General features: G+C 44.6%; 1 pseudogene; it reads left to right on the forward strand.

Annotated features, from left to right (window-relative positions):
* Positions 1 to 17771: 17771 nt before the first annotated feature.
* On the forward strand, positions 17772 to 45260 carry LOC147734801 (interferon-induced protein with tetratricopeptide repeats 5-like; annotated as a pseudogene).
* Positions 45261 to 72089: the final 26829 nt, after the last annotated feature.

Raw genomic sequence — 72089 nt, forward strand, 5'->3', positions numbered from 1 at the left:
GCACGGAATTCAAGAATGCCAGGGAGTTAGAAAGATGTGTGGAGCAGCGTTCAAATCGTTATTTGGAGGAGTTAACACATTGATGAAGGAGGCAAAAAATGACCATGGCGCTGAAATGTAGAGAAGTGGCATATTGTGGAACAGAAGAGGTCCGTCAGGGAGGGCACATTATGGATGCAAGGAGAGCAAGAAAAGGAGAGTGTGCAATAACAGTGCGAGAAACTGCCACAAGTTGTAAATAGCCATAAATATGTAAGCGTGAGGAATTGCAACGCTTTTAGCAGAGAGTAGGCTGAAACTGCATGTACAGGCAAGTTACCTGAGGAAAGAAGAAGTCCAATGACCCAAAATGGCCGCCAAGGTTATGAAAACGCGAGTGAAACTCGCTTAGACTCGCTTAAAAGCGGCGTGTCTCAAATGCAGGCGGCGGTGATGGAGAAATGAAGGATATATCTCACCAGGAGCAGGTGGTGACATGTAGAGCTCCGTGACAGGCTTGCATGACCTTCGAGCGAGTGCGCCGTAATTCGTGCTGAGAGGATTCAAAATGGCGGGCGTGACTATCACAGAGCCGCGTCCGCTACAAAACTGGCGAAAATGGCCATTCCGCTGCTCGGGTACTGCCGCATCTAGGAGCACGTTGGTGTCTGTGACCTCCGGTTGGGGAAAATCTGCTTTGCAGGCGCAGGTGAGCTGAAAAATGCAGCGAAGACCCCTGCCGACCCGGAGCACTCACATCAGGGCTGCCGTCCTCGCCGGGCGCCAAGCCACGCCCCCGACTTAAGACAAACTTAAGACAGGCATAAGACAGACTTAAGACAGACTTAAGTCAAAATCCTAACTTAAGTCTGTCTTAAGTTTGAAATCATAACTTCTGTGAATACCAAAAGTAGTAAGTTCATTCTGTGAATATCAAAAGTAGTAAGTGCATTCTGTGAATGCCAAAAGTAGTAAGTGCATTCTGTGAATACCAAAATAGTAGTAAGTTTAGGATTGAGTCTTAAGTTCATTCTGTGAATCGGGCCCTGAATATTGAGGGCAGGAGTGAATAGGTTTTCAGGGTGAAAAGTGGAGGAAACATCTTAAAATTAGTGAGGAAATATAGATTTTATGGTCAAGTTGTGTTCCCTATCGTGTACCCCACCGTCTCCATGTACCAGCTTAAAGTGCATGTAACTTCCCTCCTGTGCCAGCTATGAAGACGCAAATACATTTGCGTCCAACATTAACATGTCCTCTTTCAGACCCATCCTGAATGGGTTGAATAGTCCGTTCCTAAGTATGCTATGCCAACGTCTTTTTGTAGTGTACTTTACACGTTTTTCAGCTCTGGCAAAGTAGGCCCTGAATTTCTGCCATCGAGCCTTTTCTGGCTTCTGACTCTGAAAGCCTCAGCCCAGGCTGTCTCTGTACCCGTGAACTCTGACTTACTTCCAGCGCGGCCCACCGCGCTTAGCTCAGCCTGCTGCCTGCCAAGACTGACTTCAACCTTCGAATTATCTGTTCCGCTCCTCGAAAATACATTCCTGCCTACTAGTTTAAGTAAACATCCTCCCAGCTGCAGAGCAGAAGGGCCGGCCTGTCTCCGTGCAAGTAATTCATAGCCTCTGTTACCATGCTCCCATGGAAGGCCCATGCCCCCACGCTTCTCATGCAGACACTTAGGCGCTTATACACGCACTCACAGTCAGTATAGAATAGCTTCTGCCCCAGAGACCTTTTCCGTTCAGATAATATGGTTCCCAAACATCAGATATCAGATATGATAGAAGCACAAGTTGATCTGACATGCCAGACTTCTGTCTCTTTCCGTCAGTGTAAATGTCAAGTCCCCTGCACCCTCCAGTTTCACGTCAATCACACGTCATGCAGCTGCGCGCGCATCCAGGCCTCAGATTTCTGCTGACATTACAAAATTCTGCTTTGTTGCCACCCCCTTGTGATGCCTACCTATGACGTTTCTAGCGCACACCTCTAGTTCACGCCTGGTCCACGCCTTCTGATTACGTACTAGTAACACGTGGATGCTGTTATCTTGTCTTCTCTCAGCTGTTACGCCTACTGTATTGCTTTCTATGATGTGAATTAAGTATATAAGCTATGTATTGTCAATAAAATATTGCTCTATCCCTTCCTGAACCCCTTGCGGTTGCAGGAACATGATATCCAGTTCCGGAACGATTCCTTTTTAAGGAATAAAACCCCTAAGAACTCTAACACCACGGACTCTGTTTTTTTCTTTCCGATTGAGTTATTATTGATTAAGTACTTACCTGCATAGAAATTAAGATGGTAAATTAAATATTTACGACATTTTGGCGCCCGAACAGGGACCCCTCCCCCACCCCACGCGCCGGTTGGTGCGTTGCAAGCTCTGTCCCCTGCCATCAGTTAGAAGGAAACTACGCGTACCGGCAGGATTTCCTGTATCTCCCTCTGGCCCACGGAGGTGACGAAGACTGCAATCAGCACCCAGACGAGGCGGTGAGGAGTGCGGAGGATCCCGACCAGAGCCTAGCCGAAAGAAGCAAGGTCCGAGGTGTCAAGAGGCCCACCAGTTTTCCGAAGTATCCACGTGTCGAGTCGAGTCGAGTTCGGTCCAGTCCAGTCGAGTTTTCCGAGGCCTTCTGTTTTCCGTGCTTCCCGGTGAGTACCATTGCTGGGACGTATCTAGACGGGTTTGGGTACACAAGTCCGGTCTGCACTGTTTTAGACAGTGTATCTGTACTGTTTAGCAGTACATCAGTTATTCAAGTTTTTGCATTGTTTTTAGACAGTGTATCTGTGCTGTTTAGCAGTACATCCGGTATAGGGGGTAGTCGTATATGTCTCAAATGTCTTTTCAAGTGATTAATGTCGTGGTATGAGTGTGACTGTTTTTAATGTGCATTATTGTGTTCTTGTATAACTAGTTGTATTCAGTATTAAGTAGCAAGGATTGAGCAGTCAGTACTAAAGTACTAAAGTGAACAAGATGCCGTTTTTCAACAAGTTAAAGCAGATAGGAACTAGGAAAGGGATACTAGAGGAAGAAATTCCTATCCCCCCTAGGGACACTCCTGGAAATTTTATGTACCATAAGCATGGCCTAGATGCCATACTGTATCTAGATTTATGGGCCGATTATACTAAGCATCTAGACGAGAGACACAGATGGCCTGTTACTGGAACATGGGATGCCGAGTGCATCATGAAGGTAGAAGAAGCATTATGATAAAAGAAAGCCAGACAATCTCAGAAAGACGCCATAGAGTTTTGGCGTAAGGAATCACATAAGCGTGCTGAAAAAGCACTCCGTAGAGAAGACAGACTTAAAGAATCAGATCAAGCCCAAGAAAATGAATTAGTTACTGAAGGGATCCGAGTAAAATCAGAGCAAATAGACCGTGCACGAAACAATCTCGTAAACGGTATGTATCTCGCGGCCGAGGGTTCGCCTGAGGCCACTTCAGAAATACCGAAAAATCTACCGCCACCATTGGTTCCAACTAAAGTAACTCACAGGACCACTAATGATATATTCCTGAATTCTTATCTAGAGGATGTAGCACCCACTTACACCAATCTGCCTGTTCGCGTCCCGCCTACTGACGGTGACGGGGGTGTCAATACGCCTCCAGACCAGAACCCGCCACAACTGCAACCAGGTTTCCCCGTTCGACCGACCATTCCTCCGCCTCCACCACTTCCCGCATCTGAAGTTGATCTACCGAAACCGCTTCTACCGGACCCTACTAAAAGACAAGTTCAAGTACAGATACAGACTCCACAGAGAGGTAATGTCCAAGCTTCCGCCTCAGGAGGTGCGATGGGGGGTCTTCGGACCCCGCCATTAACACACAGATTACACCTTAGGGATATACAGAGTCCTTTTACGTTCAAATCACCCCGTCTTGACCTACTCAAAGAACCACTTGCAGTTTGCAGATATGATCCAGTACCCGGCAAAGACGATAGAATGATGATGGCATCACTACGGTTACGATCTGCTACTGATTACCTGCTGTTATTTGCAGGAATGAAGGAGCGCCTAGATAGAATATATCACTTTGTTCAGACTGGGAAAGACCCTGACAGTATTAAGGATGCCATGGAGCATCAGAAAGTTGACACTCAAGCATATATACTACGTTTTTTCATAAATTGCCTAATAAGAGAACGAGACAGGCCTGAGACAGATCAGGATGAATTAGATGGACTAAACAAGGGGGGTCAAAATATATCTGAAGGAAAACATGATAAAGGGGGCTGTATAACCAGTATGTACAGAAAAATAAGAAAAGCAGTGATAGAAATACACGAAAAAGAGAAAGAAAAGGCTTCCTCCGAGGAGGAAGAAGAACCTGAAGAACCAGAAAAGACTACAGATACTATAGCGTATGTAGGTAAGGGAACTTACCTTAGGAAAGGCATTCGTCCAGAAAGCAAGAGAGTTTTTCTCTCCGGCTTAACCAACCCGAATTTTCCTGAACATCAGTTCCAGGAGACTGATAAAAGGCTTCGAGAACGAATGGGGTACCATGTACTCAATTCTATGGATGAACAAGAACTAGCCCGGTCAGCCGTATTATGGACTGACAATCCGGATATATACAATGATGACACCGTGGCGCAGACATTTCTGAACCTTTCCCCAGACGAGCAGAAATTAGCAGGTGTATACATGATTCAGCACCTCCTCACGTTATACAGAAACCAACACTCCGATCCAGGTCCCTTACACGATACATTAGAAGCACTACTCATGGATAGATGGAGAGGTCTAAGTACCAAGTTAATACAAATAATTCTAGAACAACGACATAGATATAACACTTTCGTAAGCTCCGAATATGTTCCCGCTCCGCCCCCAGAAAGAAAAATGTATCATATGGAACGTCTGCATGGCATTGAAAGTCAGAACCCCTTACGAGAAGTGCATCCAGTTATGGGTACCGATCATACCTTGAAACGTGTGTATGTACACACGCCTCTGACCAAGTTAGAACTGTTAGAAATGAAGAAACTAGTCCCGTGCCATGATAAAGACCCTGCAGGTTTTCACAGAGAGCTTAAAGACATGTTACTAATGGGGGATTACACATATGAAGATATCATGAAAATGTTAAAGGTACTGCTGCCCACGGGCATCTACGAGAAACTAAAGGAAAAAGAATGGGAGGTGGGAGAGAAAAAGATTGTATGGGCAGAAATAGAAGACGAAGAGAACAAACGTGTCCCAGGGGTAGGCCTTGGGGAGAAAACTAAAGCATTACCAGGTTTGATAGTACAGGTTCTGCCAAGATTATTGACAACTAGAAAGGAAGACTGGGATGCAATCTCAGCATGTAAACAGAAACCCGACGAAGATACTAGTGACTTCTATTCAAGATTTGAGAAATGTTTTATCATTAATAGTGGTCTTAAACCAAGTAGCGAGTCGTACCCGCATCTTTTTGTATCAAAGTTAGTCGAGAATTCCCTGTTAGCAGTTAAAAACCGTGTATACAAGGTCGAGAGTACATGGCAAGCAAACACGCCATCACAGATGTTACAAATGTTACAATACCATCAGAACAGAATTAGAGAAGAACAGGATCAGGAACAGAAACGTATGAAAGACACGAAAATGAAAATGCTAGTAGCCCGGTCGGTCCCAACCGACGGCCACAGAAAGGGTACGACCCAGACAGGTCACACCGCAGCTCCCGTTAAAGGGACATGCAACTATTGCAAGCAGCCAGGTCACTACGTACATGAATGTCCAGTTCTGAAACATAACATATCAACAGGTAAAACTAAAGAGAGACCGCATCCACCAAGACAAGATCAGGCCCAGCAACAGACCTCACAGAACGTACAGCCTATGCAGAACACGCAGCCTATGCATGCTTCATCTCATACAGCACAGACAGTAGCGGCATCACAGCCACAGCCCATTGCTGCGACTCAACAAGTTTCCCAACAGATGTACCAGTATGCCCAAGCTGCTTACCCCGATTACCAACGATACGCATGAAACAGCCTAGAGAGGGAGTTGGGTTTGCCTCTTATTGAGATTCCTGTAGATCAAGAGGGTCCTTATGTACACAGTCAAGTGTTGGGAAAAGACAGAAAGTTTTTAATTGACACAGGGGCAAGCCGCACTACAATCAGTCACGATGAAGTCCCAGGGGCACCCCTCTCAGGCTCACAGAATGTTTCGCTTGGTTTTTCAGGACAGCCCATTGTAAATGAAGTATCTGAACCAGTCCCCCTGGCTGTGGGTCCGTTATCACGAGTTACAGACTTGCTACTTACGAAATCATGTCCAGAAAATCTGTTAGGAATAAAGACATTGAAGGGTCTAGGAGCCATTATATGTTGTTCCCCGGAGGGAGTTAGACTCTTTCTGAGGGATTTCAAGGGTCATTATGTATTACGAGAGTTTGATGTCAGATTCAAAAAATGTACCAGATCATTTGTGCGCAAAAGGCCCAACTGATGTAGGTTGTATGCATATCACACCATACCGTGTTACACTCAAGACAGGAGTTGTCTTACCCCGAATCAGACAATACAAGTTACCACCTGATGCTGTAGTGGCTTTACTGGAAATCATTGAAGAGCTCATTGCCCAAGGAGTGGTCGTAGAGACCGACTCCAATATCTGTAATTCACCCATCATCCCAATTCTTAAACGTACTGATCCCAATGCACCACCAGTATATCGGCTGGTGATTGATTTAAGAGAACTGAATAAATGTATTGTACCACAGTACCCTGTGGTCCCCGATATCTCTTCCCTATTAACTGCTATTGATTCTGAAGCAACGTTCTTTACTGTAATTGACCTCAAGAACGCCTTCTTTAGTGTACCGATTGATCCAGAGAGGCAATACCTCTTCGGATTCAGTTTAAATGGACGAAGTTTCAAATTTTCCTGCGCACCTCAAGGATTCACAGAAAGCCCCAGCATCTATAGTCAAGCACTGAAAAGACAACTAGATTGTATTCAAATGCCAGTTAACACCGCTTTACTGCAATACGTCGATGATCTGCTGATCACCGCACGAAGTGAGCCCGAATGTGAACAAGCATCACTGACAGTTTTACATTTTCTGGCCGACAAAGGACACAAGGTGTCTCCTTCGAAGCTACAATTCTGTGTTCAGCAAGTTGTGTACTTGGGTCACTTGCTGTCCAAAGTGGGGAGACAGCTCACTCCCGATCGCATTCAGTTAATTGTAAATATGCCACAACCCCAGACAAAAAAAGGAAGTGCAGGCCTTCATAGGCCTCACCTCGTACTGCAGACAATGGATTCCCCAGTATGCATTTCTAGCTAAACCACTCATTCAGTTAACAACACAGGAGGCAGCGACTTCGACTGTCCTCCCTTGGACTCAGGAACACACACAAGCCTTTGAGGAATTAAAGAAAGCATTATGTCGAGCACCAGTTTTAGCGACACCATGTTACAGTAAACCGTTTACACTTTTTGTTACAGAACGTGATGGTACAGCATTGTCTGTCCTCACTCAAGACCAAGCAGGTTCACATAAGCCTTGCGCTTATTTTTCAAGTACATTGGATTCAGTAGCCCAGGCACTCCCTGCGTGCTTGAAGTCAGTAGCAGCAACAGCACTAGCAATCAGACAGAGCGACTCAATTGTTTTAGGACATCAGTTAACAGTACAAGTTCCACATTCTGTAGAGGTTCTTTTAAACAGAACCCAGACTCAACACTTGACTATAGCACGACTGACAGGTTATGAATTGACGCTATTCCAGCCACACATAGAAATCAGACGCTGCAGCATTCTGAACCCCGCAACATTGTTACCTTCAATTATGACAGATCCAGCCCCGCATGATTGTATAGAGATCATTAATGCAGTAACGAAGCCTCGACGAGACTTAACAGATGTTCCACTGACAAATTCAGACCTGACACTTTATGTGGATGGTTCATGTATGAGAACAAGTACAGGAGAATTAGTGGCCGCGTATGCAGTGACCACTGAAACCGAAGTTAAAGAAACACATCGTATTGACACACTGTCCGCTCAAGCGGCAGAGCTTATTGCTCTGACCCGAGCCTGTATACTAGCCAAGAACAGAAATGTTAACATATACACTGACTCCCGTTATGCGTTCGGAGTTGTACACGACTTCGGAATGTTATGGCAAGAACGAGGTTTTTTGACCTCTCATGGTGCCAAGATTCAACACGGTCCCCTCATTCAAGCACTGTTAGAAGCAATACATCTGCCTTCAGGCATATCCGTCATGAAGTGTAAAGCACATACTAAAGTTACAGATTCTGTTTCCCAGGGTAACGACCTGGCAGACCAGACAGCAAAACATACAGCATTGACTCACACCCAGACTACTGATGTGACAAAGACAATAGTACCGACACATTGTATGACAGTCAGGGATCCCACACTAGATGTAATTGATATTCAGACACATGCTACTGCAGATGAAATAAAGAAATGGACTGAACTAGGAGGGATCCAGACAGATCAAGGATGGATGACGAAGGGAAAATCTACATGGTTTCTCCCTGACTCTATGGTTCAAGTCATAATCAATACAGCACATAGTCCAGCACATCTAGGAGAGAAAGCGATGTTAGACAGTTTACAAAATCTTTGGAGCAATAAACACTTACGAGCAGCAGCAAAACAGAAAGTGCGTACTTGCATGATCTGTTGTCAGTTCAATCCAGGTAAAAGCGTCCCTGTAGAGCAAGGTGGATTTCATCCTCCCGATCACCCTTTTGAAGTCCTCCAGATGGATTATATCCAGATGGACCGTTGTCGAGGATTCAAATATGTCCTCGTAATTGTTTGTGCACTTTCCCGTTGGACCGAAGCATATCCAGTCCCAGATTACACTGCTCCGACCACTGCCAGGCAGCTGGTTCGTGAATTCTTCCCACGGTACGGCTTGCCTCGTGTCGTGTACTCAGATAACAGACAGCCATTTTCATCCGAATTAATGAAACAAGTTTCCTTGCTGCTAGGATATCAGTGGAAATTCCATTGTGTCCGACATCCCGAAGCCGCAGGCCTTGTAGAGAGGCATAACCAGACATTAAAGACCCGCCTTGGTAAAATATGTCAAGAGAAAGGGGTCGACTGGATAGTCGCCCTGCCAGTTGCACTGTTCTACATGAGAATGGTTGCCCACTCGAGATCAGGACTATCCCCGTACGAAGTGGTCTTTGGTAGACCACCGAATATGTGGGGGACGCCCATTCCTAAGAAAATTACTGATGTTGATTGTAACATGTTGACAGATTACCTTGCCTCCTTGATGTCTGCACTCCAATCATGTCGTTCACAGGTTGCCGCAGCCTTCCCTGACAACACTGATGTAAAGCCGCATGATGTCCGTCCTGGGGACCTTGTCTTAATTAGGAACTTCGACAGGAAAAGTCCGCTGGAGCCCCGCTGGAAAGCGCCGAAGACCGTCCTTCTTACTACGAGGACCGCAGTAAAAGTGGAAGGCAGAAAGGGGTGGATCCACACGAGCCATATTAAACAATGCAACGAACTGAAACCAGACCCAGACTCGTCCACCCCTTCCAAAGACTGTATTGAGCCTAGTGACTTTAAAGTTCCTGAGCGAGAGAAAACTCCCCAAGAGGAGTATAAACTAAAACTCCGATCTAGCAAGTCAGACAGTTTAATTGTTTAAGTCCTCCCCTAGGTGAATCGGTTAAATAGTTTCTGACATGTATCCCCTAGATCGAGATAGAGAGAGAGAGAGACAACTCAAGAAACGTACATATTGCAAATCACTGCATAGTCACTGTATAGTGACATTATTAATTATGTTTTATCTAAGTCTTCTGATTATTGTTGCAAGTATACTGCTTCCTATCTATTACCCTATTTTCAAGCGTGAACAATCTGCTTACAATGTTTCTGCTGAACATTCTTTTAGTGAGTTACCTCCACATGAACTTTCTTACAGACTCGCGCTGCGCAACAACACATTCATTAGTATGTTACATCACTCCCATCAGACTAATAATGCTACAAACTGCTGGATATGTGGCCGACTCCCTCCCTACCAGAAATACAAGGGAGCTCTGCCCCTCTTTCCGTACCCGTTCACTCACAATGGCTCCTGTGGTGCATGGTTTAAAATAATTAATTCCTTAGATCCTGATATTGCTGTTTTCAAAGGAAGCTGGGTTTGGGGAAACTTGAACTTAGTTCTGCTTAACGTCTGTTACCCGGACAAGAAGGGACTTCCCACTAGAATAGGAACTGATCTAGAAAATGAAGTATATGGATTAGGTAATTACACAATTAACCTTATGATTCTTACTGTTGAATCCGAAGCTGCACCAGTTTTGTCCGCTATGTCAGTATTACCAGTCACTGGTGAATTATGTGTCAGTAAGAAAGGTTCAGTACACTTGGGTCATAGTAAATGTACTACTGTGGTCGAATTCAGTGATCAAGGTAAATCGTCCTTTAAAGCTACCCGTCATTCTTATTTTGTTTGTGGTCATACCGCATACATACGCTTACCTCCAGATTGGGATGGTACCTGTTATATTGCATTCCTTCTGCCACCTGTTTTCCTAGCTCCTCCTGATTATCACAGAAATACAAATCTAGTAAAGAATAGACTCCGAAGAGATCTCCCGCTTGTCGACTACACAGAAACGGCATGGGAACAATACACAGATTTTAATAAAGGATTCTTTTTCTTCCTAGGCCCCGTTCAAAATAGTAAATTAATACACAGATTAACTAGAACACTTGAAGCAGTAGTGAATGAAACTGCCTCCGCCCTAGGTAACTTAACAGAGGAGCAGTCCGTCATGCGGGTTGTTGTTCTTCAGAATCGTCTTGTTATTGACGTCATCTTGGCAGATAGAGGCGGAGCTTGTAAGGTCATCGGGTCAAGTTGCTGTGTTTTCATCCCAGAAAACGCGCCAACGGTATATCAAGCTATTACACGTCTTCATAAAATTGCAACTCTGATACATCAGAATCCAGGCACCTGGACTTGGTCCGGTTGGTTCTGGACAACGGTAACTGCCTGGGGATGGAAGATCCTATCCTTCCTAGGCATTGGCCTAGTCATAGTATTCAGTTGCTGCCTGTGCCTACAGTGTGGGCCAGCGATTTGTGGACTGTGTGCCACATCATGCATTGAACATTCCAGTTTTCTTTCAAGACGTGAAAGAAAGAAAGAAGAGCAAATGATGTTACAAGAACAAACTGATCGATTCATGAGGATCGATATATCATGAAGGGTCCGTAGGGAACAAGGAGGGAATGAGGAAATTTAGATTTTATGGTCAAGTTGTGTTCCCTATCGTGTACCCCACCGTCTCCATGTACCAGCTTAAAGTGCATGTAACTTCCCTCCTGTGCCAGCTATGAAGACGCAAATACATTTGCGTCCAACATTAACATGTCCTCTTTCAGACCCATCCTGAATGGGTTGAATAGTCCGTTCCTAAGTATGCTATGCCAATGTCTTTTTGTAGTGTACTTTACACGTTTTTCAGCTCTGGCAAAGTAGGCCCTGAATTTCTGCCATCGAGCCTTTTCTGGCTTCTGACTCTGAAAGCCTCAGCCCAGGCTGTCTCTGTACCTGTGAACTCTGACTTACTTCCAGCGCGGCCCACCGCGCTTAGCTCAGCCTGCTGCCTGCCAAGACTGACTTCAACCTTCGAATTATCTGTTCCGCTCCTCGAAAATACATTCCTGCCTACTAGTTTAAGTAAACATCCCCCCAGCTGCAGAGCAGAAGGGCCGGCCTGTCTCCGTGCAAGTAATTCATAGCCTCTGTTACCATGCTCCCATGGAAGGCCCATGCCCCCACGCTTCTCATGCAGACACTTAGGCGCTTATACACGCACTCACAGTCAGTATAGAATAGCTTCTGCCCCAGAGACCTTTTCCGTTCAGATAATATGGTTCCCAAACATCAGATATCAGATATGATAGAAGCACAAGTTGATCTGACATGCCAGACTTCTGTCTCTTTCCGTCAGTGTAAATGTCAAGTCCCCTGCACCCTCCAGTTTCACGTCAATCACACGTCATGCAGCTGCGCGCGCATCCAGGCCTCAGATTTCTGCTGACATTACAAAATTCTGCTTTGTTGCCACCCCCTTGTGATGCCTACCTGTGACGTTTCTAGCGCACACCTCTAGTTCACGCCTGGTCCACGCCTTCTGATTACGTACTAGTAACACGTGGATGCTGTTATCTTGTCTTCTCTCAGCTGTTACGCCTACTGTATTGCTTTCTATGATGTGAATTAAGTATATAAGCTATGTATTGTCAATAAAATATTGCTCTATCCCTTCCTGAACCCCTTGCGGTTGCAGGAACATGATATCCAGTTCCGGAACGATTCCTTTTTAAGGAATAAAACCCCTAAGAACTCTAACACCACGGACTCTGTTTTTTTCTTTCCGATTGAGTTATTATTGATTAAGTACTTACCTGCATAGAAATTAAGACGGTAAATTAAATATTTACGACATTAGAGTGGGTGTACAAGAAATCCTATTTCATCTCTATAGGAAAATTACTCTCCCTGTGGAGAAACCTAAATAAATAAAAGTAGAAATTATCAGAATAACATGTATATATGTAAGAAGGTTTACTTATGTGAAAACTTGCATGAATCTGGGACAGTCACAGGTTACCAGAAATCCTCTCGGAATACTTTAAAAATTGCATAAAAAGTCAGAAATGCAATCACCATATCAGTTTAATCCTATGTGAGTGCATTTCCTGGTTATTTTATGAATGGGACCCACAGCTACAACATAAAACATACAGAAATTATATCATATTTAAAATGTTAATCGGTAGTAGTAGGAAGATAATACTTGCAATTGAAACATCTGCAGAAAGAATTATATCATTATACAGGCTACAATGGGCTGCCTGTGGCAATCCCACCACCATCATAATCAGGCCCTATGTTAGAAAGAAGCCGCTCACAAAGGTAATGGAAAAGCTGCATGTTAGAGACTGTTAAAGCAAGCAGTGCAGTGAGGTTGCAGAAACAAAGAGGAGATCCTGTAATAGAGAGAAGGAAATAAGTATGACGTGCGCTTGAGGTGAGGAAATGCAGTCAATGGGGAAGATCAGGGGCTGTATTATCAGTAGCGTAGCTAGCGCTTTTGCTGCCCAGGGCGATTCCGGAGTTTGCAGTCCATGGACAGCCCGTATGACGGGGGGGAACAACAGATGACGCGAACGGGGGGAGGTGACATACAACGACAAGGGAGAGAAAACTTACCTTGCGCTCGCTACTGCCCCAAAAACGTGCCGCCCAGGGCGAACCACTCCTCTAGCTATGCCACTGCATATTATAAATACAGCTCATTTCCTGGATTGTGCCAGGCACATCTTTGAAAACACGCACCCGGTGCAATCAAGTAAAATGCGCCATATTATAGCGAAAGCCCTGCACCCAGGGCAGCTGTGAACTCGCGCGGCCTTGGGGGGCAGTACATTCATGTACAAAATGGAGAAGCTTCTTTGAACCCGCTCCGTGTTTTCACAGTGCAGATGGCACCAGCCTGCACTTTTAAAAGAGATTAGAAGTCCCCTTGCAGGAGGGTGCAGTAAGTGATTGGGGGTTCCATGGGACCCCCTTTCCCCCGCCAGAGGGCTGCAATCTGAAAGCTTCTTTGGCTCTGCACCCACATCTGTAATACAACACGGGTGGAGGCAAACGGATTCCCTCAATTGCATGGGCCACATCCCCCTGCAAAGGATGGAACGCCCTCTGGAGGAAGGCTGACTCTGTATGTGAGCCAGCATTTTAAATAATATAGAAAGGGATGCATAAGCATCTGCGGCCCATTCTATAATGCCAAAGTGCCACGTGGCCATGAAAAGTGGCAGCAATTGCCAGTGGCTCCCCTGAGACACTTCTGTAATATGGCCCATGGGCCATATTGCAGAAATGGCGCATTTTCCTGGATTGCACTGGGCTCACCTTTTAAAATGTGCACCCAGCACAATCCAGTAAAATGCACCACATTATGGGGAATGCACTGCCCTCAGGGCTGCAGCAAACTCGCGCTACCCACAGGGCAGTGCATTCATGTGAAAAATGAAGCAGATGTTTTAAAGCTGCTCCGTAATTTCACCGTGCAGGCGGTAACCCGCCTGCACTTAATGTAGGGATTAGAGATCCCCTTGTAGGTAGGTGCAGTCAGTGACTGCACCCACCTGCAAGGGGATGTCTGGGGTGTCCATGGGACTCCCTTTCCCCTTGCCAGAGGGCTTCAATCACGAGGCGCACTGACAGTGCACCAACCTTTAGGAAGTGCACTGTCATTCTGTCTCCTGAGAGCTTCTTTGCCTTTGTGCCTGCGTCTGTGATGTGGCGCGGGCACCGAGCAACAGGGATTCCTAAATTTGCATGGGGCCATGCCTTCATGCAAATGAGGGAACACCCTCTTGAGGAAGCGCTGGCACTGTCTGTGCACCAGCACTTTCAGTATTACAGAAGGGGACACACAAGCACCTGCGGCCCCTTCTATAATACCAAAGCTCCACGGGGATGCAGAAAGAGGGCGCAAACGCCCATTGCGCCTCCAGGGCACTTCCATAATACGGCCCCTGAGGGGGAGGGAAAGGAGGAAGAAGAAATGTTCAGCACATAGATTAAGTATATGGTATGGGCAGTAAGGATTATGAGAAGGGAAATGGATGAGATTTGAGTATTACCATCATAAGCAATATTTTGAAAGGGAAGAAGAGAGGCACAGGTCACCAAGTTAAGAACACAGGGGAAGTAGAGGGCATAAAGAAGGGAGTTAATAAAGTACAGTTTAAGTAGTTAGAGGTGGCATGTGCAATAAGCATGCAACAGAATAATGAAAGGTGAATTGGATAGGAATATTGAGGCTTTCATCTATTGTTATGTTATGTTATTTAGATTTAAAAGGCGCAGCTTATCACCCATGAGGGTATTCAGGTGCTGGGGCAAGGCGCTCTTAGTTGAACAGCCAGGTCTTCAGTTTCTTTTGGAAGTTGAGAAGTGCAATAGTCATTCCAGTTTTTGGAGGCGATGAAACAGAAAGCATGCCCTCCTGTCTTGCTTCTCAGATGCAGGGGATGTCTGTGAGGGAGAGATAGGTGGATCGGAGCTGTCTGGAGGGTTTGTAGAGTTGGAGTCGGCCATTAATGTATGATAGTCCTAGTTTGTGGTGGGCTTTGTAGGTGTGGATGAGCAGCTTTAATTTAGATGGGTAGCCAGTGTAGTTCAGCCTGGTGGGAAGTGATGTGTGTGCTTCTGGGGAAGTCTAGGATGAGTCTGGCTGTGGTGTTTTGGATGGTCCAGAGTCTTACCATGAGTTGGTTTTTGATGCCGACGTAGAGTGCGTTGCAGTAGTCTAGTCTGCTGTTGATGAGGGCCTGGATGACCGTGCATCTTGTGTGCATGGGGAACCATTTGAAAATCTTGCAAAGCATTGTGAGGAGGTGGCAGCAGGGTGTGATTAGAACATTGACCTGTTTGCTCATCATGGGTTTCTCGTCAAGGATGATGCTGAGGTTTCTGGCATAGTCTGTGGGGGTGGACGTGGATGTGCCACCCAGGTCGGCTGGCCACCAGAGGAAGTCCGAGGAGAATCTCTTACTTCTGAAGATCAGGATCTCCATTATTTCCATGTTGATTATGAGGCAGTTTCTCTGGCATCCAGTTAGCTATGGTGAACATGCTGGCAGTGATGTTTGACCTGGTGGTTTTGTTCATGTTGGTGAGAGAGAGGAGGAACTATGTTGTTTGCGTAGGTTGCAATGTTGATGTTATGGATTCTGATGATGCGGGCGAGATGTGCCATGTACATATTGAACAAGGTTGAGCTAAGGAAGGAGCCCTGGGGGATGCTGCAGACGAGTTTCTTGCATTCAAAGGTGAAAGCAAAAGTCTGACTCATTGTGTCCTGTTAGACAGGAAGGAGGCGATGCAGCTCAGGGTGGGCACATCTGTTCCTGAGCCAAGGGATCTGGCGATGAGGGTGTCATGGGAGATGGCATTGAACGGCAGTGAGAGGTGGAGCAGGATGAGGGAGGTAGTTTCTCCTATGTCCATAATAGGCCGGATGTCCTCTGTTGCTGCCAGGAGGGCGGTTTCCATGCTGTGGTTGCTGTGGCACCCTGACTGAGTGCAGGAGGTGGTGCTGTTCAAGATGGGCAGAGAACTGCTTGTTGATCTTTCTCCATGAGTTTGGCCTGGAAGGCCAGCAGTGAGATGGGCCTATAGTTTCTGAGATCCTTTGGGTTGGCCAAGGGTTTCTTCAAGAGGGTTGTGACCTCTGTATGTTTCCAGCTGTTCAAGAAGTTTTCACTCATGAAGGAGTAGCTAATGATGGTGATGAGGTTGGTGGTGATCAATGTGCTTCTCAGGTTGTGCATGTGGTGGGGCAGAGGTCTGTGGGGGACCCTGAGTAAAAGGTCTGCATGATTCTGCTGTGTCATCTGTGATGAGGGGGCTCCAGTTTGTAAGGAAGTGGATTCTCCTGCTGGTGGTGGGAGATTGCATAGTGATGTCTTCTATGGTGGGTTTGGGTGCAAAGTTGGTGTAGATCATGATTATTTAATTGTCAAAAAGTCAGAAAGTTCATTGCAGACGATCTGTGAGGGGATGATGGTGTTAGAGGCTGCTTTTGGGTTGGTGAATTATTTGACGATGTTGAAGAGTACCAGCGTTGGAGTAGGATTGGAGTCTGATCACAAGATCAACTTTACTGGCTTCTATGATCTGTGCATGCCACCTTTTAAATGCATATTTTTGTAAGTGTCTCTAGAGATGTTGTCTCGGCTGGTTATCCATTTTCTTTCCAGTTGTTTGCAATATATCTTGGAGTCTCTTAAGTCTTCCTTCTGCAGGCATACATGAGCACAAGTTCTTGTATGTCCGATCTTCTTTATGGGGACAGGGTGTTGGCGCAGTCTGAGATCCAATTGTTGAATGTGAATAGATCATTCTGGAGGTCGTCTGTTAGGATAGGCTGGTTGGATCCGAGGGTGTGGGTCCAGTCTGATTCTGTTATGTGCTGCCAGTTGTGGCTAAAGTTGATTGTTGGTTTGCTAGGGTGAGGTGCATTGATGTAGTAGTGTACAAAGGAGTGATATGTTGTTGGCTGTGAAGTCTGGGTCGACTGTGTGTCCGGTGATGTGAGTCAGGCCTTGTACGAGCTGCATGAGTCTGATGTTGAGGCTTTCTAGGTCAGTGGTGTTGTGGTCTGTTTGGTCATCAAGATGAATGTTGAGGCCGCAAAGCAGGAGGATGTCATTGGATCTTATGGTGATGGGAATGAGGAAGTTGCTGAAGGTGGTGCGTAGTCCTGGCAGTTTGTAAGCGAAGGTGCCTGAGATGGTTGTGGAGTGGCTGATATGCAGTTCGAAGTGCAAGTGTTCAATGAGTATGGTTGGTTTGTGCAGGTGATGGTACCTTTGTGGATGATTGTGAAGCCTTCTCTTGGTTTGTGGATCCTCTTGCAGTGGTCGATCTTGTAGCCAAGGGGGGTGGCCTGTTGCAACAGACAACCTTGTAGCTGGGAGGGATGTCCCCTGCAATGGCAGGGATGGATGACAATCTGAGTCATATTTCGTGAGAAAGAGGATGTCCTGGGAGTCTGTGCTGATAAAGTCTGATACCTCAATGGCATGTTTGCAGAGAGGTCTGATGTTGAGGAGCATGCAGGCGATGCGTGGTGAGGGGTGTGCAGAGCATAGCGTGGGGAGATGCTAGAAGGGAAATAGCAGTGATCATATGAGAAAGGTTGTGAGATGAGGTAAGGAGCAGGGACAGCAGTTGAGACAGCATCCGGTGATGGGTGCTAGCAAGTCATTGAGTCATTGGAAGTGGACCAGTGAGGGTTGGATGGACCAGGGTCCGTGGCCTTTGCTGTGGCTTTGTAATAGGGGGAAAAGTGCAAGGGCTAGAGAGGGACGGGAAATCACAGCAGAAAAACGCACAAGACAGACCAGTTAGGGAGAGGGGAGAGTGAAGTAAGAAAAGTGTGGATGGGAGGCAGGGAAGCCCTGCCGGGAGGGGAGAAGAGGGGGAGACAGGAGGAGCAAAAGCAGAAAGAGCAGAAAGACAACAGAACGGGCACAAAATACTGGAAAGGAGCATTGAAACGGCAGAAGAGACAAGCGGGCACAAAAGAAAGGCAAAAGAAAAACGGGCACTAAAGGAAAAAAAGCACAAAAGAGAACAAGAGCCAAAAAGACAGAAACTGGCACAGAAGACAAGTGAGCATGAAAGACAGAAAGACACTAAGGGCTCAAAGAGCACAAGAGCTAGAGAAGGTAAACTGGCAAAAAAGACAAAATGGGCACAGATGCCAATCACAAAAGAACACAGAAGGCAGAGTGCAGAAGTGAGAGTGAGAGCAGAAGGAGAGGGGTAGAGGGGGAGGGCAGGAAGGCAGGGTCTTGTGGCAGACAACATGGTCCAAAAGGGCCATAGATTGGTCGAAGGACACGTCCAAGGTAAGTGGGTGCTGGACCTTGGGCTCTAAGGCAGATACAAAGTTAAGAATGGTTGGCCACAAGAAAAGAAGAGATAAGGAAGTTGAACTGGAAATTATGAAGTGTGGGAATATAATTTAACTCCTGTCATTGATGGAGGACAAATTGCTTGAACAAGGAGGAGAGGGTTTGGCTAAGACAGTGCATGCACAGAAAGGGTTATTGGAGAAGTCTTTAAACCTACAATACTCCCAGATGTTTGCAATATTGCCAGAGTAAGATCTTGATTAAATGGAAGAGGGAATAGGGTACACATGGGTGGACCCAGAGAAGAAACCACAGAGGAAAGATTTGGAGGGCTACTCCGGTAACACCGACTCACATCTTGTGGCCACATTTGGCATAAGGGCTTCAGAAATATGAGGAAGATGACCCGAAATGGTACTATGATGGAGATATTTTTTAACTTGTTTTAAAAAACAAAACTAAACAACATTGTTCAAGTGGCGAAGTAAGTAGCACAGATTTCTTTTCACATGCTGCCGAGTCGATATCCATGTCCAACTAGGTCCAATCAGTACCGGACAGATCCATTCGGATCCATCAGCTCTTCTAACAGATCTGTCAGCGTGCAAGCCTGTGTCTCATTTACTTACAAAATGCACCGATTGCTTGGCCCATGGGTGGTATAGTATCTAATGCACTTATGTTCTCCCCATTGGGCCAGTCTCTTTTTCGTATAATGTATGCATTTGGATCAGCTGTAAACATTCACATTAAGAATGAGCGACCAGGACTAAAGTTTAAAGTTTTATTTCAAGAATATAAATAAAGAAATGCATAGACTGAACCATCAATTCATTAGTATAAAAGCAAATATCATAAGTTACAGGAAGAACTCAGGAAAGTTATACTGATAATCCAGCAAGGATTCACCTTTTTTAAGAAAGGGAAAAGGTGAACCCCAAACAGAGGAAAAGCGTCCCCTTTAATAGAACTTTAGACAAGGGATTTCATACATCGACTACACAAATACATGGTTCCCAGGGCATGCACCAAATGAGAACAAGCAAGAAGAAACATTTTACTACAGAATACATTCGCAGATTCTCTCCCATTCTACTACCGTTGCTTGATCTGAGCAAGTTACATTGTCCTTGAAGAGGCACATCTTGCTCCATGGTTCTGGGAAAGTTTACTCTTTTCATTCCAAAGTGAAGAATTCTTTATTACAATGAAAATAATACCAGCGACAGTGATCATCTGGTATGCTGTGATGTCACATCCAAGATGAAAGAAATGCAAAAAATTGTCGTATAAGCTTGAAGAATGTTAAACTCTACACATTAGGGAAAAGAGATCGCACCAAGTGATTTCATATAATCGAATATTTCTTTGAGTTATTGCATTATTTGCAGCCAGTACAGCTCAGGGATTAGTTCACCTGTGGCAGATACGGGAACCTTGGTTTCATACGCTGATAACGTTTAGTTTCTCAGGAATAGAAACCATGAATGCAGTAATGGAACGTCACTGTGTGATTTCCACTACCATGGAGACAATCCTATGCAGGTGTCAACGGTCAGCCAAGGGGAGGTGTCTGAGCCATTGCCTACACATCCAGCAAACAATTACAGGAGTTCACAAGTGATATACCCGCCTTCTGTAAAGAATACAGCAGGTGCAAAAACAGATAAGCCTCAATAGTTCGTTTTTTAGATGATGGTATGTTGATTTTCCTTGCTTGCTTTAAGCACTCACCTTTGTTGACATATGGAGGCTTCCATCACTGTCACCGGGTAAACGCCAGGCAGTGTGAACTAAAAACTTTCCACATAACAGAGTTTTTCTTGATACAAGGTCCATGGTACACAGCACTGTTGAATAAATGACTGTCCTACGTCTCTCTAAGTCTGAATGTCAGCTGCACCATATGAAATTTGCATTAATGTTCTTTGTAAAGCAGCTCATTGACATCACTCCAGCTGCACACCTCTAGGAGCAATCAGTTTAATGAGGAAAGGTTATCTCCCATGCAGACTCAGGCTGCACTCATACCTCACAGCTAACACCTTCTTGAAACACAGCACAAGTCAGGAGAAGTGAGCAGGGATTGCCTCCTGTTGTTTCCCAGCTGTGGTACCTGCCCTTCATGAATTTACTCTGACAAAGTCTGAGCTATAGGCATCACAGTTGAATGAATGTGGTATACTCTGATCCAATATAGTGTCTGATATGGCTCTTGCACCAGTGGTGGTTATAATATAGGTGCCACACGTCGAATGCACACAAAACACAGCAGTCAAACTCACACCCAATATTGAAAATCAAAAACTGGAGAGCACAATCACGTATCCTTACTTGGGCGTAGTATGCGATCACAAATGCTCGATCACAAATGCTCCTGGAAGTTTGACATTAAATCAAGGAAACTTACTTTTAAGAGGACAACAGCTGCCTTGGTTAAATTAGGCAGGCGCCCCACGGTAGAACTCCTTGAAATCTATAGGGCAAAATGTATTTCAAGTGCAATATATGGGGCTAGGGTTTGGGGATTTAACAAGGTTGAGGAGGTGCAAAGGGTGGAAAACAACTTTTTAAGATTCCTCCTAGCTGTCCCGCAGGGTACTTCGACCTACGCATGTCACGTGGAATTGGGATTGACTTACATAACAGATATGATAAGGATCCAACCCCTTCTTTTGTGGCACCGCATATGGTCGTCCAGTGAAACCTCTCTCTGCAGGGAATTCATTGAGGACTGTATCTCCCTCGACAAGGCTCACAAAATCACCTGGATAGCATATGTTAGGCAATTCTTCAGCGACCTTGGCATGCAACAGTATTACATTTCTCCTTTCACAATTGCAGTAATACCAAGGAAGCGGTTTTAAAAGGCTTGCTTGACCCATCTTGAATCCCAACGACTGTCTAGTGAGGTTTCCAAAGCCACAGTGCAACACTCACTACAAATTCAAACATCCATGACGGTCCAGCCCTATTTAACTTTTGAGTTTTCGGGCTATGAAAGACTCTTGCTAACCAGGCTAAGACTACACATTTTTCATCATCTGGTCACCTTCCCTTAAATGAACACCTGGGAAAAATTCCTTCAACCTTGCCCTTGTGAAGATAGTTCCCCCCAAACTACGATCCATACAATACTGTTTTGCAAATTCTATCAGGACTTGAGGAAACAGTGGCTTACTCCCATTTTAAAAATCATGGGCCTACGCAGGTGTCGCCCGGCATTTCTTGCCCTTCAATTTCTAGACGCTGAACCTTTTGCCAAATCGATAGCAAACTTCCTGAAATTGGCCGTTAAGCATAGGCAGTATCTAGAGAAATAATGGCCTGTTTCTTCTTTGATAACAAGGTTGGTCTGTTTTGCCATTGCCCATAATCTGCTGCACCTTTGTATCAACTTTGGTATTTCGAAGTTTTTAACCTGTAAGCTCCTAAATTGATTGTATTGTTTCATTCGGTGTACGTGTATTAGCATCTTATACTCCAATTGTCGTAGCTTCCATATCAGGAGTTAAAAGTACTTTCCTATGGGAGAAATCTGTCATTGTTATGATATTTTACTTCCTTTTTAACCGCATTCTTTTTATCCAGATGTAAATATATTGTGCTTTTATGGATGTTTTCTCTATAACCGAATAAAGCTTTATTTGATTTGATTTGATTTGAATGAGTAGGAGTTTTCATTTTATTTCTTCACAGTGCTCACTTACAGATTATGAGCAATCAGTGCCTGGAAGCCAGTTTAGCCATTTTGGCCTATCTGTTCAGTGCTGTATTTGGGTCATAGTAATGTGTCTCTAATGCTCCGCCCGTTCTTGGACTCCTTGTACTTGTTCTAATCATTTGCAAGATTATTAGCAGAGACGCTGAAGGATTAATTCTGGGAACAATAGAATATTAACACACTGTGATTATGTACATAATCAAGGACTTTGCAATAGTGCTGGCATTTTTTTGTATTCGAAGAAGCAGGCACTGATTGCTTACGTTTGCATTGTGAGTTAGCAGATGCCTTATATCGGAGGATGATGTATCGCCCGTCACCTGCTTATATGTGTTTACTAAGGGTGAAGGAATGTCTGAGTCATTGCCTCTTGGTTGAAAGTTGACACTTGCACAGGATTGTCTCAAGTGGAGTGAAATCACACAGAGACGTTTCTTATCAAAGTGCAAGGTTTCTATTCCTGGTGAAACGAAAGTTAGCACCAGGTTTCTATTCCTGAAAGTTAGCACGGTATGAAACCAAGAACCCTTGTCTGCCGCAGGGCAGAGTGGGGTGCTTGTTTTTATCTGCCTGCATTGTTAAGGTGAATTCATTCCTGAGCTGTCCTGGCTGCAAATAAAGCAATAAGTCAAAGAAATATCTGACTTTATAAATTCACTTCAAACACTGTGTGGGATTTGCGGAGGCAGTTGGCATATACTAAGGGTGGTAGAATGGATGGCACAGAAAAATGTAATAAATTAAATACAATACAATAATCTGACTTTCCTACGCGAGAGTTACATTCTCCTCTATTGGTATTCTCTCCACAAGGCATCCTCCCAAATCCTAAGCCAATCCTGGTGCTCCTCTCCTGCTGTTAACCAGCATGGAGGAACCAGGATTGGAGGAAGTTGCCTCTCTTGTCGCTCTGAAAAGCACAGGAGGTCTGTACTTTCTCTAACCCAGCTGTCTCAGCTGGTTTAGAGAGGTTTAAAATAGTCATGTCTGGCTGGGTGACACAAGATGGCCAACCAATACAAAAGGGGCCCCCTGAAAAGGATAGGGCAGACGTCAATGGGAAAATTACACTACTGCAAGGGAAAAAGTCCACCCAAGCGGATCAAGCAATGGCCCATAAGGAGTCCAATAATTTCAATGCACAACATGGAACTCACCAAAGGGCGACAAAAAGGTCACAGGGCGGGATAAACTTCAAGTATAAATGTACAAAATCTTTATTTTCTTTTTCTCATATTTTGTTTGCACACATTTTATCCAAGATATTTGATAACATAATACATCAATTCATAAAACATACATCAATAAATACACATAATATGAAGACCCCACATCAACCTCACAACATACATCCACTATCTTCTCATTCATTCACACACAAGCATTCCCTTATACACCAAACACTATATACAAGTTCCTCAACGTAATCCCCAGAGTGACACAAGAATAGGATCCTGCGGAGTCTTCGTAGCAAGCTGCTAGAGAGTCCAGATCGATAAGGCAGGACCCCAGAAAAACGTAACGCCAACGCGCGTTTCGGTGCAGGGCCCAGATCTAAGGGCACACCTTCATCAGGGCTCTCACGCCAAGGGAGTGGGGAAGACACAGCACATTTGAAATACACCCGTGGCCAATCTGTTATAGACAAAAACTGAATTTAGAATCAACAACCTCGTAGACGGTTCAATAATTTCCAATTTTACACTCGATATACAAAAGGTCCAATACAGAACCTAGTACTTTTCATAAGGTCCACAGAATCAGGTACCGTTTATGCAAATTTCATTCAATTGGATAGACATGTACAGTTCCAAGTTTTAAGAACTCTACATTTAGTATTTTGTTTTGAGACATCGCCCCACAACTGGTGAGCTCCATTATTGCTAAAAAGGTAATTTAATAATAAACTGGAAAAATAGACGCTATCAATGCACACATAGGAATCCCTAGATACAAGAAATATCAGGCATCACATTCATAACAATTCATAAAAACACCATACTCTTCATAGATATTCGAGTGGTCAAGTGGCAATCCCCTAAAGAGATTCTATCATACTTCACCGTGAGACAAAGAATTTCGATTTCTCTAAGAAAGGTACGACCCATTCTTTTAAAGGACACACTGTTTGCTCAACTTTTAATGCAAGATGGCCAGCCAAAGAGACATGCACATGTTAAACTTAAGCACACAGCTCCCTGCTGCCAATCAACAGCAGTGGCCCTCCCCGTCCTGATGCTCAGTTCGGGATGGGTTGGTTGCTGAAAGAGAAAGGTTTCTACTAGATTGTTCTCATTTGATGCATACCATGTGAACCATTTATTTGTGTAGTATAAATATGAAATACTTTGTGTAAAGTCCCATAAAGGGGCATGATTTTCCGCTGCTTGGGGTTCACCTTTTCCATTTCTTAGAAGTTGAATCTACGCTGTATTTTCAGTACAACTTTACTGAGTTCTTTCTGCAGCTTATGATATATGCTTTTTTAATATTGAATTGATAGTCCTGCCTATGTATTTCTGTATTAATATTCTTGAAGTAGAACAATAAACGTTTATTCCTGGTCTGCCATTCTTATTGAGAATGTTTACAGCTAATCTAAATGCACAAAGAAGAGGAAGAGACAGGTCCAATGGGGATAACCTAAATCTTTTAGGAACTACACGGCTCCTGGACCGAGCTCTAGGTGTACTTTGTAAGTAAATGTTTGTGCACCCACAGATCTGATAGTGATACTGATTGGACCCAGTAGGACTTGGTAAATTGGATATTGCTTAGTTTTTTATTTAAAAATCAATGAAATATCTGCATCATAGTACAATTTCAATTACTTTTCTCATATTTCTGAAGCCCGTAAATGTAGCCACAAGATGCGAGTCAGTGTTGCTGGAGCCACCCTTTAGTGGGTCGGATAAGGCTCAGGGATCCCTCAAATGAGCTTCCTGCAGGGTTTTCAGCAGGGCCGGATGATACTGTGGGCGGTCGTTCAGGCATGGTTACAGCCAAGGCGCCACTGCGTGGTAAATGCCACCACCAACGAGGAGGCTACTAGGACACAAACTACAATAATAACTCCTCCTACTCAACCCACTGGGCCAAAAACAGATTCCGGAAGAGAACATAAATAGGAAATCAGGGCAGTCCGCAGGATGCCAGAAATATATGTGAGACTGATTCTGTGTGCAGAAGTAATGTTTGGGGGCAAGATACAGTTTTTTATACACACTTGCCACATGATCTCGCAAGATGCAGGAGTACAAGCTAGAGATTTTCGACTCCCCCAGTCAGGGTTCCCCCCCCAGATGTATTTTTCCCAACAAGATCAGGACTTTATCCCTGAAGAGATTGATTCTCTGCTAAGGAAAGGGTCCATAGTGGCCACAGACCCTCACCCCCGGGGCTTTATCAGCAGCATCTTACTAGTCAAGAAGGGGGGTGGATCCAGGCTAGTTTTAAATGGAAAGGATTTCAATGGATGGGTAGTATATCGGCATTTTTCAAGATGAAAGGCATCCATCTTCTGCAAAGCCTCCTTCAGGAGGGGGTCTGGATGGTCCGCCTGGACCTGAAAGATGGGTATCTGTCTGTTCCCAACTAAGCACCTCATCAATGCTTTCTACAATTCCACTGGCAGCGAGTTTGGTACGAGTCCTTCCCTTCGACCTCTCATCAGCACCTTGGTGCTTCATGAAACTCCTTCGTCCAGTAGTGGAATCATTGAGAGCACAGGGAGTGTCTGATCAAATTCTTGGACGACATCATCATCATGGCTCTTTGCCCTCAACTGGTGATGACCCATCTCTAATGGGAAATCAACAGTCTCTGATTTATTGTAAATCCACAAAAATCTATTTTAATTCAAGCTCAATCGATCACGTTTTTGAGTTTTCTGATCAACTCACAGAGTTGCCAGCTCCTCCTTCCAGCTCAGTAAGTCAGGTCTATCAAGAGAGAGTTGAGGTTTATTTTGCGCAATTTAGGCAATCTACCTGGGTCCCCTTCACTATTGAGTGTTCCAACAGCTCCAGATTCGGCATCTCCAAATGACCTTGGGTACACAGAACAGATTCCGCTCTCCAAGGAGGAGAGGTTGGAGATGTTGTGGTGGTTGGACCACATGAAGGCCTGATCAGTGACTGGAGACTCCTCCCCCGGGTCACTGAACAATCTTTGGGGGCCCTGCCAATTAGACCTGTTCGCATCTCGCCTCAAAAGATAGCTTTCTGCCTTTTACAGCTGCTGTATGGATCTGGAGGCTCTGGCCACGGATGCGTTTCTGCAGGACTAGCTGGCATCGCTGTGTTATGCCTTTCCTTCATTCATGATGATTCCCAGAGTTCTGGCACAAACTCAACGTCCCACTCTGGAGAACGCTGGCATGGTTCCCAGTACCTCTGGAGATGCTCTGTGCGGTGCCGATCCTTCTTCCACAGCTGCGGAATCTGTTGCTGGATCCTCTGAAAGCCCCTCGTCCACTGATAGAATCAGGGCAAATCCCTCTGGTAGCCTGGTGCATTTCAGGGACGGATAGAAGATCCCAGGGTTTCAAGAGACGCTAACAGATTTATTTGCGAAGCATGGTCAGCTATCACCCACAAGCCATACTCATCAGCTCAGAAACAATGGTGTAGTTGGTGCTCTCAACAGGAAGTGGATCCCACTAAGGCACACGTCTCTTTGATTATCAACTTTCTAGCACCTAAGATGTATCATAAAGACTTTGTATTATTTCATGATTTACTTGTAAATAGAGGTAGGAGAACCATAAACATAGATGAAGTAGAACAAACTGACACATCACTACAACAATATGTCGTAATTAATTTAGGTCTATTTCCTTTTGTGGGTGCTGCCTTGAATAGTAGGAAAGTAAGACGATCAACACGTATTGTAGAAACTGTTGCTAATCAGACTGCTATGGCATTAGGAAACATTACAGAGGAGCTTCAAACTACTAGGATTGTAGCGCTCCAGAACAGAATGGTTCTAGATGTTATGTTAGCTGATCGAGGTGGTGCATGTCGCATTATCGGAAGTAGTTGTTGTGTGTTTGTACCTGATAACTCGCCCTCAGTATATAGTGCAATTTCTAAATTACATAAAATTGCTGCTGAAATTCATCCTGAGAATGGTACATGGACATTTTTGGGTTGAATATGGACAGTGCTATAAACACAGATGGCAGTAAAAATGATACATAACATACCCCGGACCATCCCATTGGAAGTCGGTGATAACCTTTATTACCACAAATGAAAAAAGAATTATGTGAAGTCACAAACGTATTATTATTCTTTTCATCAAATGCTAGAACAGTAGTGCATTCACTTTCCCCAACTGGGATTGTCCCTTCATTTTTAATACATAGATCTGCTTTAGCTTTAATAACAGAAATTACAAATAAATCAGTCATATTTGTTGTTCTTGTCTTGGTAAAGATGTACGGTGAGGATTCGTTGTCCGGTCGGTATTCTTTCCACTCCAATTTAGTCCCTTCCGTTTGTGGGTAACCATCTTTATCCTGATGACAAACTTTGTTGAGGCAAAAGAGAAGTCCACCTTTTGATGGCCATCTTGGAGTGAATAAAAGCACATAGCAAGCATAGCAAGAACCATTATGAGAAAAAGGAAGAGGAATAAGAGGTGTTCCTCCTTCCTTTTGATGAGCCGGTAGCATCCCGCACACCCAACAGTTCGTAATGTTCGTAGCATTGTGCGTATAGTGTAGCATCTGGATGAAAGTGTTATTCAGATAAGTTTGTTGGTGCTTTTGCTCATGTTATGGAAGAGTAAAATGGAAATGCGGAACAGGAGTAGTGACAAGCAAATATTTTCATACTGGGGCCATTCTTTCCACAAACCAGGCTGTTGTCGCTATAACCACCATAGCAACAGCAAAACTTACAACACAAATTATCTTCTTGCTTTTCATTTTGGCAGCAACGTGAAGAAGCTTTTCCTGCAAAAACTTAGCAAATGAGCGCTGAGCCCAAGGGGCAGCCGTTGATTTCTTTACCAAGGGTCAAGACGGGTGTCACTACACTAAGCAGGGCTGATTTCCCTTGCCATTTCGGCATTATGTTTCACTAACCCCGGGCGGTAGCTCAACCAGTCTTCTTCACAACAGATTCTTTTCATGGTCTTAGATGATATCTCGATGTTCCAGGCTGTGTGATGGCTGGATTCCTCTCCACGTCCAAGATGTCTCGGTAGTCGGTCAACACAGCAGGTTGCACCAAGTCAGGGGAAAAATGGCACAAGGCACATGGTGACAACGAGGTAATGTAGACATACAAAATGAAGGCCATGAATACAAAATAGCCTCTGAGAATGGTCAACATAACAAATGAAAACTCGCGTAGCTTCAGCAAATGCTAACCCAATCGCTGCCAATTTACAACAGGTTGGGTATCATCCTTTAGTATGTAAACTGCTCGGGGGTATCTGGATGGCCAAACCCCCTTTTCCCAAGTACTCAGAGTTAAGGGGTGTGTCTTCCGTCCTAAGATTCTTGGAAGCCTGGCCTCCCAATATGCATCTGTCAAGAAAACAGCTATCTTCCAAATTGACCATGCTACTTTTCCTGGTGTCATGCATAAGGGTCTCAGATGTCCACACTTAAGATCTAGTGGAATGTAGGTTTTTCCCAGAGAGTGTGCCTTTGGAGATCACAAGGCAGACTAAGTGTAAGAACTCTTCGGTATCTTACCAATTCCTAAGCTGTTTGTTGTACAGTGCTTAAAAGACTCCGGGTGAGTACGGCTACATTTTGAGCAGAAATGAAAGGACAATTGCTAATTGTGCTGCAAAATCCTTTTCGCCTGATGACCCCAGCCCCCTTGTCAAGATGGGTCCACTGGCTCATGAGCGAAGGGGGTATAGATGTATCAATATTTGAACCCATTCAGCTCGAGGGGCTATGGCGTCTAAGGCTTTCTCTGTATGGGTCAGCCTCTCAGCATCTGATTGGTCAACAGAGACCACATTTAAATCCTTTTACTATAAGCATATTGTTAATGTGGCATCTGTGGTGGTAGCTATCTTTAAAAAAGCAGCATTGGAGCCTCCTGTCCTTACATAGAATAAAACATTTGCAACATTTGCAAACATTTGTGACAAGATTTTTCAATTCTTTTAACCCCTTTGCTGCTAGGCCTTTTCCCCTCCTGTGCTAAGCCTTTTTTTTTGGCTATTTGGGGTAGTGCATCCTTATGCCCCTGTACCTTTTTGACCACATAAGGTATCCACGCCAATTTTGCGTCCATTTCTTCCAACATCATGGGGATTCTAAAGGTACCCAGGGTTTGTGCATTCCGTTGGAGGGGTCCCAGAAATTAAGCAAAATCCAGTAAAAAGGTTTTTTTTTCAGAAAAATGGGAAACATGGGCTGCAGATGAAAGCCTCTGGGTTTTTTCCTGCAAATGTTATCAAAAAAGGGTTTGTGGGGCTTAAATCACCATTTTCCCAGCTTTTAGGGAATGACAGTCTTTTGTCAGAGAACCAACATTTTCACACAGTTTTGGCATTTTTCTGGGGCATTTCCTATTTTTGCTATTTTTAGTGCTTTTAACCTCCTTCCAGTTAATGGTATGAAAAGCAATAATGGATCCCGGAGAGTTATAAAGTTTGGTAAAGTAGACAAAATTCTGAATTCAGAAAGGGGTCATTTATCTAAATCCATGAAGGTTTCTTTATAGAAACTAACAGTTAAATATTGGAAAAATTGAAAATTTGTTGAAAAAAACAGCCTTTTTTTCTCAATGTTTTCACCTGTAACTTCTTGTAATTATGACAGCTCTTTGAAAACAATATACTGTTACATCCGTTGGACCTTTCTGGTTGTGGGTATATATAGGACTTGTAGGTTCACCAAGAACCCGACGAACCCAGAGCCAAAAACTGAGCAGCAACTTGCAATGGTATTTCATTATGTACCGGGTATAGAACAATTATTCTGGGAAAATGTACACATGGAAAAATCGGTATGAAAGACACCTATGTATGTCTGAATTGTGTACAAATTATAGAGTTCAGAAACAGTATATATTTGCACATTTTCAAAATTGGGAATACTTATACTAGCATGAGAATTATTGGTCATTTTTCAAAATGACTTCTTTTTTACACAATGTCTTTCATTTGGAAGGCAGAAACGCATCAAAACTCAATAGGTAATAACAGCTGCTTTACAAATCTGAATTACACTAAGTCTCCCGATGTGACAGGAAACGGCGCAAAACACAACGCGGTCACACCTCAATTTTCGCAGTCAAAAATGACCATTTTTTTGGAAGAGTGCCTAGCTGTAGTTTTTGTACCCTAGCTCGGCCGGCACCTAGGGAAACCTAGCAAACCTATACATTTTTTAAAAGTAGACACCGTGGGGAATCCAGGTTGGGGTGACTTAATTGCTTCCCACCGGGTTCTGTTACCCAGAATCCCTTGTAAACCTATATTCTAGGTAGGAAAACATTGGGGGTCCTACGCATGCCATACCTCGTTGGACTCCCCCGGGTGTCTAGTTTTCAGAAATGTTTGGGTTTGGTAGTTTCCCAAGATGGCCACCGAGCCCGGAGCAAAAAACTCAGGTGCCCCCCCAAAAAACAGGTTGTTTTGCTATAGGTAATTTTAAAGTCTCCACCGTACGATTTGGGCCTTTTCCTTCTGCAGCTACTATGCCTACCCACGCAAGTGAGGTATCATTTTTATCGGGAGACCTGGGGGAACGCTGGGCGGGAGGAAATTTGAGGATCCACGCAGATTCCATAACTTTACCACACAGAAATCTGAGAAAAAAGTGATTTTTTTAGTGAAATTTGATGCTTGCAGTAGATTCTGGGTACGAGAATGATGAGGGACCCACACAAACCATACCTCACTGGACTTCCCCTGGTGTCTAGTTTCGAGAAATGTTTGGGTTTGGTAGTTTCCCAAGATGGCTGCCGAGCCCGGGGACAAAAACTCAGGTGACCCTCCCTTGCAAAACAAGCGAGGAATGGCATGCGTGGGTCCCCCAACGGTTTCCTACCCAGAATTCTCTGCAAACCTCACATTTCGGTAAAAAAAACACATTTTCCACATATTTATGTGGGGAATCACCTTGCCGGCACAAATTTCCAACCCCACAGCGTCCCCCTTAGTGTCCCGAGTAAAACGATATCTCACTTTTGTGGGTGTCCAAAGCAGAACTGGATAAAAATGTGTTTTTTAAAAAATGTAGCGTTTAGAATTCTTGGAGCTTTGTTGTAAATACCACTGTTCTGGGGTTTTCCTAGTCACAGGCCTTTGGCCCACCCACACAAGTGATGTATCATTTTACTCGGGAGAATAAGCGGAACGCTGGGTGGTAGGATATTTGTGCCGGCACGGAGATCCCATGCAAAAATTAATGGAAACGTGTTTTTTTAACCTAAATTTGAGGTTTGCAGAGAATTCTGGGTAGGAAAACGTTGGGGGACCCACACATGCCATACCTCGCTGGACTCCCCCGGGTGTCTAGTTTTCAGAAATGTTTGGGTTTGGTAGTTTCCCAAGATGGCCGCCCAGCCCAGGGACAAAAACCCAGGTGACCCCCTTTGCAAAACCAGGTTGTTTTGTGATAGGTCATTTAGATGTTGCCTCAATAGGTTTTGGGCCCTTGCATGTCGCGTGTACTTGACCCACCCATGCGAGTGAGGTATCATTTTTATCGGGAGACCTTGGGGAACTCTGTTTGGGATGAAATTTGTGGATCCATGTAGATTCCAGAACTTTCCCACACAGAAATTTGAGAAAAAAGTTATTTTTTTCAGCTAAATTTGAGGTTTGCAGGGGATTCTGGGTAGGAAAACGTTGGGAGACCCATGCATGCCATACCTCGCTGGACTCCCCGGGTGACTAGTTTTCAGAAATGTGTGGGTTTGGTAGGTTTCCCTAGATGGCCACCAAGCCCGGGTCCAAAAACTCATGGGACCTCCCCCTTGCAAAACCAGGTTGTATTGTTAGGTAATTTTGATTTCGCCTCAATAGGTTTTTGGCTCTTGCCTGTCATGGGCACTAGGCCTACCCACACAAGTGAGGTACTATTTTTCTCATAAGGCTTTGGGGAACATGGGATGGGTGGAATTTTGTGGATACACGCAGATTCCAGAACTTTCCAACACAGAAATGTGAGTAAAATGTATTTTTTTAGCAGATTCTTTAGGTTTGCAAGGGATTCTGGGTATTAGAACCTTGTGAGAGCCAGTCAAGTCACCCCATTCTGGATTTCCCTGTGTGTCTAGTTTTCAAAAATGTACAGGTTTGCTAGGTTTTCCTATTTGCTGGCTGCGCTAGGGCCCAAAATCCACAGGTAGGAATATTGCTCAAAAAATATCTGTGTCTTGTCGGCTTTCTGCCGCCCTGGGTGGCGATTTCGGGGGTGGGGTTGCCCCGATATGCTCCCAAGGGGGGCAGAAGCACTGTGGCTATTTTTTTTGGGGGGGTGGGGGCATTGGTATGCCCATTCTAGGCAGCCCCCACCTCCACACATTAAAAAGCCAGCGTAATCGTTGGCGTCAAGTGGGCTTTTTGCCCCCCTGGGGGGAGGGGGCAGATTGTAGGCTAATGCCCCCATCTGCCCCCCAGAGGGGCAGAAAGCCTATTAGATGCCAGGTATTTTTTTGAGCAAATTTTAATTAAGGTGGGGTCTGAACAAAACGGGCATGCCAATGCCCCAACCTAATAAAAATTTGCCAAAAAAAAACCCTAGTGTCTAGTGGGCTTTTTGCCCCCCAGGGGGGCAGATTGGGGGCTACTGCCCCATCTGCCCCCCAGGGGGCAGGAAGGCTGTAATTGTTGCAGGGGAGGGGGTGGGGGCATGGGCATGCACGTTTTGGGCAGCCCCACCCTATTTCAAATTTGCCCAAAAAACATCCCTGCCATCTAGAGGGCTTTTTGCCACAGATTGGGGGGTAATGCCACCCTTTGCTCCCCAGAGGGGTCAGAAAGTCCACTAGATGTCAGGGAGTTTTTGGGGAAAATTTTAATTAGGGTGGGGCCTGCCCAATTTGGGCATGCCGCTGCCCCCACCCTAATAAAAATGTGCCCAAAAAAAATCACTGGTGTCTAGTGGGCTTTTTGCCCCCCCCCCCCCCGGAGGGGGGGCAGATTGGGGGCTACTGCTTCCCTTTGCCCCCCATGGGGGGGCAGAAAGGCTGTAATGGTGGCAGGTGGGTCGGGGCATTGGGGTGCCTGTTTCGGGCAGCCCACACCCTAAAAAAAAGTCAAAAACAAAACCCTGGTGTTTAGTGGGCTTTCTGCCCCCCCAAAGGGGCAGATTAGGGGACAATGCCCCATCTGCCCCACAGGGGGGGAAGAAAGACTGTAACAATTATGGCAGGTGCGTGGGGGCATGGGCATGCTCATTTTGGGCAGCCTCCACCCTAAAAAAACTTCCAAAAAAGAAATCCCTGGTGTTTAGTGGGCTTTCTGCCCCCCCCCCCGAAGGGGCAGATTAGAGGGCCAATGCCCCATCTGCCCCCCGGAGGGGGGGGAGAAAGACTGTAACAATTGTGGGGGGGCAGGGGCATGCCCGTTTTGTGCAGCCCTCATCCTTATTTTAAATGTATCCTAAAATCCCTGGTGTCTAGTGGGCTTTTTGCCCCCCTGGGGGGGGGGCAGATTGGGGGCTTATGCCCCCATCTGCCCCCCAGGGGGGACAAAAAGATTAAAGATTGCCAAATAGAATTGGGGGGAGCAAAGGCCCTTGCCCAAAGGGCCGCTCCCCCCTCCCTGGGGTCTAGTGGGTGGATCCCTGGTTGGGGATCGCCCTCCTGTGGCGATCCCCTTTCCAATGTACCATTGGAAAGGGGAGATTCTCCCCTTTCCAATGATACCTCTCCCGTCTTTCTACGTGCTTAGGGGGCTGAGATAGCACCCTGAGCACGAAGAAAGGGAAACTGAAATGAGCCTCTAGGCTCATTTCAGTTTCGGTTTCACTGAAATGACGTCAGAGCGACGTGCGCGCTGATCGTCATTTCAGGGAAATCAGGGGGGGGGTGGCTCGAGAGCTGGGGAGGCTCTGGGGGAGAAGTGGGGATTATCCCACTCAATGATACATATGTATATACATTGTAAATTACATTGTATGGTTGTTTATGCATTTTCATACTGAATACATGTTCTTATGTTTTCTCCCTTCCCTTTCTGATTAATGGTGAGATATAAGAGATGGCGAACTGTGGTACGGTTTATACTTTACATTTTCTGGTGCGGATAACAAGTAGAGCATGATGGTCTACATTGATGGAAGGCCTTCGCGTTCCCTCAGAGGATACTCAACTCAGTTCAGGAACCAGTTCTTGAATATGAAGCCCCGTTGGGCTGTGAGTTGTCTCTTCAAGCGGAGGTTCTTCTGCATTAAGGATGGTTCTTCAGGATCAAGTTGTTGTGTATGGACTTAACTGTTTGATGATTTGAAAGAAAGAGGACACTGTCACCTTGACCTGAGCTTATATAGGGGACACTCTACGGTTGGTCATGTGACATGTAAGGTACTCATGAGTATTGTAGTGTTTTGGTTATTTTATTTTTATTGGCTGCTGAGAACATATCAGCAAAGAAATGAAAAGCATAATCCTCGCCTCCGTGTCCTTAATAGAATTGAAAATTGTTGTCACAAATGTTTGCACACTTTTAATTCAGCTCAGTCCCATGGCAGTATTTGTAAACTCCTCGTAGAGCAAACATTTAACATACCCATTCAGCACTACACAGGGTCTTTTCCTCAGCAGATGAAACAAGATATTATGTTTTCACCCCAAATATCTGTTACTGGGTTTCCAAAAATCCTTTGCTCCTGCACTTATTTTCATTACGCTTTTAATTGGTTGGTAATCAATACTCGTGAGTCCAATGTACCAATTGGTGTGCATGGAGCCAGATGCCCTAGCCCGATGGACGTTTGCACGCCTGGCCCCTCACATTCCCAGCCGTCTTCAACACGCAAGCGCTTGCTTGTAAATATTTTATGAAAATTCCTCTGCTGTTGAGCACAGTTAGATAATTGTATTGCAGCTACGGTGTAAGACAGAAATATGCGCACGTGGCTGCCATTGGCACTGTAAATAATTTAGGCTAAGAGGCTAGTAATTACTGACAATTAGAGGACTTTCAGTCTTCCTTGGGGCTACTGATGTTTGATTGAGCTTTGGCTAGATTAGGGATGCTCCCTGCCCTCCAGGCCGTCTTTCGAGGTCTCAAGCCCAGTACGGTGTCGAAAGACTCCAGGTCAACAGGCCCTCTTTAATGAGATGGACAGCGGTTGAGCTTGCTGCTGAGATCTGCTTGTAGCCTGCGCGCCTAAATAAAGTTTGTAGTAGTTCAACCCCACTCTTCCATAGTCAGCTGAAAGGAAGGACACTGAGTTTGGGAGCCTTTGGGCCAGGGTTGTCGCCCAGGTTCAAGTCCGGCCTCGCCTCAACACGCTGAGATCTGGTCAAATCACTCCGTCTTCCCATGCCCTAAAATGCTTAATGTGATCTGATACTAGTGTAAAGCGCTCTAATACCTTTGAGCCAGGTTCTTGATATATAAAAAGTCAACAATGATTAAATAAATAACAAAAAAACAGGAAGTGTTAATATCTCAGCGTATGTGGCGGAGGGATCAGTCAGTGGGCTGCCCTGGAGTGTTCGAGGCTGGAAGGTGAGAGTTCTCAGCATCCACAGACCCACCGGCTTAATAACAGAAGCTGGCGGGTGTGCAGGTGGGTCTGAAATGATGACAGGCCAGACCTACAGGATCATTGTTGCTCCTAGTCGCATGCTGCATGTGACTACCCCTACCACTGCTAGCATCCTACCAGACCTGGAAGGACCTGGTAGTTCAACAACTGATGTAAGGCGGCCCACACTCCTCATCCCCATGAGGTCCTTGTGAATTCCTTTCAACTCTAAGCATCTGTTATTTGTAGTACTCTCCAGCCTTAAATCCTTAAGAAATAATTCAATAAAAAATCAAATTGTAAAAATAATTATAAGTGGAAATGCTAAGACTAAAGATGAAGTGCACATGTCTGCAAGAAAAATAACTAAAACAACACTAAATAAAAGTAGGCATTGAATATCAGCCTTTCCTATAAATAAGGCTACCTTTGGGAACATTTGCAATGTGCACAAGCAAAAGACCTTCACTCACGGTGAAGAGACAGACCCAGTGACTGAAGTACACTGAGCCAGTGCTACATGTTGCAAGCTATGGTGGGTGGAAGCAAAGCTTGAGACTATTGATGAAGAGTCAGTGCTTAATTTGAGCTGGTGGTTGCAGGTGGGGCCGACTAACACTAATTTTTGAGGGACCGGCACTTATTTTTCCTTATCAGATTTTGACCCAGAGCAAGAGGGACAAAAATGCATAAACAGGTAATACAGGGGACAAGAAAGACTGTAAAACAGAGACATAGTAAGAAAGCAGGGATGATGGAAATGAACCTGAAAGAAAGAGATAGAGGAGTAGACTGTGCATTGGTGGACGAGAGGCATGAGGTGTAATCTGGACTATGCGGCTTTGGTATTCAGAACGGAGGTTCGGTCCATGCGATTTCACTGGAGAAAGAAAGGAAACCTTTGATGTTATCATCCCGAAATCATATAGGAATTTGTGTATGACACTGAGGACAGTAAGCATCTGGGAAATAGAGAAAACAGAAATGTACAGACAAAGGATAGTCTGAAGATAGATACATTCTCCTTTATTCTTATCCTTGTAGGTACTGTGTGGTATCTATTAAACATACAGAATATCTGAAAATACACTGTTATTAGGACATTGGGCCAAATTCAGTCGGCTACATGTCTGTAGAAAGAGTATATTGAAGAGTCTTAAGGGCTGCAGTGTTTAAAAAATTAACCTGATAAGATTTCACAATTGAATAGTCGGGAGATATCAACAATCCTAAAGAAGGTGGTTCGATTAAGTGGCTACCCACCCAAACGCGCTGATGCTCTTTTTGTATAGAAACTAGATCACTTAGATATCTAAGAGTTAGTGAGAAAGATAAGAAAAATATCCCAACTGTGACAGGTAATCCAACAGTGACTGCTGGTTCTATTCACTGATATGGAATGTGTTTGTCTTTTTTATCCTGCTTTTGTCTTGTGTATAAATAGGATGTATGACATTACAACGCATGCTTTTACCACGCATGCCTTTACAATGCGGTTTTTACAACGAAAACCTTTACAACGCATAGCGCTTTGGGGTGCTGGATAGTGAATAGTTTAATTTACTATTCCAACTCCAGTCCATGTGGACACTAGGGAAGGTGTTGGATAGTAAATTAAACCTATTCCCTATCCTAGAGCGCCCCCCAGCGCAATGCGTTGTAATGGTTTGCGTGGTAAAAGTTCGTTGTAAAGGATGTTTCCCGTATAAATACTGTGGACTGTATATTTATTTATATTTATATGTTTCCTTTTTTGGATTGAGTATCTAAAAGACATGCAAAGATTGTTTTAAACTCCAGTTTTAACTCATATTGGTTTTTATTCAAATGTGTTTTTATTATATGAAATAAATAATATTTCTTATAATTTATTCTCTGATGATTCTGTTTTGGTATATGGTGGGGTTATAAATGAGATGTCCTGATTGTACCAAAGAGATATTTTGCTTTCTGACTTGGTATTCAGAACCCTGACATTCAATAACACTGGGAGTGGCCTTGCCTTATTCTTTTACAAATGAACCACTGCAAAAAGGACTGAACCAAAGTCTCTGAGTATGGAATCCCTACTGTTCATTGGAAAAAGCTAGATGGGGATCTGTAACAAGCATTTGCGCGCAATAGGTCTTGCATTTGCGAGAGTTTAAGCTATTTGCATTCTATGACAATGCCTTTTATTTATGTTTTAAAAACCACACTTAAATAAAAGGATTTTTCAATTACAATGCCAATAGCTCTAACTCTCGTAATTGCAAGGCCTATTGCATTGCAAATGCTTGTTGTTCATGTGCTGCAATAGCCAGACCATCTCCGATTTTTTCAGTTTGTCCTCCATCAATTAAAGGAGTCAAATTATATTTCCAGTTCACCTTCCTTGACTCATCTATTCTTGGGGCCACCCATTCTTACCTTGTTTGCCTCACTGTGAGCCCAGGCTCCGGCTCCCTCTTCCCTTGAGCTGGTTCTCCAACCAGCCTAATGTCCTTTCATACCTGTTCGTCTGCCACAAAGCCCCACCTGGCTGTGAGTCGTCTCTTTCCCTCTCCTTGTTTCACTGTGCTCTCTGGTGTCACTCACTCCTCTACACTCTTGCTTCTGCACTCCGCCTATTGTGCAATTTTGTGCTTGGTGCCTGTGCCTGTTTTGCCTTTTGTGCCCATTAGCCTTATCTGGCTCTTGTGGTCTTTTTCCCTTATGCTTAGTGCCCTTTTGTATTTTGTGCTCACTTGTCTTCTGTGCCCATTTGTTTCTCTTTTCAGCTGTTGTGTTCTTTTGTGCTTTTTTGGTTTAGTGCAATTTTGTCTTTTGTGCCTGCCTATTTTTTGTTACTGCTTGTCTCTTCTGCTTGTTTCATTATTCAGTCTTCTGTGTGCATTTTTGTGCTCTTTTCCAGTCTTTTGTGCCTGTATTGGTGCCCATTTCTCTTTCCTTTCTGCTCCTTCTGATATTGCTCCTCCTGTCACCCTTGCTGCAGAGACCATCCTATCTTTCCAAACTCCCCCTCCCTCCTCTCCTTACCTTTACTTCAACATGCCTTCTCCTGCTGTGGTTTCCCATCCCTTTCTAGCCCTCTGCACTCCTCCCCCTCCTACGACCTACTTTATGGTGGTCACTGCACATCTGTGCTGTTGGCGTACCAACAGAAAGCCCATCTGTGCCCCTCCGCGACTGCACCATGCCCAGCGCCACTGATACTGGTCCATCCAGCCACCACCACTACTCTTCCAATGACTTGCTGGCACTCAACAACAGATGCCGTCAAGACTGCTGCCCCCTCACTGCATCTCATTGACTGGCAGTACCTTTCTCATGCGATCACTGCCATTTCTCTTGCAGCATCTCCTTTACGCCAGCCTCTGAACAGTACACCCATCATCAGCTGCATTTTTCCTTAACACCAGATCTATCTGCAAACATGACACTGAGGTATGGGACCTCATCAATGCACACTCCCTGGAAATCTTCTTTGTCAAAAAAATATCTGTCTTTCACCCCTGCAATCGCAGTGGCCACCCCTGCCTGGCAGCAAGATTGTCCATCACAACAGTCTACAGAAACCTGGAGGAGGCCTCGAAATCATCCATAAAGACACATCATCTTCACTACCTCAACGGAAGAACCAACCACGCTCATGGAACACCTGCATGTCAAACTGCATCTCAGCCACTCCACTACCATATCAGCCACCCTTGTTCACCGACCACTAGGACCACGCTGCACCTTCAGCAACCTCCTCACTCTCATTACCATACGACCCAATGACTTCCTCCTGCTCAGCGACCTCAACATTCATCTCGATGACCTATCAGACCTCAACACCACTGACCTCTTGGGCAGCCTTAACAACATCGGACTAATGCAGCTCATACAAGGCCTGACTCACATCACCAGGCTCACACTCAACTTAGTCTTCTCAGCCTGCAGCAAGATTGCCTTCGGTCACCTCACCACGTTCACATGGACAGACGACTCAATCATACACTTCTATGTCAATAGACCAAATCCAGCAAACCATAGCCAACCAGAGCCAACCATCAACTTTAGCCGCAACTCGAACCAAATAGCAGAATCAGACTGGACCCACACCCTCAGATCCAACCAGTCTATCCTAACAGCCGACCTAGAGCATGACTAATCCTCAGTCAGCAATTGGATCTCAGGCTGTGCCAGCACCCTGGCTTCATGAAGAAGATCAGATCTCGCACTTAAACATGCTGATACGGGAAAGACCAAAGAAACTCTAAGCGCTATTGCATATAACTGGAAAAAAGATGGAGAACCAGCTGAGACAATCAGATCAACAAAAGAGTGTACCTCTCAACGAGAGGAGTAGTGAACAAATGAAAAAAGAATCAAATTAGATTATTTTAGAAGGCCCTCACTCACCAACTTGGTTGGTGACTTGTTTCATCATAGGGCCCCAAATCAACCTGGTGTGCTTTGACGCCAGAGTTACTGCGGAGTTGTTTAGTGATTCTGTAAGTGATGGGTGGAGTGAGTTAGAAGTGATCAGGTTGTAACCTAAAAAACGTTTATTAGTAGGCCAACCTGGCACGGTTAAAAACGGAGTGGGCAGTTGAAAAGCTGAATCGATGTGTCAGCTAAGCCCTGCTTGGTGAGGTCAACATGTTTCTGCCTATGTATGTGTTATTTCCTAGGCATTTGTCAGGACCAAAGTGTAGACCCCGGTGGTATGAGGGCGCTAAGGCTCACCCTAACCTGGTGGTAATAATGTGAAAAATAAACACAAACAGGAAAATATTATTAAAAACCTGGTTGTAGGCAAGGTACTCATGAATTATCGGCCCCCAGCAATTACCCGCAGGAGAGGGAAAAAAAGACACAAACAAACAGATGAATGCCAAATGTTTCCTACAATTCATGCATGTTTGTGACAATTACCCTCTCAGTGCTCCTCTCTGTGCACACAGAAGAGTTGGTAACACGAAACTAATGTGCTAATTTGTGTAAGATACCGGTGCATTAATGCTGTAGCTTTATCTTCGTGAGTGGTTTACATATTCTGCCACTCGAGTCGTGATGGTACCTTAGGGTTTTAGCGCTTTTTCAACCAGTACGCCAAACTACGGCGTTATGTGGTCTTTGTGTGTAAAACTAGTTTGCACTCTAGTCAAAGCTTCATAACAAACACACTGTGATGCGTCAAATGGTGGTGCTGCAGAGTAAAGTGGGACCAATTGTCAAGAAGAAAGAGAGCTTACATGAGGGGTCTCAGGAGGGGGTGGTAGCTAGTAGGCACACCCTGGAAACAAGGGAAACACAATTAAATGGGCATTGCCTTTCGATTTACTTATCTGCTTAGAAGATCGGCATTGACGAATATGCACTGTGTATCTGTGTATCTTTGTTTGTACTGATCAAGACTGCACGATAAATGACGATGCAAACTACATTTGGACTTTGACCATTTTATTTGAATTTTCTCTAAAAATTGTTTGGTTCTTACTTAAGAACGTATTTGTATGTGATACGTGTGCACAGCACTTGTACTTACAACCATGTTTTGGTTACCTTGTCATCAGCGATGTCACCTTATTTGTCTATAGTGACAAATTCTTTTCATAGATGGCTACTGACAAAATTCTGGCTTAACCAAATACACTCTGTACTCTGGGATTTGGAGGGCTGGAGTAGACCTGAAGACGCCGCCCCGTGTAAATGTGACGATTTTAACCCCCAAGACACAATGCACTTTATGTTTTTTTGCCCTTTGTACCATGATGCCAGGAAAAGGTTTATCCTTCCTCTACTAAATAAAATAAATTTTATCCAGTGTAAACCTGCTTTATTGTATTTACAACTGTTGGAATCTCCAGTAACTATGTTTTGTGTCGCCAGCTTTCTTGTCGCGTCAGTAAGAAATAAGAGGGACAGACAGAAAGCCGCACAAGAAATCCAACCTTTTTAATACAATGACATTGTAGCTCAATCAATTGCTTTAAATTTGGAAATGACTGTTAATGTTGTTTTAATGAACTTGTACTGTATTTTTATCTTGTATATTACATTTTTAACCAATTTTTAATGTTTTTTGCACATGTATAGCATACTTTTATGATTTTAATTAATCGAATAAAGTGGTTTGACTTGACTTGACTATAGAACTTAATCCATCACACCGGAGAAAACACAAAGGTGTTGTTGGAATGCTTGCATATATCCAATGCTAGTTACTCGGGCTGCATTTTAGTCCATCAGTTTTCACCCAACATGCCACAGCAGACTGTAGGAAGATGACCCAGTCTATTGATGGTGATGAGGAGTCTCACATCTTTATTCTCCTTTATGAAAGGCATCTTTTGAGGGCAATTTTTAAAAAGCTAATCAGGGTTCATGTAGGGACCAAAATCAGACACCAAAATACAAATCGGTGTTCAGAGGGGCGAACATGTGCCAATATATCCGCATTTTTCACTGAGCATGAACCATCCACATTAAACAATTAGCTATTTGACATGCACGTGGCTACTCTGGAAACAAACTTTTTCACAAAGTAAAAGTAGTGATTACAATTTCTGTCAACATCACGTGTACAAATAAACCTATAGACATATGTTGTTTGTTTACTAATTGAGTGCTTAGTGCCTGCGGCTCTAACAAATGTCTAACCGGAGGGATACTGTTATGTTTTACCCCTGAAAGTGTATGCACTTCGTAACTGCATTTTTCCATCTTTTCCCTTTCAAGTTGATTATTATTCATATTAGCCCCCACTGGGAAGTCCTAAGCAAATCGGATGCCTGGCATTTAATCCTGTTGGTTGCCTGACATCTGCATAAAGAGGAAGTCTTAAAGACATGAAGCATCCTTAAACAAAGATACGAAGCATGTATGTCTGCAGGGGGGTTAACTGGGGATCACTTGAACTAGTCGCACCCTACTGACAGATGTCACCACCAAACAACTGTTATTTCCCCTCATCACACCCTTGACTCCAGCACATAATTGTATCATGAACAATTACCACCTTATAACTTCATTTGACACCCTCAACAGAGAGCAATAGCACTTAACTATGTGATTGATAATGTTCAAGGGGTAGGCAGGATAGATCTAACAAGCATTTGCATTGCAATCAGTTTCGCCTTTAGGACCTTATATGTATTTAGCTATGCAACACATTAGCCTGGGTGCTGAAACATCCACTGTGCTTTAACATGGGGGGAAAGTAAGCACCAAACTGCGCGACACGCCAGGTCTATGGGTGCTCATGGAAGACAATTTCTATGGACTGGAATCTAGAGAAAGTCCCTCAGCAGAAAGCAATTCTGGTATTTTACTGACCTTTACTGATATTTTTATATTAAGACAGTTAAATAGAGGCAGTTAAATAGAAAAAACAGTCTCTAAGCGGAAGCATGCAAGTCCTAGGGATGACCTCACGAGTCCACAAAGTACATATAAGTATATACTAAAGTATATACAAGAGGTCTTGAATGCTCAACCCAACAATGGTGTTTGAGGGTGCTTGATCCTAAAAGATGCTTAGCAAGAAGTCACTTCGTTCCAGAAGTAGCTGTTGTTTGCATGCTCTGAATATAAATGCCATTTCATTAATTAATCCTTCATATATTGTAGGAATTGTCAAACCCAGTTTAAGTTAACAATTTGTGTTTTGGTCTCTGCCTTTGGGATATCATGCAGTGAAAGGCACTGACCGGGTCCAATATTTTTCTTTCCCATGGAGGAATATTCCATTAACGCTCTTTTATTTATACCTGGAAAATGCATTGATTGTTAATCTATTTATTTTTGTAGGTGTGAAGTAAAATGCCTATTTTGGCTTATATTTTTCGTTTTTTTAACATTTTCTCCCTCCCCTCCAATTCCCTTGAACTCCTATCCATCTCTCAGTGGCTCCAAACAGTTGGATCAGGTATTTGCCTCCCCTCTGTTTCAAAGTTCACCACCTGCCAGTGCTCTAAGTAACTGAATCCAAGCTTCTTCTTAACACCCACTCTCATACTCACAATCACATACACATACTTAAGGGAAAAAAGAATGCTGCACACAGGTTGCGGAATAGAAATGAATCACCACAAAGCTGACAAGTCCAGATGACTGTTCCGAAGAAGTGAGAGATGTATAACATATTTCTCCCTGCCTTTCTTTTCATTGCAGTTCCAAGTCTTTGAAGGAGAGACTGGAGACGCTTCAGTGTCACTTCACCTGGAGTCTTGAGGAGCAAGACAAAACTGATATAGGACACGTGAAGCAAGGTCTCGACCTCAGACTTCAACACACGCCTTATAATAACCATTCTACAATTTACGCTCTGCAGGCCTATTTACACCAGTGGGAAGGAAGATACCAGGACGCCCTTGAAAGTACTAGGACAACTGAAGAGTTTTAGGGAGAAGGTCAACAAACCAACTTGGTAGGGTTTAAGTTGGTTTTCTTTGGTAACTACGCCTGGATCTACTATCATTTGTGCAACTATGAAATGGTAGAGCAATACCTGGACGAATCTGACACAATTAGTCAGTTTCTTTCTCAGCCCTCTCAATCTACCCAACTATTCCTGAGATTAGTGGAATGATTGGTTGGTCCCTAATGGCGATTGGTTTTCGATACGGAGAGTGGGCAGCAAGCTGTTTCCAGGCAGCATTGTTAGAAAATCCTAAAAATGAGGAATTCAGTGCTGGGCTGGCTATGGCACTTTATGCAGTGGCCACACGCTACGATGCAGGCAGAGAACTCAAAGAAGAAGCAATTTCCAAACTTAAGGGAGTCATCCACCAAGAGCCAATCAATTATGAGTGTAAGGCCTACCTGGCTCTGCTGCTTAAGGATTCAGACTTCGATCAAGCACAAGAACTTGCAGAAGATGTGGTGAAAAACAGTTGCGTTCCTCGGTTCTGAGAAAAGTGCACAAGTCTTTCTACTACAAGATTGTAAAAGATTCTGTCACATTCTATTACAAGCCAATTCCATGGATGAAGATTATTCTCTTCTTCTTAGAGACATGGGCTACTTCTATCAGAGACAACTCATAAAGAATGTAAATGCAAATAGAGTGGCATCAGAAAATGCTATATCAGCAGGGATCCAGGCTTACAAACGAGCCATTCAATTGGATCCACTTTGTATCTTTGCAAAACTTTTCTTTGTATGAATAGAGAGTGAGCTCCCTGATGCTAATGAGAAATGTCAAGAAACTTTTAATGTCCGCTTCGGGCGATTTCTACTCTATAAGAAACAGGATGAAATCAACGTATTTGTCGAGGGTGAAACAAAGAGTGGAAATCAATGTAAATCTGAGTTGTTAAAAATAATTCGTATGTTTGAGCGAGATGGCAGAAGAGAAGAGGCCAGGGATCTCTCACAACTCCTCCAAGGGATTTAGAAAGGAAGACATATTTTGTAGGAACAACAAAGTAGAGAAGATGCCGTCATTACAATTAGGTATGGCCACAGCAGATCGGACTGCTTAGAACCGAATTCTAAACGGAAAAGCTTGGCTAAATAGAGCAGAAGAACTGTTTTTTTGAAATAATAGACCAATGAGAATCAGCTTAATTGATAAGGTGACCTAGTGTGAGCTAATAACACAGGTCCCAGTTCACAATGGGGCAGATTTACACGCCGCCTGCTCCATTTTTGCGTCAATTTTAACATTCGAAAAGTGACACAAAAGTGGCGCTAGGGCCTTGTAAATAAGCCCAATGTATTTTTGCACATAGGTTGTCCTTTGGTGCACTAACAGATTACTGTGTGAGTGAAAATCCTCATTACAGGTTCACAGTATGAGATTTCACACTAATAAATAGATTTGTAAATGCAAAAAGTTCTTCCAGTAAGCCAGTGTGCAAGAAAGTCTGTGTCAACAAATCGTTTACAAGGGCTTGTTGGTGGGCAAGTCTGAGGACACACGTGGTGAACATCCACAAAGTTATGGCTTTCCGCTATTCACAACCCTTTTGCAAGTGCCCCGCTGCTAGCTCCCCTCCCTGAAGGCCCGATTCACAGAATGAACTGAAGACTCAATCCTAAACTTACTACTATTTTGGTATTCACAGAATGCACCTACTACTTTTGGCATTTACAGAATGAACTTCCTACTTTTGGTATTCACAGAAGTTAGGATTTTGTCTTAAGTTTGTCTTAAGACAAACTTAAGACAGACTTAAGACAGACTTAAGACAGACTTAAGACAGACTTAAGACAAACTTAAGACAGGCTTAAGACAGACTTAAGACAGACTTAAGTCAAAATCCTAACTTAAGTCTGTCTTAAGTCTGTCTTAAGTCTGTCTTAAGTTTGAAATCCTAACTTCTGTGAATACCAAAAGTAGTAAATTCATTCTGTGAATATCAAAAGTAGTAAGTGCATTCTGTGAATGCCAAAAGTAGTATGTGCATTCTGTGAATACCAAAATAGTAGTAAGTTTAGGATTGACGCTTAAGTTCATTCTGTGAATCGGGCCCTGAATATTGAGGGCAGGAGTGAATAGGTTTTCAGGGTGGAAAGTGGAGGAAACATCTTAAAATTAGAGTGGGTGTACAAGAAATCCTATTTCATCTCTATAGGAAAATTACTCTCCCTGTGGAGAAACCTAAATAAATAAAAGTAGAAATTATCGGAATAACATGTCTATATGTAAGAATGTTTACTTATGTGAAAACTTTCTCGAATCTGGGACAGTCACAGGTTACCAGAAATCCTCTCGGAATTCTTTAAAAATTGCATAAAAAGTCAGAAATGCAATCACCATATCAGTTTAATCCTATGTGAGTACATTTCCTGGTTCTTTTATGAATGGGACCCACAGCTACAACATAAAACCTACAGAAATTATATCATATTTAAAATGTTAATCGGTCGTAGTAGGAAGATAATACTTGCAATTGAAACATCTGCAGAAAGAATTATATCATTATACAGGCCACAATGGGCTGCCTGTGGCAATCCCACAACCATCAGAACCAGGCCCTATGTTAGAAAGAAGCTGCTCACAAAGGTAATGGAAAAGCTGCTTGTTAGAGACTGTTAAAGCAAGCAGTGCAGTGAGGTTGCAGAACCAAAGAGGAGATCCTGTAATAGAGAGAAGGAAATAAGTATGACGTGCGCTTGAGGTGAGGGAATGCAGTCAATGGGGAAGATCAGGGGCTGTATTATCAGTAGCGTAGCTAGCGCTTTTGCTGCCCAGGGCGATTCCGGAGTTTACAGCCCATGGACAGCCCGTATGACGGGGTGGGGGGAACAACAGATGACGGCAATCGGGGAGAGGTGACATACAACGACAAGGGAGAGAAAACTTACCTTGCGCTCGCCACTGCCCAAAAACGTGCCGCCCAGGGCGAACCACTCCTCTAGCTATGCCACTGCATATTATAAATACAGCTCATTTCCTGGATTGTGCCAGGCACATCTTTGAAAACACGCACCCGGTGCAATCAAGTAAAATGCGCCACATTATAGCGAAAGCCCTGCACCCAGGGCAGCTGTGAACTCCCGCGGCCTTGGGGGGCAGTACATTCATGTACAAAATGGAGCAGCTTCTTTGAACCCGCTCCGTGTTTTCACAGTGCAGATGGCACCAGCCTGCAATTTTAAAAGAGATTAGAAGTCCCCTTGCAGGAGGGTGCAGTAAGTGATTGGGGGTTCCATGGGACCACCTTTCCCCCGCCAGAGGGCTGCAATCAAGGGGGGCACATACAGTGCGCCACATTTTAGGAGGCGTACTGTCAGTGCACCTTCTGAAAGCTTCTTTGGCTCTGCACCCAGGTCTGTAATACAACACGGGTGTAGAGGCAAACGGGTTCCCTCAATTGCATGGGCCACATCCCCCTGCAAAGGATGGAACGCCCTCTGGAGGAAGGCTGACTCTGTATGTGAGCCAGCATTTTAAATAATATAGAAAGGGATGCATAAGCATCTGCGGCCCATTCTATAATGCCAAAGTGCCACGTGGCCATGAAAAGTGGCAGCAAATGCCAGTGGCTCCCCTGAGACACTTCTGTAATATGGCCCATGGGCCATATTGCAGAAATGGCGCATTTTCCTGGATTGCACTGGGCTCACCTTTTAAAATGTGCACCCAGCACAATCCAGTAAAATGCACCACATTATGGGGAATGCACTGCCCCCAGGGCTGCAGCAAACTCGCGCTACCCACAGGGCAGTGCATTCATGTGAAAAATGAAGCAGATGTTTTAAAGCTGCTCCGTGTTTTCACCGTGCAGGCGGTAACCCGCCTGCACTTAATGTAGGGATTAGAGATCCCCTTGTAGGTAGGTGCAGTCAGTGACTGCACCCGCCTGCAAGGGGATGTCTGGGGTGTCCATGGGACTCCCATTCCCCCTGCCAGAGGGCTTCAATCATGAGGCGCACTGACAGTGCACCAACTTTTAGGAGGTGCACCGTCATTCTGTCTCACGAGAGCTTCTTTGCCTTTTGCCTGCGTCTGTGATATGACGCCGGCACAGAAGCAGAGGGATTCATAAATTTGCATGGGGCCATGCCTTCATGCAAATGAGGGAACACCCTCTTGAGAAAGCGCTGGCACTGTCTGTGCACCAGCACTTTCAGTATTACAGAAGGGGACGCACAAGCACCTGCGGCCCCTTCTATAATACCAAAACTCCACGGGGATGCAGAAAGAGGGTGCAAACGCCCATTTTGCCTCCAGGGCACTTCCATAATATGGCCCCTGAGGGGGAGGGAAAGGAGGAAGAAGAAATGTTCAGCACATAGATTAAGTATATGGTATGGGCATTAGGGGTTATGAGAAGGGAAATGGAGGAAATTTGAGTATTACCATCATAAGCAATATTTTGAAAGGGGAGAGGAGAGGCACAGGTCACCAAGGCAAGAACACAGGGGAAGTAGAGGGCATAAAGGAGGGAGTTAATAAAGTGCAGTTTAAGTAGTTAGAGGTGGCATGTGCAATAAGCATGCAACAGAATAATGAAAAGTGAATTGGATAGGAATATTGAGGCTTTAATCTATTGTTATGTTATGTTATTTAGATTTAAAAGGCGCAGCTTATCACCCATGAGGGTATTCAGGTGCTGGGGCGAGGCCTGGCTGCGCTCTTAGTTGAACAGCCAGGTCTTCAGTTTCTTTTGGAAGTTGAGAAGTGCAGTGGTCATTCCTGTTTTTGGGGGCAATGAAACAGAAAGCATGCCCTCCTGTCTTGCTTCTCAGATGCAGGGGATGTCTGTGAGGGAGAGATAGGTGGATCATAGCTGTCTGGAGGGTTGTAGAGTTGGAGTCGGCCATTAAGGTATGATAGTGCTGGTTTGATGTGGGCTTTGTAGGTGTGGATGAGCAGGTTTAATTCAGATGGGTAGCCAGTGTAGTTCAGCCTGGTGGGAAGTGCTGTGTGTGCTTCTGGGGAAGTCTAGGATGAGTCTGGCTGTAGTGTTTTGCATGGTCCAGAGTCTTACCATGAGTTGGTTTTAGATGCCGACGTAGAGTGCGTTGCAGTAGTCTAGTCTGTTGTTGATGAGGGCCTGGATGACTGTGCATCTTGTGTGCATGGGGAACCATTTGAAAATCTTGCAAAGCATTGTGAGGATGTGGCAGCAGGGTGTGATTAGAACATTGACCTGTTTGTTCATCATGGGTTTCTCGTCAAGGATGATGCTGAGGTTTCTGGCGTAGTCTGTGGGGGTGGACGTGGATGTGCCACCCAGGTCGGGTGGCCACCAGAAGGAGTCCGAGGAGAATCTCTTACTTCTGAAGATCAGGATCTCCATTATTTCCATGTTGATTATGAGGCAGTTTCTCTGGCATCCAGTTAGCTATGGTGAACATGCTGGCGGTGATGTTGGACCTGGTGGTTTTGTTCATGTTGGTGAGAGAGAGGAGGAACTATGTTGTTTGCGTAGGTTGCAATGTTGATGTTATGGATTCTGATGATGCGGGCAAGATGTGCCATGTACATATTGAACAAGGAAGAGCTGAGGAAGGAGCCCTGGGGGATGCCGCAGACAAGTTTCTTGCATTCAAAGGTGAAAGCAAAAGTCTGACTCACTGTGTCCTGTTAGACAGGAAGGAGGCAATGCAGCTCAGGGTGGGCCCATCTGTTCCTGAGCCAAGGGATCTGGCGATGAGGGTATATGGGAGATGGCATTGAACTGCAGTGAGAGGTGGAGCAGGATGAGGGAGGTAGTTTCTCCTCTGTCCATAATGAGCCGGATGTCCTCTGTTGCTGCCAGGAGGGCGGTTTCCATGCTGTGGTTGCTGTCGCACCCTGACTGAGTGCAGGAGGTGGTGCTTTTCAAGATGGGCAGAGAACTGCTTGTTGATCTTTCTCCATGAGTTTGGCCTGGAAGGCCAGCAACGAGATGGGCCTATAGTTTCTGAGATCCTTTGGGTTGGCCAATGGTTTCTTCAAGAGGGTTGTGACCTCTGTATGTTTCCAGCTGTTCAAGAAGTTTTCACTCATGAAGGAGTAGCAAATGATGGTGATGAGGTTGGTGGTGATCAATGTGCTTCTCAGGTTGTGCATGTGGTGGGGCAGAGGTCTGTGGGGGACCCTGAGTAAAAGGTCTGCATGATTCTGCTGTGTCATCTGTGATGAGGGGGCTCCAGTTTGTAAGGAGGTGGATTCTCCTGATGGTGGTGGGAGATTGCATAGTGATGTCTTCTATGGAGGGTTTGGGTGCAAAGTTGGTGTAGATCATGATTATTTAATTGTCAAAAAAATAGAAAGTTCATTGCAGACGATCTGTGAGGGGATGATGGTGTTAGAGGCTGCTTTTGGGTTGGTGAATTATTTGACGATGTTGAAGAGTACCAGCGTTGGAGCAGGATTGGAGTCTGATCACAAGATCAACTTTACTGGCTTCTATGATATGTGCATGCCACCTTTTAAATGCATATTTTTGTAAGTGTCTCTAGAGGTGTTGTCTCGGCTGGTTATCCATTTTCTTTCCAGTTGTTTGCAATATATCTTGGAGTCTCTTAAGTCTTCCTTCTGCTAGCATACATGAGCACAAGTTCTTGTATGTCTGATCTTCTTCATGGGGCCAGGGTGTTGGCGCAGTCTGAGATCCAATTGTTGAATGTGAATAGATCATTCTGGAGGTCGCCTGTTAGGATAGGCTGGTTGGATCCGAGGGTGTGGGTCCAGTCTGATTCTGTTATGTGCTGCCAGTTGTGGCTAAAGTTGATTGTTGGTTTGCTAGGGTGAGGTGCATTGATGTAGTAGTGTACAAAGGAGTGATATGTTGTTGGCTGTGAAGTCTGGGTCGACTGTGTGTCCGGTGATGTGAGTCAGGCCTTGTACGAGCTGTATGAGTCTGATGTTGAGGCTTTCTAGGTCAGTGGTGTTGTGGTCTGTTTGGTCATCAAGATGAATGTTGAGGCCGCGAAGCAGGAGGATGTCATTGGATCTTATGGTGATGGGAATGAGGAAGTTGCTGAAGGTGGTGCGTTGCCCTGGCAGTTTGTAAGCGAAGGTGCCTGAGATGGTCGTGGAGTGGCTGATATGCAGTTCGAAGTGCAAGTGTTCAATGAGTATGGTTGGTTTGTGCAGGTGATGGTGCCTTTGTGAATGATTGTGAAGCCTTCTCTTGGTTTGTGGATCCTCTTGCAGTGGTCGATCTTGTAGCCAAGGGTGGATGGCCTGTTGCAACAGACAACCTTGTAGCCTGGAGGGATGTCCCCTGCAATGTCAGGGATGGATGACAAGCTGAGTCATATTTCGTGAGAAAGAGGATGTCCTGGGAGTCTGCTGATAAAGTCTGATACCTCAATGGCATGTTTGCAGAGAGGTTTGATTTTGAGGGGCATGCAGGCGATGCGGGGTGAGGGGTGTGCAGAGCATAGCGTGGGGAGATGCTTGACGGGAAATAGCAGTGATCATATGAGAAAGGTTGTGAGATGAGGTAAGGAGCAGGGTCAGCAGTTGAGACAGCATCCGGGGATGGGTGCTAGCAAGTCATTGAGTCATTGGAAGTGGACCAGTGAGGGTTGGATGGACCAGGGTCCGTGGCCTTTGCTGCGGCTTTGTAATAGGGGGAAAAGTGCAAGGGCTAGAGAGGGACGGGAAATCACAGCAGAAAAAGGCAAAAGACAGACCAGTTAGGGAGAGGGGGAGAGTGAAGTGAGAAAAGTGTGGATGGGAGGCAGGGAAGCCGTGCCGCAAGGGGAGAAGAGGGGGAGACAGGAGGAGCAAAAGCAGAAAGAGCAGAAAGACAACAGAACGGGCACATAATACTTGAAAAGAGCATTGAAACGGCAGAAGAGACAAGCGGGCACAAAAGAAAGGCAAAAGAAAAACGGGCACTAAAGCAAAACAAAAAAAGCACAAAAGAGAACAAGAGCCAAAAAGACAGAAACTGGCACAGAAGACAAGTGAGCATGAAAGACAGAAAGACACTAAGGGCTCAAAGAGCACAAGAGCTAGAGAAGGTAAACTGGCAAAAAAGACAAAATGGGCACAGATGCCAATCACAAAAGAACACAGAAGGCAGAGTGCAGAAGTGAGAGTGAGAGCAGAAGGAGAGGGGTAGAGGAGGAGGGCAGAAAGGCAGGGCCTTGTGGCAGACAACATGGTCCAAAAGGACAATAGATTGGTCGAAGGACAAGTCCAAGGTAAGTGGGAGCTCGGCCTTGGACACAAAGCAAGATACAAAATTAAGAATGGTTGGCCACAAGAAAAGAAGAGATAAGGAAGTTGAACTGGAAGTTATGACGTGTGGGAATATAATTTAACTCCTGTCATTGATGGAGGACAAATTGCTTGAACAAGGAGGAGAGGGTTTGGCTAAGACAGTGCATGCGCAGAAAGGGTTATTGGAGAAGTCTTTAAACCTATAATACTCCCCGATGTTTGCAATATTGCCAGAGTAAGATCTTGATTAAATGGAAGAGGGAATAGGGTACACATTGGTGGACCCAGAGAAGAAACCACAGAGGAAAGATTTGGAGGGCTACTCCGGTAACAACGACTCACATCTTGTGGCCACATTTGGCGTAAGGGCTTCAGAAATATGAGGAAGATGACCAGAAATGGTACTATGATGGAGATATTTTTTAACTTGTTTTAAAAACCAAAACTAAACAACATTGTTGAAGTGGCGAAGTAAGTAGCACAGATTTCTTTTCACATGCTGCCGGGTATATATCCATGTCCAACTAGGTCCCATCAGTACCGGACAGATCCATTCGGATCCATCAGCTCTTCTAACAGATCTGTCAGCGTGCAAGCCTGTGTCTCATTTACTTACAAAATGCACTGATTGCTTGACCCATGGGTGGTATAGTATCTAATGCACTTATGTTCTCCCCATTGGGCCAGTCTCTTTTTCGTATAATGTATGCATTTGGATCAGCTGTAAACATTCACATTAAGAATGAGCGACCAGGACTAAAGTTTAAAGTTTTATTTCAAGAATATTAATAAAGAAATGCATAGACTGAACCATCAATTCATTAGTATAAAAGCAAATATCATAAGTTACAGGAAGAACCCAGGAAAGTTATACTGATAATCCAGCAAGGATTCACCTTTTTTAAGAAAGGGAAAAGGTGAACCCCAAACAGAGGAAAAGCGTCCCTTTTCATAGGACTTTAGACAAGGGATTTCATATATCGACTACACAAATACATGGTTCTCAAGGCATGCACCAAATGAGACGCTGATAACGTTTAGTTTCTCAGGAATAGAAACCATGAATGCAGTAATGGAACGTCACTGTGTGATTTCCACTACCATGGAGACAGGTGTCAACGGTCAGCCAAGGGGAGGTGTCTGAGCCATTCCTACACCGCCAGCAAACAATTATAGGAGGTCACAAGTGATATACCCGCCTTCTGTAAAGAATACAGCAGGTGCAAAAACAGATAAGCCTCAATAGTTCTTTTTTTAGATGATGATATGTTGATTTTCCTTGCTTGCTTTAGGCCTATTTCAATGCTACTGCTCCCATTTCGGGACTCGAAAACAACAGAAGTAGGTGGGAACATTAGAATCTGATAGCATCTGAGAAAGCAGGCAAGGGCTTCATGGAACCGATCAAAACGCAACCAAGTGAAGCTTGTACTTTAAGCACCCACCTTTGTTGACATATGGAGGCTTCCATCGCTGTCAACGGGTAAACGCCAGGCAGTGGGAACTCAAAACTTTCCACATAACAGAGTTTTTCTTGATACAAGGTCCATAGTACACAGCACTGTTGAATAAATGACTGTCCCACGTCTATCTAAGTCTGAATGGCAGCTGCACCATATGCAATTTGCATTAATGTTCTTTGTAAAGCAGCTCATTGACATCACTCCAGCTGCAAACCTCTAGGAGCAATCAGTTTAATGAGGAAAGGTTATCTCTCATGCAGACTCAGGCTGCACTCATACCTCACGACTAACACCTTCTTGAAACACAGCACAAGAAGTGAGCAGTGATTGCCTCCTGCTGTTTCCCAGCTGTGGTACCTGCCCTTCATGAATTCACTCTGACATAGTCTGAGCTATAGGCATCACAGTGGAATGAATGTGGTATACTCTGATCCAATATAGTGTCTGATATGGCTCTTGCACCAGTGGTGGTTATAATATAGGTGTCACTCGAGTAATGCACACAAAACACAGCAGTCAAACTCACACCCAACATGCACAGTACCTCAGACCTAAAAGTGCTCCACTGGCTCCCCGTCCACAAACACACCATCTTCACTCTCATCACACACAGTTATAAAGTCTTGCACAATGTTTGCTTCTCATACCTTAACAGTAGCATCAATTTCCAATCCCCCACCACAAACCGATGTTCTGCCAGGCTTCTGACATGCTCTGCATCCACAGAGCCAGAGCCGGCGGCAACACCTTCTCGTCACTCACACCCAAACAATACCCTGGGACAACCTCCCCCTCAACCTCTCCCTGCACGTCAGAGCCATCTCTCCACTCACTGGACTCCGCAAGAAACTGAAGGCATGGCTCTTTACCTACACCTCAGACTCGGTCAGCCCTGAGCCCTCTCATCTCCTGCCTGGATACACTCCTGAGTAAGATGTCCACTCTACAAATAGTGAAACCATAACGTGATGATGTAGTCCAAAAAGATTTGTATATGTATTTTCTAACCTTGACAAAGCAATTGGGATATTCACCCATAGATGAAACATATGTTGGCTGGATTTCATATATTGATTTAAAGTCTGAAATAAAAGAAAACTGCCTGAGCCTCTTTATGAACTCCCTTTGAATCAACTTTTTAGGAAAGGATCACTGCACTACTAGACTTGGTGTGCATGCAATTGTTTAAATATGCTGAGGAACTTTAGTGTTCTCACTTGGAGACCATTGGGGTAGCTGCTTTCCGTGTAAACATTTAAACATATAAATGTATGTGTACTCTTACAAATTCGTATTGTCTGTGAAAACTTGTGTTAGGTGTTCGCCACTAATTCCTCTTGGTACCCAAAACATTTATATTGTGAAATATATCAATTCACCAGTGGCACTACATTGTGATACATCAAATGTTTGGACTCTGGAATATTTTGGACAATTGGCTACCCCAGATATCTGAATAGGTGGGTGTACCCTGACAACCATGCCAGTCGCACTGTGAAGATATTCTCTTCAGTTCTTTTCTCTACCCTGTGCTTCTACTTAGCTCCATAAAAACATTGCCCTCTTAAACACCATATGCCATGTTATTAGCATTGTTATAGTGCACACTCGGCAGGGTCAACCATGGTACGCTGCTGCAGAGACTCGGTGAAGTGGGAGTGGAGGGAACCGCACTGCTCTGGTTTCACTCTTACCTTCGGGACAGAAGACAGGCTGTCTCCCTCCCCCCATTCCAATCCACCTTTGCACCAGTGCCCCAGGGAGTTCCTCAGGGCTCCTCCATCAGCCCCATCCTTTTTAACGTGTACCTCATCCCGCTAATCAAGTTAATCCAATCCTTTGGGATCAAAACAATAAATTACGCTGATGACACGCAGCTCATTCTCTCTTGGGAAGGTGAAGATGCCATTCCTTTTTCCACCTTCCACGACTGCTTAAGAGAGACGGCTGGATGGCTACACAGAAACTCCCTCCAATTTAATTCCTCTAAAACGGAGGTCCTGTTTTGCTCAGGCACCAACACACCCCGCCAGTTTCCGAGTGAATTCTGGCCCCCAGAGACTAGAGACAAACCTCTGCCAGTTGCCTCGGTTCGCAACCTGGGAGCCATGCTCGACAACAAATTAAGTATGGAAACCCAGGTAACGAAAACTGTGGGGATCTGCACAGCCCTGCTTCGCTCTCTGCGGAAAATCATGCCACTTCTCCCTGCACAAGCCCGGGCGTCGATAGTCAGGTGTACGATACTTAGTCGCCTTGACTATTGTAACGCCCTGCTCCTGGAGTCTCCAGTCACGCTGATGGATCGACTACAGCGAATTCAATCTGCCGCCGCCAAGCTGGCTCTTGGCTGGACGAGGAGGGCTTCGGCCACAGCAGCTCTGGCCGAGCTACATTGGCTACCCTTAAAACAACGTGTAGCTTTCAAGTCCCTCTGCATTGTCTTTAAGGCTCTGCACGGACTCGGACCCAAACCTCTGCAAGCCCTGTTTCTGTGGTACACTCCTACCAGAGACCTACGCTCATCCTCGGCCTGTCTGGTAAAGGTACCCAGATTCAATAAAGCCAGAACCGGGGGCAGATCCTTCAGGGTTGCAGCGGCCAAGTTATGGAACAGCTTGCCTACTGACATACGTCAGATTTCACAACTACTTCCATTCAGGAAACGCATCAAGACCTGGCTTTTCCCCCAATAAATGCCCGTCTGACAGTTTCCCGGTTATCCGTCAGCAGAGTATTCTCCAGCGCCAGGAAGCCTGCAAGGTATCAGTCGCGCTTTACAAATACTCAAAATAAATAATAAGTGGATACACCATTGAAGTGGTTTAAGCTTTTTCGGTTTCTTACTCTTCTCAGCCCTCCTCTTGCCCTGCTAAACTCTCCCAATGACCCTTATTTTTTTCAATATCCCAACCTCGCCTCCACCTTTCATTGCTTGCACCCTTCATTAAGCCTCTGTCTGAGCCTCCTTCTTCCTGAACATTTAGCTCTACCCATTTCATCTGTGCCAGCCATCCTCCCTGCCCATCCCTATTCTGTCAGGCCTCTCTCCAAAAAACAACCCCCCCATCATTTACTACTGCCCTGAAGAAAGTCTTCTTTGCTGACTTCCTAGCCTATTACTAAACTCTGCTGTTTTTGTGCGTGTAAATATGTAGGTATGTATATGTATGTGCCATGTGTCATGCAGAACCTGACTGAAAGGGAAAACAAGTAAACTGTGCTCTGCCTCCCTATCACTTGCCTGCACTCCCATATCTATCGAAGCAGAAGTGGAGGACTCTCCTTCTCCCACATCATAGCAAAAACCTGGAACAGCCTTCTCACGCAACTCCGGACCATCACCCTACTTCCGGAATTCTGAAGGGCCCTCAAGACCTGGCTGTTGGATGAACCTCTTGGATCAAGCGCCGGCATACCCTGTCAGGTAATTAGCTGAGCTTTTCAAATCCAGATTGATTGAAAGGGAGCTGAGTGGTGTTTTTCTAGGTCAAAGGCAATGACACAGTCCACAAGTCATTGGAGGGTCTGGTGGGTTCTGAGAGCAGAAGTGGATTGATACTGCATTGTGATATAGTGTTTTTTAAAAGGTGTTTCTTAAGCTCCTTTTGAAGTTGGAGAAGGGCTGGGTCAGTGTTCATGCATACAGTAATGCCTTTGCAGATTCTGGATGCACACATGGAGAGGGCCTGATGTTTCTTGTACACATTTTTCCTCTTCAGTCTGATAGTGTTCTGGTAGAGGGCATGCTGTGAACCACAAGAGATGGTGAGTTTGTCTACAAGATAAGCGAGGGTGCTGATCATGATGGATTTGTAGATGATGACGGTGGGGCCGGCATGGTTAGCCTGTGGAGGTCCAATGAAGTGGGAGACACTTGACAAGACAGGCTGCAGTGTGCAGGATCCCCCACAAAGGGCCAGTGTGGATTCTGAGAGACAAAGGAGTACAATGTTTACCCCATCAGGATGCAAGAGAAGTAGGACTTGAATGGCAGTTATGAAAACACCTTCTGGGAGGGACGGTTTTCCTTTTTTTTTTAATAGATTGGTGGTACCTGGCAATCTAGCTTTTATTCCTGATGTTCCCTCGAGGGTGAACTCGTCCACGATTTTGATATAGGTTTTGACCAGTTGTTGCTTTTTGTACTCGACAAATAATAGAAATTCTATTTTGATGATGTTAAACTTCAATTAAATGCTGGACATTAACTTGCGATGACATACAAGCAGTGTCCGAGGTGCTACATGTCTGGAGGGAGGAGACCTGTCATTGGAGTTGTGTATCACACAACGCCAGATGGCCTCGGAAGGGACACTTTGCAAGAGGAGGTAGAAGGCCGAGAGTATAATGGTTATAATGGCAGAGATCTAACAGACATAAAAAAGGCAAGAGAGATAGAGACAGAGACCACGAATACCTTAATAGATTTCGAGATACCATTGGTGGAGGAATTCAGCAAAATGGTTTTAGGTATTTCCTCCGGTTCACTCATGTAGATTATTATGTATATATATAAAAACTAATGTATGTCTGTCTGTTTGTCCTTTATGCATTACTACACCATTCATCCGATCAACATGAAACTTTGGGAAGTTGTTGAGTACACTCCCGCGAGGGTTTCTGGCAAAACAAAAAAGTAGAAAAAATAATAAATAAAACGAATTTGTTAAAAGTTGTTGAGTACACTCCAGCGAAGATTTCTGGCAAAAATAAAAAACAAAAAAAACAATTTGTTAAATATCGGCCCCCCTGCCCCCCAGGGCCCTCATAATCTTTCCAATACTGAACGTTTACAGTTTCCAGTTCGACTCGCTTTTGCAATGACCATCAACAAAGCACAAGGACAATCGCTGCAAGTGTGTGGACTAGATTTGGAGAATCCGTGCTTCTCACATGGTCAACTGTATGTGGCCAGCTCACGCGTCAGAAAACCTTCTGATTTATTCATGCACACACTAGACGGAAAAACAAAAAAAAACGTGTATCCACAAGCACTCGAATAAATAAACAGAATTAAAACAACACTTTAAAATGTTTTCCATATTAAAATGAATACGTTTCTATAAAAATGACACAATGTAAATTGAATGTTATTATAACAAGTTTCCTTAAATTTACTTTCTTCTGAGATCGCAGCAACGCGCAACGGGTAAGCTAGTTATTATTATGCCGCTCGCAAGCCGTGGACAGAGGTAATGGCAATGGTAGGCTGGTCTAGGATTAAATGGTTGAGGGACGTAAAACGGCTGCTAGTGGAGATAGGGCTAGGCGAAGCTTGGGCATTGAGAACTGCCCCTCCTAAAGCTATGATTAAGAAATTGTACTGGAACTGGGTCTCTTCCAAACTACTCTCAGATCCAAGCCATTGCAACTCCACTGTAGCCTTTTTGAGAATTAAAGATGTGGTGGCCTATGAACCCTACTTAGACATGATTTCCATCCCTCTTGACCGTACCCTGTACTTTAAGTTCAGAGTCGGGACTTTATCAGTAGGTGAACTAGTTGCCAGTTGGAAATCCCCTTACCAGTTCTCTCCCTTTTGTGCGCGCTGTCCCACTCGTGTTGAGTCGGTAGCCCACAATCTTTTTGAATGTCCGGATCACTGTGCACCTAGGAGGCGATGGCTTAAACCCTTATGTAGACTTTTAGGTACCCGTCAACATAAAGTGGCGCTACGTATTTTAATGTTTGAGACATCCACTTCGATTGTTTGTACTGTGTCAAAATTTTTAAAGTGGTCTTGGTTGATTCGTGCAAGAAGGCTTTCATTGTCAATTTAATTCTGTTTTAACTGTTTTTAACACTTTTCTTCCTGTTCTCCCCTTTTGTGTAATTGGAAGTTGATCGTTTTAAATGCTGTGTTTTATATTTATTGTACTTGCTTTTATGATATTTTTATATCGAAATAAAGCCTATCAATCAATCAATCATTATTATAAATGTGGACCTTTTGCCACATAAAATATAGAAGGAGCTGGGAGAAGAACTGTGCCCAATACTAAGTCATGTTTATAATCAATCTCTTCTCAGTGGCTTAGTACCGGCCTGCTGGAAACAGGCACTGGTGACACCCCTTCTAAAAAAGGCAACACTGGATCCAGCTTGCCCAAAAAATTATAGGCCGATCTCCTTGCTGCCTTACCCTGCAAATATTGTCGAATGCCTGGTTAGCAGATTGCTTTAAAATATTTGGAAACTAATAACATCCTAGATGATGTGCAATTTGGTTTCCGTCCTGTCCATGGTACAGAGACTGCCCTGGTGACCGTGATGGACGATCTTTGTATGCGTGCAGACAGAGGTCAATCGGTGGTACTTATCCTGCTTGACCTGTCTGCCGCATTTGACACGGTCAACCATGTCATTCTCCTGAAAAGACTCAAAGAGGTGGGAATAGCAGGCACAGCCTTGAGCTGGTTTCAATCCTTCCTTTTGGATAGGAGACAGGCAGTGGTCCTTCCCCCCTATCGGTCTGACTTTATTAATATCATGCATGGCGTTCCACAAGGCTCAGCGATCAGCCCGATATTATTTACCATCTACGTGAGACCTCTGATTGCTGTCATAAGGGCGCATAATATTAATATCGTAAATTATACGGATGACACTCAACTTATTCTTTCCCTAGAGGGAGAACAGCCCACATCTCTTGAAGTGTTTCATACCTGTCTGCGAGATACCGCACAGTGGTTCAGAGAGAACTTGTTACAATTCTTTGCTGATAAAACCGAGATTCTCTAATGTGCAGTAGGGACGGCTTCTCCTGTACTTCCTTTAAATTCCTGGCCATTAGCTACAGCTAGCCCACTGACTCTTGTCGAGAAGGTACGAAATCTGGGTATCATGTTTAACAATAAGTTGACGCTTGAATCACAGGTCAATAAAACAGTGGGGAGTTGCTTTGCTATCATTACAATCCATCGAAAAATTATTCCAGTCCTGCCAGCCCATGCTCGAGCATTGGAAGTACAAAGCATCATCTTAAGTAGATTGGACTATTGCAATGCCTGGCTGCTGGAATCCCAGAGATATCTAATAGAGAGGCTCCAGAAGATTCAAATAGTAGCAGCTAAATTAGCCTTGGGGAGGTCAAAATGCTCATCTACCTCTGTGGCTCTGTTGGAGCTGCACTGGCTCCCTATACTGCAAATAGTCCAGTTTAAATCCCTCTGCAGAGTTTTCAAGGCCCTGCATGGGTCTGGAACGAAACAAATGCAGAAGAAATTTGCCTGGTATGTTCCTGGGAGGAGCCTTCGTTCCGCCTCAGCCAGAATGGTGAAGGTGCCAAGATTTAAAAAAATAAAATCAGGATCTTTTAGTACCTCTACTGCCCGATTATGGAACAAGCTTTCACTGGAGTTGAGACAACTGGAGGATCTCCTTCCATTCAGGAAGCGACTAAAAACTTGGCTCTTCATTAGTGTATAATCTGGTTATTCTGACAAATCCCAGTAGCATTAGTCATACTGTGCACACATATGTTAGCACCAGGATGCCTGCCAGGCGATAGAGCGATTTACAAGTTTTGAAAATATTAATAATAAATAAATAATAATAATATTTACAGTTTAGAGGCTGACTGCCCAGTTTAAAAAGTAATGTAACTATTTCTTTATAAACTTAACATAGAAGTAGTGACACTTTGTTAGCTCCTCCTACCTCTGATTATCAAAGCAGTAGGAGCAACATCTCCGAGTCCTCAGTTTGCCGCACCAACTGAAGAGATGAGTGTACACTCAGCTTTAAATTTGAGCCGGTGGTTGCATTTATTTTGGGGATCAGCCCTATTTTTTCAAAATCAGTCATTTACTTAGCACAAGATAGTTTAAAACACAAAGCAGAAAGACGGAGGAAGAGATCCCCATTGTACACAAAAACACCCTCCACCTCACAACCAGCTCAGATGGCCACTCACTTGACCTGGAACACCTCCACTTCCAGATCCAGACCAGCCCGAACACCACCCTGTGTGGCACCTTTGTACACAGACCTCCTAGACACCCTCCCCCTTCAGTGAATCCATAGCCGACTTCATTGCATACCACGCTGTTGCCTCAATGGACTACATGCTCCTCTGTGACCTTAATTTCCACTTGGACAACCTCGATGACCACAACACCTTGTCCCTACTGGAGAGCCTCACCACCATCAAACTGAAAAAAACTGGTCTCCTCCCAACCCACTCAGCAGGACACACGCTCGGCCCCATCTTCTCCACAAGCAACAACATCTCCGTCAGCCACAACTCAAAACTACACTGGACAGACCACCACTGCGTCCACTTCTCCATCACTGAACACCACCATGCCCACTGTGACTCGTGCAGAAGGTGGAACAAGGTCTCCGAAGAGCAACTCACCAGCTCCATCAGCTAAACCCCACTGCCGATCACCATGACTGCCAATGCCTCAGGATGCAATCTCACCTTAAGAAATCCTCCAGCAAGCAGACCTCCGGGAAAGCCATCTGGTTCTCCTCCACTCTAGAAGAATGAGAAGCAATCAGACCTGGGCAGACCACACAGACTTCAAAACCTTCCTCACCACACATCACCACCTCATAAGAACCACTAAGAAATTCATCAATGCCAACGCACACAGCAGCAAAGAACTCTTCAACATGATCAAAGAATTCACCAAACCCTGCACAGTCAACAACAACATCCCCCCTCCCAAGACATCTGTGACAACCTTGCCACCTTCTTCTACTGCAAGATTATAGATAACTACGACAGCTTTGCAATCCAGGACCGACCCACTCCAGCTAAAACCACCACACCGAAATGTTCCGAACCCAGCCAACCCTCCTCAACTGGACCACCATCACCGCTGACGACATCTTAACGATTATGAAAACCATCCACTCTGGGGCCCCTTTGGATACCTGACCACACCACATTTTCAAATGAACCAGCACCACCATCGCCTCCAAACTCTGCTCCACCATCATCTTCTCCATCAAACCCACCACCTTCCCTGAAGACTGGAAACCCGCAGAGATCAACCTCATGCTGAAGAAACCCTATGCCGACCCGACAGACCTACAAGAACTACATACCTCTTTGCTGCCCTTCCCAGCCAAAGTCATCGAGAAAGCCTTCAATTCCCAACTCACAGAATTCATCAAAGCAAACCACACCCTAGACCCCCTCCCAATCTGGCTTCAGGAGCAACCACAGCACCAAGACCACACTCCTCACCGCAGCTGATGACATCCACACTCTCCTCGACCGAGGCGAGACTGCAGTCTTCATCCTCCCGGACATCTTTGCTGCCTTTGACAGTCTCCCACCAAATCCTCTTTCCAAGACTTCACAACACGGCGTTAGAGTGTATCTGCTCCTTCCTCACTAGCTAACACCATAGAGTCAGGCGAGACCACAGTCTTCATCCTCCCGGACCTCTTTGCTGCCTTCGACAGTCTCCCACCAAACCCTCTTCCCAAGACTTCACAACGCGGCGTTAGAGTGGATCTGCTCCTTCATCACCAGCTAACACGATAGAGTCAGGCTCCCACCGTTCTCCTCAGAACTTACAGAGATCAGCCGCGAAGTCCCTCAGGGCTCAACATCATCTCCTATGCCAATGACACACAGGTGAATCTCTCCCTCACCGATGAACCTACAGCTGCTAGGAGAAACTCCCATGACGGGATGAAGGCAGTAGCAACCTGAATGGAGGAGAGCTGCCTCAAGCTCCACTCCAACAAAACCAATGCCCTCATCCTGGGCTCCCCTCCATCTGCATGGGACGACTCCTGGTGTCCAGCAGCGCTCGAAACCCCCCCACACCCACCGACCACACACAAAAAATTCCACCTCATCCTCAGCTCCCTGCACTCTATGAACCGCCAAATCAATGCTGTATCATCCTCCTGCTTCCACATACTCCACCTGCTCCGGATGATCTTCAATTGGATCTCCACGAGACCTGGAGAACGGTCACCCAGGTGCTGGCTAGCAGCAAGCTTGACTACAGCAAAGCACTCTATGCCAACACCAGCCAAAAACTCCAAAAGAAATTGCTGTGCATTCAGAACACCTCAGCCAGACTTATCCTGAACATTCCCTGCCGAAGCCACATCTCTGGACACCTGAGACACATCAATTGAATACTGATCAACAAAAGAATCCTGTTCAAGCTCCTCACACACGCCTACAAAGCCCTCCACAACACCGGACCTCAATACCTCAACCATTGCCTCTCCTTCTACACACCAACTAGACATCTGTGCTCAGACAACCTGCCCTTGGCGCCTTAAGACCCTTATGGGTGATTAAGCGATGCTCCACAAGCACTTGATTGATTGGTTTATAGAAGGTACTCGTAAATACACTAAATCCAGCGCAACTTCACACCACAGACTGACAAAAATAGGTTTGCTGTGTTGTATTTCGGAAACTTCCTAAACCCACCCCTTCACATGGTAGGGTTGATCAGTGAAGCTTGCTGGCCCACCTCACCCTGTGCTGGGATATTAAAGGGTGGGGTTACTGCTGCTGAGTGGCATGCAAACTTGTACAGTCTGGCCTTGAAAGCAAAATGCCCAAGGATGTTTTTAATGGGCACTCTGGATGAAGGTGGAGAAATTAAAGCAACGTCATGGCGCAGTGAGGAAAGACCAGGGATGTACGTGGATAAGGCCTGCTAGTGCTGAATCAGGCACATCCTCGCAAAGGGGCATGCCTTGGCATAATGCCTAGTGATGTAATCTTTGTGTTTATTGTGTTTACTTAAGCTTTTAATCTAGGAAGCTATGAAAGGAAAGAGCGCAACTTCGGTGCCCGAATATACAGGAGCCGCTGCTGCAAGGTAACGTCAAAGCAGAGGAGCCTGCTTGCTGAGTCTTTCTGGGCAGGTCTCATAATGTTCCTTCTGTGAGAAATGTTCTCCACATTTATTCTCCTAGCTTCTTTTTCTGACAGTCCACAATGAGAAATAGGCAGGGCAGGCATTACAATGCCATTCCTCCTGCAGCCACCCCAGTACAGGCTCACTGGCGCCACCCCCTTTCCTTTAATAGATTCCTAGAATAAAAGCTTACTTAACCCCTTCCCTGCGGCTAAATAGCCGCCGTAGCGCTAAGGGGGTGGGGCGGCCGCGCGGCAGCTCCATACTAGTGACGGAACCGCTCCGTCCGCGAGCTGTGCTTGTGACGGAACGGTTCCGTCACAAACCCGCCCGGCCATTAAAGCGTCAGCGCAGGCGCGAAATCAGCGCCGCGCAGGCGCGGCGAGCGGGCCGTGACGGAACCGTTCCGTCACAAGCACAGCTCACCCGTGGCTTGTGACGGAGCGGTTCCGTCACAAGCATGGGAGGGGTTAAGCACAATTAAAACGAAGGTAACGTTACTTGGCATTTTTGCAAGGCATGCCCAATGAATCATTACAATTTTCCAGCAATGTATGAGAATCTCGGTAATCCTTCATTACTTGCACTAATCATATGATTTCTATCGTTTTGTCCATGATGTATATTCAATATAGTGATCATATTTTTATAAACACTGTGTGGAGTCTTTTTGTGGTGTATTCATTGTGTTACTGTGTGAGTGTGTTGCACAAATGCTTTACACATTGCCTCTGTAGATAAACCTGCCTACTCTACGCCAAGCTACCATAGGGTGAGCGAGCGCAGGTGATCTTGGGTGTGTAACTGACTCACCCTGACCAGAGTGGTGGATTCTGCCTGGCTGGGGTGCCTACCTTAGCCCACCTGAAACCCCATTTTCAACAGTGAGACATTGAAAAACATGCACTGTATAGTCACTGAACTATGTATCTCTTTCCTTCTTGGAATTTTTATGTTTATGTTGTCTAGTTGGGAAGGCTCCACCCCCCCCAGCACCACGTAATCAGCTGTGCCAGCCAGCCAAGCTCGGTGTACCCACAGGCGTGGCTGGTACAGGTAAGAGCGGTAGGACGTGGGGTGGAGGTATGGGGAGTTCCAGCTGCCATGCCCTACCACCCTTACCTGTACTGGCCACGCCTGTGTGCCCATGTCACTCCTGATCTGCTCTCAGCCACCCATGAATTCTGACCTAATTTCACAGTGCATGACTGACTCTGTGATGTAAATGTGTGTGTAGCAAGCAGGTCTCTAACAAGACAATACTGCCTCTTATCCTGCAGATGTCGGCAAATAAGACCAACTTCCTTGGATAATAAATGTATGAATGAAATACATGAGGCTGTGTTTCTGTCTGTCCTCCCCTGTAATTATATTATATTATTATATTATAGAGGCTTTTGTAGTGCACTCTGTTACTAAGAAAATAGTATCCTGGCGCGGGGGGGGTGAGAGGCAGAGCAGAGTGATTCCAGTGTAAAGATAGGAGTGAGAGCCCTATACAGTGATGTTAAAGAGGTGGGTCTTCAGTCCTTTCTTAAACACAGTGATGGATGGGGCTGTTCTCAGATGGAGAGGAAGGGTGTTCCTCTCCATCTGAGGAAGGGTGTTCCAGCTCTGACATAGATGGATTGGCCACCAAGCCTACTATATTTAAACTTTGGTACAGTCATTTGGTGCAGATTAGTTGATCTGAGAGGTCGGTTGGGAACATACAGGGAAAATCTTTTTCTCAAATGGACTGGACTGGTTTGATGGACAGCTCGATATGCGAGGACAAGGATTTTGAATGAGATCCTGTGAGCGACTGGGAGCCAGTGAAGGGTGCGGAGAGGTTGGCGGACACTTAAGCTTTTGGGTATGTTAAACAAAAGCCGCACGGCGGCATTTTGAATAACTTGGAGACGATGGATCAGGTAGGCCGGTAGGCCACAGGAGAGGCCATTCGCGTAATCCAGTCTGGATAATATAAGGGCGCGAATGACAGTCTACTTGGCCTCTCTCGGGAGCAGAGGGAAGAACCTGCGTAATGTTTTAAGTGTGGAGAAGCAAATCCCAGTGAGTTTTTTTAAATGATCCTCAAATCTGAGGTCATTGTTAAACCAGACTCCAAGGTTTTTTGCAGGGCCTCCGATGGATTTGGGGCATGGCAGATCGGCAGGCCAAAGAGAGTCGCTGAAGTTGTCTGGGAAAGAACCATACAGCAGGATTTCCGATTTACTTTCATTACATTTTAGTTGGGCGAGGGCTAGCCAACGAAAGACAGATGATAGGCAGGATCGGGCTCCCGACGTATCCAGATTATTTTTTGGCCATGTGAACAGAAGTTGTGTGTCGTCAGCGTAGGCCACAATTTTTGCTCCCAGCTGTTCAGCGAGATAAATGAGAGGGGTCAGATATATATTAAAAAGCAGGGGGCTAAGGGTAGAGCCCTGAGGTACACTGGTAATACTGTAATACTGCTCCAGCCCCTCTATGACCTTCGCATTCCTACATTCCTGAAGTATACCGGCTGTCCTCCGTGAGTCTAAATCAAGTTTCTTTAAATCATACAGTGCTTAATTTGTTGAAGGAAGAGTGCCGTTGCCAAAGCTCTGTTCAGAAGCCCGCGACCGGTACAATTAACCATGGACGCATGTGGGAATACTAAGACTGGGAATACATACGGGAATTACTAAGGCTGCATAGTATTAAAACCACGACATACTTCTTTAATCCACTTGCCAGACACTCCCAGTCCTTTTGTCTCACTCCTGCAGGTTCCTGTTTTCTTCCATGGTGATGGTGTTGTCTTCTTTCTCTTTCTCTTCTTATCTGCTCTGTGTTTGATCTCTCTTGTGCTTAGTAAATGACTGATGTGGAAAAACAAGTGCCGATCCTAAAAACATAAGTTAACCACCGGCTCAAGTTAAGAGCTCTTTGTACAAGTTGGTGCGGCCAGCTGAGGGGTTGTTGCTCCTACTAATTTCATAATCAGAGTTCGAAGGCAGCAGGAGCAAGCAGAAACAAATTGCCACTGCTTCTTTTTATTGTCATTTCTTATGTCACATTTCAACATATAGACAGTATATAAATCTGCATGCAAAGCTCTCCCAAGAGTTACCACAATTTTACATAATATATCCCCGCTTGAGGACTCTGCTCAATGGTTTGCATATTTATCGCCGTACTGTAATCCGGTAATCAGATAAATAATATCTTCAAGATCTGAGTATACAGAAGTCCCTTCTTATTACTAAATATGGATTTCGTTCGAGTCTTTCACATTGGTGGTCGGAAGGTTCACAACACTATATGACAGAATAGCACAATATAAACAGTTTACATTTGTTTTTAGAAAGGAGAAGTAGAAAGGAAAACCAAAGAAACTTTAAAAAACTAAAGTCTGTGCAGTGGTGTGGCCAAGGTGAAAAGATCAGCTATTTTTATCTGGGGTGTCAGAGCTTAGGGGAGAGTTTACCCACCAGCGCACAACAAGCGTAAGTCAAAACAGGGGCATATTATCAAGAACGGCGTCAAAGTTATTGCCGCTTTAGCCGCAGAAAACTGCTGCTAAAGTGGTGATAATGGGCTTGATAATATGCCCTTAAGAATTCCAATAGAAGCCCATGTTCACACCAGAACGCTTGATAATATACCCCTAAGTTTTCCCTTCAGCATAGCCCCATATGGGCCCAGTCGTTTGGCAATGCAGTAATTAGCTTGAGGAAAGTAATAATAAATACACCCCACTCGAAGCAGGGATAGTTACAGACCATTACGGCTGAACGTCCTCATCTGGAGTACCCGGTCCTCCTCCTCCTCCCCTTCACTAGTGTGCATTGGTTGCTCCCAGGATACCATCATTTTTTCCCACCGAACCGCTATGGGCGTTGCCACACTCCTTTAGCCTATTCCCAACTCCTTGTCCTGCCCTAAGCACCAGCCCAATTTATTACATCCCGATTCCAATGTTCAACTTTAGGGCCTTGTGCTGATTTCCAAACTAATGCTATTCTACGCTTAGCAAGGCCCAGGGCTAAGTCCATTAGTCTATTCCCAACTTTGCATTTCGGTGGACGAGGAAAGAGTCTCAGCAAGCATACCCGGGCCGTAGAGGGCCACTCCCTCCCCAAAATTTCCTTAAGTTTGAGAATATTAGCATCCCAAAAAGAGCATAGTGTTGGACAGTCCCAAAGCATATGTATAAAATCGGCATCAGGGTGGGCACATCTCGGGCAGTTACGTGTCTCCTCCCCATAGGTAATGTTAAGTCGGTGAGGGGTCATATAGGTCATATGGAAGACATTACATTGTATGTATTTAAGGCGCGTAATGCAGGAAATCTTCTTCGGGGACTGCAAGACTTTACTCCATTCCACATCAGTGAGTACGCCTCCTAGTATCTTTTCCCATCTCCGTCACAGGTCGCCCAAAGGGATTAAGGATGCATTTCGTCATGGTAGCCTTCAGTTTGGGCTCATGATATTTTACCAGTGTTGCCTCGTGTGGATATTCTCCTCTACCCATGGCTCTCTCTGTGGTCGAATTTTATAACATAATCTCATTGCTGTTATTTACTCTCAGCAGAAACAAGGTATTCAGACTGAATATAGAAAAAAATAAATGTCTATAGACAGTGTGAACGAAAATCTATCTAAATATATAGATAATTTTTTGACAGAATATGTCTGTCTTTTACCATCTTACACGAGAGATACTACAGATGTCCTTAATAAAATTAAAAACATACAATGGGCAGAGGGATCTCTGCTCATTACTATGGATGTGAGCTCTTTGTATACTATCATATACCACATCCAGTGTATGGAGGCGAGTTATCACTTTCTTAAAAACAGAAATATAGGTTTTTTAGATCATACCTGTATGATCATGGAAATGATAAAAATATGCCTGAGGAACAACATCTTCATGTTTGATGGGGACATTTACAAACAGGTTCGGGGAACGGCGATGGGATCGTGCTTTGCACCTAGTTTTGCGAATCTCTTCTTGGGTAAGTGGGAAGAAGAAATCAGGAAGGATGATACTATAGTGAGCGACTTCACTATGGTGGACACATGGATCAGATACATTGACGATCTTTTTATTATTTGGCGTGGTCCGGAAAAGGAGGTTGAGAGCTTCATCTGTAAGCTAAATAATAATGACTACAACATTTATCTCACATATAACATGAGTAGGGAATATATTGAATTCCTGGATACTGAAATAAAGGTGGAGTCCTAATATCTAATCTCCATAGAAAGGAAACCACAGGCAATAGTCTCCTACATGCCCTTAGTGCTCATCCAGACCCATTGAGATGGAGTATACCATTTGGAGAGTTACTGAGGGCACAAAGAAGAATTGTAGCACCCATGAAGGTTTTCTCCTAGAACAAGAGAAAATAATAGGAAGGTTCAAAGAATGAGGCTACCCGGATTGGGTCCTGAAAAAGGCGATAACAAGATAATGAGTATTGAGAGATCAGAGACACTTACATTGATACACAACACGAACACTGAGAATACAACTACCAGAGTTATTACAACCTTCAACCAAGGATCAGATAATGTTCGCAAGATCCTAGCTAACAACTGGAAAATTCTGAAATCTGATAATATCATTGGTCCTAAACTGAGTGAAAGGCCGCAGATCACATATAGAAGAGGAAAAAGCCTTAAGGACATTTTAGTGAAAGGTGATATCACTGACAAAAAAAACATCATATACAAGGCCTTAAAGGATTTTTCCTTGTGGACATTGCAGAGCATGTAAATCTAGCTATATGGTGAAGGAGGTGGATATTCCGGGGAACTCTCAGTGCAAGCCAATCAAACAATTCCTAACATGTAACACCAATTATGTGGTCTATATTCTTGAATGTCCATATAAACAAAGATATGTGGGGAGTACCATTTGTATGGTTACGAAACTAATACAGGAACACCTTAGGGCAATAACCAATGTAGATGCACACTATCCAATTGCACGTCACTTCCAGGAATCACACCAATCAAACAAATCCCTTCTTAGATTCTTTGCAGTTGAACAAGTAAACATAGGGAATAGAGGAGGCAATCGGGAACTAGCTCTCAGAAAAAGAGAAAAATAGTGTACTTACTAAAATGCCCATGTGGCAGCGTTTACGTAGGCCACACGGAAAGAAAGTTAAAAGTTCGGCTCAATGAGCACAAGAATAATATAAGAACACAGTCATCAAAATCAACAGTGGCCACACACTTTGCCGAAAAACATCACAACATCAACCAACTAAGGGCATGTGTACTGGAAATAGTCCCTAAGAAAGAAGGAACAATGAACAAAAAAAATCTCTTAAAAAGAGAAAACTATTGGATTTATTATCTTTGTAGTTTGAAGCCCAATGGAATGAACAACAGGACTGAATTTACTTGTTACTTGTGATAAAATTTTTGCATTATCTATGTTATTTCGTATCATCAGAAACATGTGTTGTACCATATGTATGTTATATTTGTTAAATTTGTATTCATGGGCCCGCACGAGCCTGAAATTGATCTATTAGTAACAGCACATCAGTGATCGCGTAGCGAACAATAAAGCAAGAACATATAAAAAAAGTCCAACCTACATACAGCACATGCGCGAACCAGCGCGTAGTGAGCGTAGATTTTTCGAACTTCGAGCGGAGCGGGACGACTCCGCGGGAGCAGAATGAGCTGATTTCACTTTTCGAATAAGGTGAGAAATGGCGGGTATCACCACCATAGAGTTAGCCGTTATTCACGGATCAGTAGGGGTAGCGCCCACAGTAATATGTAACTAGCGCGCAACTAAGTAGCAAACCCCGAGTGTTAACAAACTTACGTAGAACTTGATACAGTCACTGATAACGGTTACATTTAAGATAAGGACGCCAACTTAATCTATAGGTTTAGCTTGATTCTTTGTTCACAGCGCGCAAGAAATGGTGATTGTATTGATACATGCACTGAGAAAATGTTTTGTTTATTTAAATTGTAGACGTTCCCTGACAAAGGTGTGGTTAAACACCGAAATGCATTGGAACACGGATTGTATTGAATTTTGAAAAGAATGAAAAGTGAATAAAATAATTTTGGATTTTGAACTTAACGAGAATATGGAGTAATATTTCTAGAGAACAATTGCAGATTGAACTGTTGAAGTAAAACTACGCTGGAGGTTCCAGCAAACAAATACTGGTGCCTAGGGTGATACACTTATGAGGCAATAAGTGTGCAGCTAGAAGATGAATTGTTGTAGGTCATGACCTGTAAGATTTTTGATTGTGATAAAACGACTCATTCGGG

The sequence above is a fragment of the Lissotriton vulgaris genome, chromosome 1_2, assembly GCF_964263255.1.
Source record: "Lissotriton vulgaris chromosome 1_2, aLisVul1.2, whole genome shotgun sequence".
NCBI lineage: Eukaryota > Metazoa > Chordata > Amphibia > Caudata > Salamandridae > Lissotriton > Lissotriton vulgaris.